Source organism: Rhinatrema bivittatum, chromosome 6 (assembly GCF_901001135.1).
Source record: "Rhinatrema bivittatum chromosome 6, aRhiBiv1.1, whole genome shotgun sequence".
Classification (NCBI taxonomy): Eukaryota; Metazoa; Chordata; class Amphibia; order Gymnophiona; family Rhinatrematidae; genus Rhinatrema; species Rhinatrema bivittatum.
This window is the reverse complement of record NC_042620.1, coordinates 165,838,164-165,910,252: the sequence shown is the minus strand read 5'-3', so window position 1 is coordinate 165,910,252 and position 72,089 is coordinate 165,838,164.

The window sequence follows — 72,089 nt, the reverse complement described above, 5'->3', positions numbered from 1 at the left end:
AGGCGAGTTTCAGGATCAAGGTACAAGGCTTGTAATAACCGGACTGGATCATGGATACCGGATTGAGATCGGACCTCAAGGCAGGAACAGGAACAAGCAAACATCAGGACTGGAACAACTGAAGACATCAGGACTGGAACACTGGACAAGAAGCTTCAATGGAAAACATGGAACACCAGACCTTGCAGAAGGCTGGAATACAAGGCAGCTCCTGGAACGAGGGTCTCAGGAGTGACCAACTCCTTGCGAAGGCAAAGACAGACTGAACTTTGTAGAGCTGAGGTGGACAACGCCCAGGGAGGAGCCAGCAGGGGGCCACACCTGGCTGGCCCTTGAAGAACAGACGAGAGGCGCGCGCTCGCGCCCTAGGAAGCTGGAGAGATGAGTGCTGGAAGCTGGTGGCATCCTCAGCCACGTGGAAAACCCAGGGAAGCAGTGGAGCAGCCCTGGGCTAGAGCTGGGTAAAGGCAGGGCGCTGGAGCGGCTCCCAGCCGCCAGGACTGAAGCAGAGAGAGAGAAGTGCTGGCTACAGGACGAGCAGGGAGCTGTAGCAGGCTGCAGGCAGAGAGGTAAGGCTGGCTGCAGGGAGCTGTGGGAAACTGCAGGCACCAGCAGGGATGGCTCCCTGCCGGTCGAGCACCCGGGCAGAAGCAGGCACAAGCAGGGATGGCCTCCCTGCTGGCTGAAGCCCCGGGATCGGCAGAGACGCATCAGGGAGACACAGGGGCTGACACAGCTGACTCAGCCACATGGAAAGGCTCCCGGTGGGCAGACCCTGCAGCGCAGGGCTGGAGGCAGCCGGGGAGGAGCCCAGACACTGCAGCAGAGCTGCCGCGGAGACAGCAGCGTCAGCGGCCCGACTGGCCACATGAGGGTAAGAGCCTGCCCGTGCTCCTTACGGGCAGGATCGCAACATATAATATGTAATATAGTTGCTATCTCAACAAAGTTGTTTAGGTTTGCTGTATGCTTCCTGCTATTACTCTCACTTGGCCCCTTAGACTGTTCCTCATTCTCACCCCGTTCCTTACGATTCCCTGTTAATTGTAACTTTATCCTTCCTTTCTCCCTACTAGTTTTTTGGCTCCCCAGTTGTATGTGAACCGATGTGATATTCAATTGAATATCGGTATATAAAAGTTATAAATAAATAAATAAATAAATAAATAAATTTGCTAATTATCTTGAGACATTAGTGTTGCTCAATCTAAAGAACTCATATACATGAGTATAATGGCTGCGTGCGAGCAACACGGATTTTAAAAGCTGCGGTTTGTGCGCATATATGTACATGCATGAGAAAAAATAAGGAGGTGAAAATTGGGTGGGCCATGGGCATTTTGGGGTGGGGCATTTTGGGATGAGGCCATGCAGTGCCAGCAGCTTCTTAGCTGCATAAAATTACTGCTGTTCCTGATAAGGAGCAAGTTTGCAGATCTTGCATTTTTGGGTTTACATGACAGGGTGAAGGGCCTGGGTCAACTGGAGGTGTGCAGGATGAAGAACCAGAGGGGTCTGGATGACCTCAGGATTGACTGGGAAAACTGGTGGACTGACTGGAATAACTGGGAATGTCCATCGTGTGAGCTTGTTGTAAGATCTTCTCACATACACGTGTGAAAGCCGGTAAAGTGCTATGGGAGATATGTGAAGTAGGTTTGCTCGAGTATTCTCTTAAAATTAGGAGCATACTTACACATGGTAGACAAATTTTAAATTATGTACATGCAAATGCATGCATGATTTAAAATTCAAGCATTTCTACAATTGCACGTTGATACGCATGTGTAAACGCACATACACGCTCATTTTAAAATTAGCCTGACTCTTGGTAGAAGGTAACATGCATTACCCTGATTGCATTTGTGTAAACTATTTTTGGGTTCTAATGTAAGTTAGTATATAGACTCCTTAGTGTCTTACTTTTCAGTGGAATGTGCATTCCTGCAGCATTTTTCCTTCAAAGTAGAAATATTTCTGTGCCGATTGATGTATTATCTCAGTGGATCCAAAATATGTAAATTAGAGTACATATTGCTTTAACAATGAATGGTGGCTTCCATTCAGGCTAGTGTTATTGTGCTAATAAGTTCTATTCTATCTGTGTGCCTTCAGAATTCTTTAGATTTCAAAACTGACTAAACAAGAACAATTATTGAGTTATGGCACTGTGAGACCGTTATGTGATTCTCTTACAAATGGCAGGAAGAGAAAAGTTCTTGAACTGGATGAAGCCGTTCCAAATTGAACAAAAATAATAATAATAATAATCTTTTTTTAAGAAATAAAAGCAGCTTTTCAACTCAGACATGCTGATGTTGTAAGTTATATATTTCAATCAGAGTCAAGCAGGGCTTAATTTTTCAATAACGGCTATGCGAAGGTATGGCATTTGATCGGTAATATATTTAAAATAAAATAGATGGCAAATGCAGCGACTAGATCCAGCTTTTGGTTTTGAGGGATCAAATGTATTTTTAGTTATGATGTCATGAGAAACCTTAATACTTTGCATTAGTATAGTTCTACTGTATACACAGTGCTGTGCAGTGGTGATAAGAATTCAGGTATAATTTCCTACCCTAAAAAGCATACAATCTAAGTGGGTACCTGGAGCAATGGGTGATAAAGTGACTTGCCCAAGGTCACAAGGAGTGTCAGTGGGAGAAGTGAGATCTGAATTCTGGCTTCCCTGATGCTCAGCTGACTTCTCTATTCACTAGGCCACTCTTCCTTATCATTTTGCTTTTAATTTAAGCATGGTTGCTTTTTTCTACATTTGAGGTTTTATTGAAAAATAAATGTTTTTCCTATTTGAAAAAGATTTATTGAAGAAGGTGCTTCTTCCAATAAAGATTCTGCAGGATGCAAACCTTTTGAGGTTAGCGTATAGCACAGATTCTAGGCTATGAACAGTAGATGGCAATGTTGCTATATCAATAAATACTTAAGAAACCAGAGCAGAGCCATTTCATTTAATTAGTTGCAATAAGGAATATTTCGAAAGATTTGACAAAAATTTTCTAATATTATACAAAGTGTTGTGACACACACAGTGTTTGAGTCATCAATAATTTTCTATAGGCACAAAATGTGAGAAAATAATTGATGAATCAGGTCTGCAAACTGTTAAAAACAGCTGCAGAAACATGTAACTATCAGCATTCAGTACACATGAGGACAAAATGAGCCATAAAAATTATATTCAGGATAGTTAAAAATAACTTAAAATTCCAACTGTGCATTAATGCTTATTCAGAATTCTTTATCTAAGACTTATTGTCTCCTTGTATTTGCTGTTGCATTTTGACATTAAAATAATGATCAACAAAAAAGTTGACCAGTTAATGAGAGCTGCACACCAGTCATCAGGTTAAAACAAAATGATTGATGAAGGACGTGTACCTCTTAAAAGCTGATAAAAATTGTATTAAATTAGCCCAATATAAAGTGATGATCTCAACTTTTTTTTTAACCTTTATTTCTATGTATAGCAATCACAATACATTTCTCACTTTTTAACAAATGGTAAGGTCAATTTTTGCTCAGCTATTTAATGTTGTACTCAAGCAATTCCGTTTTCAGCTGTCAGCTGACTCGAAAAATTAACTGAATAAACTTGCTAATTTTGTACCTGGTTCATTAACAGTTTTTCTCATAGACACAAAATGGGAGAATAGCCTTAATGAATCTGGCCGTTTGTTAGGATATTCAGCAGTGCAGCTGCACCATTACATATGCCCTGCTATGTCAAAATTAGCTGGATAAGTATATCTGACTAACTTTAGGACCACTCTACAACAGTCCTATTTATCTGGCTATGTCAGCTGGGTAATGCTGAAAATCGGCATTTATCCAGCTAACTTACTCATGGATTCATCAAGTCACGATTTTTTTTCACGGGAGGGGTGCCACCATCATGGAGGGAGCATTGCCACAATAGTGGAGCCCCTCCCCTGAAAAATCATTGTGTCTCTATAGTGTATTCTTTTGTCTAGAGATGTGAATCGTGTCCTCGATCGTCTTAACGATCGATTTCGGCTGGGAGGGGGAGGGAATCGTATCATTGCCGTTTGCGTGTTTAGAGTATCGTGAAAATCGTTAAAATCGTGAACCGGCACACTAAAACCCCCTAAAACCCACCCCCGACCCTTTAAATTAAATCCCCCACCCTCCCGAACCCCCCCCCCAAATGCCTTAAATTACCTGGGGGTCCAGCGGCGGTCCGGAACAGTCTCCTGCAATTGAATCGTGTTGTCTTCAGCCGGCGCCATTCTGCGCCGCCATTTTGCAAAATGGCGGCGCAAAATGGGTCGTTCAGCGGGGTCCGGAACCCCCGCTGAACGACCTCCTGCAGTCGATCTCCTGCCGGTGCCATTTTCCGTACGGAAAACGATTCGCGGCAAAAATCGCTCCCAGACCCCCGCTGGACCCCCAGGGACTTTTGGCCAGCTTGGATGGGCCTCCTGACCCCCACAAGACTTGCCAAAAGTCCAGCGGGGGTCCGGAACGACCTCCTGCAGTCGAATCGTGTTGGTCTATGGCCGCCGCCATTTTGCGCCGCCATTTTGCAAAATGGCAGCGCAGAATGGCGCCGGCTGAAGACAACACGATTCAATTGCAGGAGACCGTTCCGGACCGCTGCTGGACCCCCAGGTAATTTAAGACATTTGGGGGGGGGGGGTTCGGGAGGGTGAGGGATTTAATTTAAAGGGTCGGGGGTGGGTTTTAGGGTGTTTTAGTGTGCCGGTTTTCCTGCCCTCCCCCTTCCCCCGATTTACGATTTTTTGACGATAAATCGGGGGAATTGGTATTGTATCGTGGCCCTAACGATTTTTGATGATTTAAAATATATCGGACGATATTTTAAATCGTCAAAAAACGATTCACATCCCTACTTTTGTCTCACAGCCAAACATTGTGGTACAAAAGAACGCAACTAGCAGCACTTTAACATGATGATGGTCCCAACCTCAAGGGACCACCATTGCCTTAAAGTGCTGCTGCCAAAAACAATCAAGTGCCATGGCAAAATGGGGAAGTTGACCGGGGGTCAAGCCTGACCCTTAGCACAACCCAAGGCCACAAAAGATAAAAAAAATAGAATAAGTGCTAAGCATGGAGATGCCCCCCCCCCCCAACCCTGTCAACAATAAAGTACAACCCCCACACCCTTCCCATTGAATTCATGTAGGCAAGGACCCTGATCCCAAGAGCACCCAAAATAGTTGGGGGTGAATGCCCCCCTTCCCCATCCTTGAAGGTATATGAAAAATTATTCGGGTTCAGTTCCCCCCCCAAACCCCATACTCCTAATGGCCTCCCTGAACTCCTGAACCTTTAAAACTGGTCATGGATTCCTTGAAGGGGCCTGGGGTGCCCGCTAGCCCCAGCACCATTTTTCAAAATGGAACAGTCCTGACCTTGTCCCAACCATGTGACTGGGTAAGGTCAAAGGATCAGATCTCATCCCCAGTCACATGCCCGGGGCAAGATCAAGCTGGCACCATTTAGAAAAATGGTACCGACTGGGCCCAAGGTTAGATAACATCCCGGGCACCTGTGAAGGATCCATGACCAGTTTTTAAGCTTCACGGGGTTTGGGAAAGGGAACCATTGGGGGCATGAGGGTGGGAGTTTGGGGTACGGACGCTGAACCCTAAGGATTTTTCATATATGTTTGGGGGTTGGGGGAAGGGGGTTTGATCAGCTCGCTGCTGCCACGCTGCCATGCGCGCGCGCAAGGACACGCATTTTGGACGCATGGCCGCCGGAAGTCTGGCCCCGCCTGGGTTAATGACGCCACGCCCCAAGCCCGATTTAACCAGCGTTCGCCTGCCTTCTCATTGCCTTGCAACGAGGGTCACTACTGTTAGTAGTTCTTAGTTGCGCTTCTGCTGTCCTGCATTCCGGTTGACCTCAGCTTGTTCCTGACTTCGCTTCTGCCTGCCGCCTGCCTTGACTTCAGCTTGTTCCTGACTTCGCTTCTGCCTGCCGCCTGCCTTGACTTCAGCTTGTGCCCGACTTCGCTTCTGCCTGCCGCCTGCCTTGACCTCAGCTTGTGCCCGACTTCGCTTCTGCCTGCCGCCTGCCTTGAACTCAGCTTGTGCCCGACTCCGCTTCTACCTGCCGCCAGCCTACGACCTCCGCTATTCCTGAGACTGCTTCGTCAGCTGCCAGCCTGACTTGGGTTCGTCTCCATTCCTGCTCTCCTCCTGTTCCAGCTCCGTTGCACACTACGGACTCGAGACCTGTCTTCTACTGGTCAGCCTACTACACGCTACAGACTCCGATCCCCTCTGCTACCTGCTCCGCTCCACGGTTTACTACAGACCCCGGGCCTGTGCTCAGACTGTTTCCTTCAACAGGCCGGGGACTCTCTCTGACCGCTCTACCTTCATCGGGCCTTCCAGGCTCCTGTTTACTGGACTCAGTGATTTACCCTTGCCCAGGCATCCTTGCAATAGAGACTGTGCTGTGCTCCTAAGTCCCAAGGTTCCAGGACCCTACGGGCTCCTCCTGAAGGGTTCCTGGTTCCCGGGTGAAGACCTTTGGCCTGTGGCTCCACCTCCCGACCTACTCTGCCTTCAGGGTAGTTTGGCTAAAGGGTTCACACCTGGACTGCAGTTCCCAGACTGCAACACAATATACACCTTTTAATGCATGTTAGAGCACTACCACGGCTTGATGCATCACACAGTCAGCCAGATAACTATCCCATCCTAGAATGCCCCCACCCCACCCTGGATTTATCTAGCTAACCTTTTAGCCAGATAAAAAGTTAGCTGGCTACGTCTGGTACTGACAGACTGGCAAGATTTTAAATCTCGCAGTTCCTCCAGCTAAATCTGGCACTTAGCTGGATTAACAATTTTGAATATTGACCATGAGAATTCCTAGCCTAATTGGTCTTCAAAACAGGTCATTTTTAGTAAGTGATACCAATGTTTTTGTATGCTATCTGGTGGCTAATAGCTTATCTAATTTTGAGTTCCTTTCTGCTTTATCTTTTTTATTTTATAGTAGAGGGCTAGATTCACAAAAATAAATTTTATCTCCTGGAAGTGAATAGTGAAAAAAAAATCTAAATCACAATTGTCTTATAAAAAGGTATTCCTAAGATATTTGCCAAAAAAAGAAAAAATATATTCAGGGCATGCAGAAGGCATCAACATGATAGAGGCTCCATTAACAGCCTCTATCCCACCCACAGACATTACCAAAAGTACACATTCACTCAAATACATAGGGGCTTTTTACTTATCTCCAGCAATCGTGAGACTCAGATATATTAACTTCCATTTGCTGGTGTTATTTCAGGCTGGAGCATTTCCTGAGTTCCCATTGTTTCTTGTAGAGATGATTTTGACATGAATGCATTATGGAGCAATTTTCAAATAATGGTAAAATAGGCACTTCTAGCAATATACTTCATGGTAATTTTGAAGGAGAAACAATGTGGGCAGTTTCTCTTTGAAATTAATGGAATAATTTTGTAAAAACCTGCATAAATTTGATGACAAATATATGCATAAGTTACATTAATTTTCAAAGCAAACTTATGCTTATACATTCACTTTTAAAGTTATCCCACCAAAACTATCCACACACAATTATACCTGCTAATTTGTGCACGGAAATGTTTTTGATAAATTTCTCTGCATATTTTTGAAAATAAAAATGCAAATACCTCCCCACTTCCACCCTTAGAAACATGTCCACTGTCCAGGAGAAGTTACGTACATGCAAGCACATAAGTGCATCCGCATATTGGGTGGGCAATTTTAAAAACTGCTATTTCTGCACGTAAAGCACCATTTTACCTGTGGAAATAATTTGAAAATGACATTCCCTGTGCCAGTTATGCATGTTAAAAGTGAACATGTATTTTGCATTTGCTCTTTTGTATTGGCAGATGAGAGGGGGAAAATAGCATATATTCTTGTGAAAATGTCATAGACACAAACTTTTTTTCTACTACCAAATTAAATGCCCTCTGGGAATTCCTCCTGACATTTAAGATAAAAGTATAAGTGCTATGGCAGACTGCAAGTACTTTTAGCCAGATAAAGGAGGCCACTTTTTAGACAAGTTCATGGTAAGGGGGAGGAAAGCCTTGATCTACTAATAAAAAGGGATGAGCTAAATCTAAATAAATAAACCTGAATAAATTAATAGTTACCCACTTGAATGAATTTGAAAATTGTCCACCTCTTTACATAACCATTATTCTACCATAACAGACATTATGGCCTGGATTTTTCAAAATGCACTAAATATTGCATGTGATAGAAAAAGGGACGTGTTATGGTAATAGGAAGTTTATTGCAATAATACCTATGTGAAGGGCTAAGTTACCACAAGTTGTAATAACTTTTTCACACTTTGAGATAAGTGCCATGGCATGGCAGATGCTTTATCTCATGCTAAATGGCATTTATTTCGTAAGCAGGTACCAGCAGTGGACGAAGCGGGGACAACAATGCCAGCACACCTATGAAGAATTGGTCTCCAACCACTGTTGAGTTAGTACGCAGATCAGTCACACCATCTACATGGAAGTCATACTGCCAGGGCTACGATTATGTGACTGACTTCCTGAGAGAGAATGGATGGAGGCAAGGCTCAGTCAGCGATGAACTGATCGTCAAATACGTTGCTACGGCAAAGGAAAACAGTGTGTCAAGGAACGCCATAATTAAACACTTGGCAGGACTATCATTCTTTTTTAAGGCTCAGGGGTGACCCCACTAAGTCTTTCATCCTGAAGAAGATGACAGGATAGTCAAGAAAAATTGGTCCTACCAGCGACAACAGACAGCCCATTACGCACGACATGTTAAGGACTCTCTGGACAATTTTATCATCAATCTGTTCGTCCGAGTTTGAAACGGAGCTATTCCATCTGGCCTTCTCACTCTCATTCTTCAGAGCATTGCGAGTGAGCGAATTGGCAGCCGCCAACAAGGAGGACTCGGGAGAAAGTGAATTACTGCGGAAGAATGTGATATGGACACCAGAGACATTAACTATCACAATACACAAGTCCAAAATGGATCAAGATGGAAGAGGAGCCACGCTGTTGCTTAAACAGGTTGCAGGGTGTGACACTTGCCTGATACGTAATGCAAGGAAGTATTTGGCACTGCAACCAGAGGGGGGGGGGGGGGGTACACCTACTGATTCATGCCAATGGTACACCATTAACCAGATACCAATTTGCAGCAGTGCTGAAAGCATCAGTTAAAAAAATGAATTTGGACACAAAATAATTCACCACACACTCTTTCAGAATAGGTGCGGCTACAAGTGTGGTACCAGCCAGGCTTCAAACGGCCACAATAAAGAGAATTGAATGATGGCGATCCAATGCGGTCAATATATATGTCCGTTTAGACAAAGTGACCATGGTTAACCAAAATTCCTGATTATATCTTACAGATCAGCAATGAGTGCAACGCTTAGCATGGATCATTGGTCACTCATATATATGCTGGGCTGCTAAAAGAGCAAAAGGATGACCCTATGGACAACCCTTAGGACTGGCACCACGAGGGTGGGTCATATCATGGATGGGAAAGCACTACATGCAATGGGAATAGTTATTGCCCCTACTACGGCACCTGAGAGATTCGAGGGCTGCTCTGGATTTAATAATAATACATCTGGGGGTAATGACCTGTGTGCATTGACGTACAAGCACCTGATAAAGACAGCAAAAAGTGATCTGGCCAGGATTGCTGACTTATACCAAATTCCAAGCTTTTCTGGTCGGACATTATCCCATGGCCCAAGTGAAAGGAATCTAAGTTATGGAGTCGGGGTCAAAAGAAAGTGAACCATCAGATCGGGTTATGGACACAAGAGCAAGGTGGACAACAGATAAGATACCAGTGGGCCGATGATATGTGTCCTGGACTGTTCAGACCTGACGGTGTGCGTTAGACATATTTAACAACACTATACAGGATGCAATAGAGGCTTGGTATGACAGACACAAAGGGCAAAGGCCACAGCTTATTAATTAGTTGGGGGGGGGGGCATGAGGCAAGGGTCCTCCCTACCTCATACTTTGGCAGTTACCCAGGCCGGTTGGGCATATTGCAAGTGATGCCAGTGGCATCACAGGATGGCGTGGTAGCCGATCAGTGCCGGGGGAGGTGCAAAAAAGTGGGGGTGCAGAAAGCGCCAATGATCAGGACCCTCTTGCTCGAGGACAAGGCGGGGGGGAGGCACATGGAGTAATGCTGCTTTGCTTGGTCCCTATGGCGGGCAGTAGTGGAGACATCTTACCGGCTCAGGTACCCAGGAAAAGGTATTATGATATGTTAAATAAAAGCTGGGGCCTTATTCTACCAACACCAGTTTCTGTGTTTTTCCATTCCATAAAAACAAATGAATAAATGTTGCCAAAATGTATGGGTGGGCAGGGCTAGCATTAAGATGTATTCCATGCATTACAAAAGGTGGAAGGAAGGCAAAACAATTACCAGCATGGTTAAAAGATGAGGTGAAAGAGGCTATTTTAGTAAAAAAAAAAATTCTTCAAAAACTGAAAGAAGCATCCATCTGAAGAAAGTAGAAGAAAACATAAACATTGTAAAGTTAAGTGTAAAACATTGATAAGGCAGGCTAAGAGAGAATTTGAAATAAAGTTGGTTCTGGAGAAAGTTTTCAAGGGTGATGAGTTAGATTAACTGAACCAAATCACTGGTAGGCCAGATTGACAAACTAAAGAGTAGCAAATCACCTGGACCAGATGGTTTCCACCCCAGGGTTCTGAAAGAACTAAAAAATGAAATTTCAGATCTTTTAGTTAAAATTTGTACCCTATCATTAAAATCATTCATTATACCTGAAGACTGGAGGGTGGCCAAAGTAATCCCAATGTTTAAAAAGGGCTCCAGGGGTGATCCAGGAAACTATAGACCAGTGAGCCTAACTTCAGTGCCGGAAAAATAGTGGAAACTATTCTAAAAATAAAAATCATGGAGAATATAGAAAGACGTGGTTTAATAGAACACAGTCAGCAAGGATTTACCAAAGGGAAGTCTTTCCTCACAAATCTGCTTCATTTTTTTGAAGGGGATAATAAACATGTGGATAAAGGTGGACCGGTAGATGTAGTGTATTTGGATTTTCAGAAGGCATTTGTCAAAGTCCCTCATGAGAGGCTTCTAAGAAAACTAAACAGTCATGGGATAGGAGGTGATGTCCTTTAGTGGATTACAAACTGGTTAAAAGACAGGAACCAGAGAGTACGATTAAATGGTCTGTTTTCACAGTAGAAAAAGGTAAACAGTGGAGTGCCTCAGGGATCTGTACTTGGACCGGTGCTTTTTAATATATTTATAAATGATCTGAAAAGGGGTATGATGAGTGAGGTGATCAAATTTGTGGATGACACAAAATTATGCAGAGTTCTTAAATCTCAAGCGGATTGTGATAAATTACAGGAGGACCTTGTGAAACTGAAAGATTGTGCTTCCAAATGGCAGATGAAATTTAAAGTGGATGAGTGCAAAGTGATGCATACAGGGAAAAATAACCCTTGCTGTAGTTACATAATGTAAGGTTCTATCTTAATAGTTACAACCTAGGAAAGAGATTTAGGTGTCATAGTGGATAATACATTGAAATTGTTGGCTCAATGTCTGTGGTGATTCAAAAAGCAAACAGAATGTTAGGAATAATTAGGAAGGGAATGGCAAATAAAACAATGGATGTCATAATGCCTCTGTATCGCTCCATGGTGAAACCGCATCTTGAATACTGTGTGAAATTCTGATAGCCACATCTCAAAAAAGATATAGTTGCACTGGAGAAAGTGCAGAGAAGGGTGACCAAAATGATAAGGGGCATAGAACTTCTGCCCTACGAGAAAAGGCTAAGGAAGTTAGTGTTATAAATAGGATACTGGGCTTGATAGTCCCTTGGTCTGACCCAGTGTGGCATATCTTATGCTCTTATGTTTTTAAGACACACTGAGCATTATGTACATTTCTTTTACTTTTGACCACATATGTCCACAAATAAAGCACTTTCACCTATGACTATATCTTTTTATCAGAGTGTTCCTTTCCTCTGTAGTCTGTCTTTGACTGTGGCGCTGTATCACTTTAAAATTCTTTGGACTGAGCTTTTGTTCCCCCTCCTCATCTCTATTTTCATCTAGTCCCTCTGGAAGAGACATTCATCTGGTTTTGGCCAAGTTAGGTAACATTCAGCAGGCTAGGAATTTCTGACAGACTTTAGTTGGGTTGGCTGATCTGTCTAGACAGCGGAAGCGGGTTTTAAGTAAGCCAAAGGTTCTCTGTATGACTGATCTGGTCATCAGTTGGGCCCTGTTGTATTGTACTTCTGATGCAATCCGTGGGGTGGCCACAGGGATCATGAGCCAAGGTTTTAGGGGATAGCCTCTATCATCTGCAAGAGAGAAACCACAGAAAGCTATTATGTATGAATTCTGGTTATAGTGTACATTAGGGGTTTAGGCTAGGTCAGAGCTCTCCAGGACAGGCATCCCACATAGATGTGGGACACCCACAAAGGATGCTGGTTATGATATGTTGATATCAATGGATTGTTTCTTACCTAGTAGATAGCCTCCCATGATGTGTCCTTCCTGAAAGCAGTCATGAATCCTGGACTGCAAGAGAATATAAGCATTGTGATTGGATCCAGAAAACTTGGGAATGACATCGAGAATGAGTCCCTTAGCATCACAAACTACTTGCATATTGAGGGAGTGAAATCCCTTGTGTTTGCAGTAGGCAACCTCATCTCCCCCTGGTGCCTTTATAGGGATGTGCATGCAATTGATTGCCCTCAGGACACAGGGAAAGCATGCCACCTGACAGAAATCCTGCATAATTTGCTCTTGATGCCATCTGCTCTGAAGGAAGGAAATATACTGATGTGTTTTCCTTAGCAAGGTGGCAAGCACCTGATCAATGAACATGGAGGTGGTGGACTGGCTTAGGCCATGCGGTAACGTTCAGAGGAATTTGGAAGGTGCTGGTAACAAAAAAGCCTAGGGAAGTGGTAATCTTAAGATGTGCTGGCAGGGTATGGCCCTTCTGTGTGGTGGGCTCAAGGTCTGCTGGCATAGGTTATGTATGGTTTCCTTATTAAGCCTGAACCTACGCATGACTTCCTTCTCTTACAGATCTAAAAACTAAGTCCGTGTCTTGTAGACACTGTTTGCGGGATACCTTCTCCTCCTCCTCCTCTCCTATCTCTCTCTCTTCTGTACCTTAAAGCCATGAATACCCATGCAGTGATTAGAGTCATTTGGCTAGGAACGTGTATCTTCCTGTCTCTAATCCCTCTAAAAATGTCACTGCTGCTCCCCCTCTAAACCACCCCCAATGGGTCACAGTCAGAATTGGAAGCCCAACACCCCCTCCCCACTGACAATTCTTGCTTCCACTTGATGGTAGAAGGTGGCCTCATAATTGACAAGAGGTTAATGAAAAGTCTCTCAGGTACCGTGCGTATAAACCCCCAATAGCAAGTTCACGCATGTCAGCACGTAAGTCAGATTTAAAATGCATCATTACACGTGTATGTACAGCCACGCCCAGACCACACTCCTTCCCTGCCCCTTTTATGCTTCTTTTGTATGCATGTTATATTTGGTGTATGTGGCTGTTTTTGTGCACAAAACACTTTTAATATTGACTGTATGTGTATTTTCTTCTCATCCCTGCTGTTTCTCCATCAGTATGTTCTCCTTTCCACAGGGAGTGTCCATTTTCATGTGATCTCTTTCACGAGGGATGACCAAACAAGATGATCCATTTTCTTGTGTGCGTTTGAGTATATTTATCTTAACAGAAGAGATTGCAACTGTTCCACCATCCTTCCCCACCTGTTTTTCAGGTGGGGATTATTAGATAGTTGGAGAAGCTTAGTGATTCAATGGAACATAATGATTAGAAAATTTTTAAATGCTTGTATGGGGGAAGGTAGAAATAACTGAATATTTATATGTATATATGGGGTTAGCATGGAAATAAAGATTTTTTTTTACAGCTAAATTAAATTAAATCAAATCATAGGCAGATTAAATTGATCTTGTAGTTTATATCTGCCATCATATTCTATGCTTAATTGGAATACACAGTACATATCCTTGAAATGATATATTCACGGCACTGTAAGAATATAAACAGTACTATAATATAGCACATTTATATTAGCATATGACACCTCTTGAAGAAGTATGCTTCTGTGCAAAACCGGTCATCTGAGTGGGAAGTTTAGTCAAGGGTATAAGTTAACCTATACTATATATATTTATGCTGCTAACATGCAGCCACAGGGAGCAGCTTTATTCTCCGGAAGGGCGTGCTCCAACTAATCTTATTGACTAATTCAGATTTTTCCTTTGAGTAATGCTGCAGCACTTGATCATATGGTTTAATTGGGCATTAATGGCTAAAATGCTAATGTACACATAAGACAGAAGTACTTCCTTCTGCAAATTCTTCAAAACATCCATTCAGCAATGGTGTGGAATCTCTTAGAATCAGAGGCAGGGATAGTGAATATTCACTTAGAAAAGTAATCACATTACAGTTTACTTGACTCTCAAAAATAATCAGTTACAGGTTATATTTCTTTACTTAGTGATTGATCTATTAGAGGTCAATATTCAGTTATAACTGGCTAAATAAATTAGCCGGATAAGACTTATCTGGCTCACTTAGTGAGGATATTCAGTAATGTGGCCATGCTGGTGAATATACACAGATACGTTCAAATTAGCCAGATAAGTTTGAATATTGTTATTTATCAGCTATGTTAGCCAGGGAAGAAGATCCCCTCAGTAATTCCCCAGAGCTCCTCATTTTTTTCCAGTTAGAGTTTAGCTAGACAATGGGGGTCATTTAACATGTTTTGCGAATTTCTAATTTTGTATTCAGGGGGCGGAGTTGGGGCGAGCATATGTAAAGTAGGAAAGAGTTATTGTGTGCCGCGAAACAGCCGCAGTGTTAGCGCGGCTAATAGCTACACCTCTTTCATTTGCATTACGTTGAGCACTAGAGGCCGGTAAAGGTTTATTGCGGTTCATGATGTTTCCAGACAGCCTGTTTCAGTGTGAGAGAGAGAGAGAGAGAGAGAGAGAGAGAGAGAGAGAGAGAGAGAACCTTGCTATAATGTCTACTCCCTAGACAACTATTTGTATCCCTATGGGAGGCCCACCTAGTAACTTGAGGTGGGAATTAGGTATGAGTGTAGGGGGTTGGGGGCCACTTTGACATTCAACATGAGACGTACGAACAGAACAGTGGTCTCTTGTGAAGATTTGATGGCCTTCGGAGTGAGGAAACTCACTCCAAGATGAGATTTGGACAATGTTCTCTCCACCTAGCTTGATGGACACTCTACCTGGGCAACAACAAGCTAGGTGGAGAGAACATTGTCCAAATCTCATCTTGGAGTGAGTTTCCTCACTCCGAAGGCCATCAAATCTTCACAAGAGACCACTGTTCTGTTCGTACGTCTCATGTTGAATGTCAAAGTGGCCCCCAATCCCCTACACTCATACCTAATCCCCACCTCAAGTTACTAGGTGGGCCTCCCATAGGGATACAAATACCTGTCTAGGGAGGAGGCACTATAGCAAGTCTCTCTCTCTCTCCTCTTTCTCTCTCTCTCTCTCTCTCTCTCTCTCTCTCCTCTCTCTCCCTCTCTCTCTCTCCTCTTTCTCTCTCTCTCTCTCTCTCTCTCTCTCATATATACTGAACACAGGCTGTCTGGAAACATTGTGACACAACTTGCGCTAAGAGCATGTGGCATAGCTTATTAGCATAAGGTAACACCCCTTTTTGGTATCCCATGCGATATTGGAAAATGAAGGCCCAATGACTTATTCCACTTGAAGTTGTTGGAAATGAGGCCCAATGACTTATTCCACTTGAAGTTGTTGTGAGCGGAGCGTTCAGGGGCCAATGGGTGTGCTTGGCACACATCGCTTGGCTCATAGGAGAGCGGAACCCTTGGGCCCCAGGGCAGCTCAGGTCAGGACATGAGTCACGCCCGTGGTGGGTATGTGTGTGGGAATAGGCGACACAGGAGCAGAGCTGTTACCGAGCTAGGAACACAGGCTACAATGTAGGTCTCTGGCTAGGACTTGAACTTGGAACGTAGAGCTGAAGACTTGGGACTTGGAATGTAGAGCTGAAGGACTTGAACTTGGAACGTGGAGATGAACACTTGGGACTTGGAACGTGGAAATGAAGAACACAGATGTAAACTTGGGACTAGACTTGGGACGTGGAAGGCGAGTCCCACAGGCGCCCTGTACAGCACATGGGGCTGGTCGCAGACCACACTGCAGACTTATGGAACATAGACTAGGAACATAGATGAAGACTTGAGACGTAGACTTGGTACGAGGAAGGTGAGTCCCACAGGCACCCTACACAGCACGTGGGGTTGGTCGCGGACCACACTGCAGACTCTTGGAAGAACATGGACACAGACGGGGATGAGCAGACCCTCCGGCACCCTACACAGCCTGTGGGGGCTGGTCGCAGACCACACTGTTCCCTATGCGCCCTACACAGCCAGGTGGCTGGTCTCAGACCACGAGGAGATCGGGGCAGGCTCAGGAAGTCTCATAGCACAGGGTAGTAGAAAGCCCTCGGATTCTTCGGAGTTGGAACTAGGAAACAGATAAAACCTTGGAGCTAGGAGCTCAGAGTAAAAGCAGGGAATCTCCGGAGGCATGGGTCCCACTGGACCTGGAGCATTAGGACCGGGACAACATCAGCAGGGAGACAGGAACATCACAGGCAACTTGGGAACTAGGAACTTGGAACTAGGAACTTCTAGGGTCATCTTAAAATATTTTGGAACATCTAGGATCATGGGACATCTTGGGACGGACTTTAGGACTTGAGACATCTTGGAACAAACTGCAGGACTTGAGACATCTTGGAACAGACAACAGGATCCAGACTCAGGAACAGGATAATAGGATCCAGATTCAGGAACAGACATCAGGAACAGGCATCGGTATCCAGACTCAGGAATCGGACATCAGGAACAGGTACCAGATGAAGAGATGTCTTCAGGAGCATCTGAGCTGATGCGAAGACAAAGCTGGAATGAAGCAGGGCTCTTATAGGGCTGAGAGGAGCTGCTAAGAGGACCACACCTCTCTGTCCCTACAAGAAGGGAAGAGAGCTGCGGGCCTGCCCCCTAGGAGGAGCAGGAGCAGGAGCAGGAACAGGAAGTTCAGGACCCTGGACAGAGGCGTCCCTGCCGCTGTGCAGGGAGGAGATGGAGCGGAGGAAGCAGGCCTCCGGGCAGGCCCCAATGACACTGGCGGCATCCTGCCGCATCGGAGAGGAGAGGACTGGGCCACAGGCAGGCCCCGACGGGGAGTAGGCCTCCAGGTGAGGCAAGGACCTAGCATGGCTCCTGCCATGCCGGCAAGATGGCGGGCGGGCCGCGGGAGCACCCGGCGTCGGCCGCCTCAGGTGAGGCCCCGGCTTCAGCTGTGGCCTCCAGGCCGCGAGGAGCAACGTCGGGAGCAGGACAGGCCATGAACATAAGGCCCTGTCTGCGTGAAGCGCGGGCAGGGGCGCCATAGAAGTTATCTGGATAAGTTGCTGAAAATGACTTTTTTGCCATTAGGAAGGATAACTTTTGAGTTACCCGTCTAAATAGCTTTTGAATATAGACCTCTTAGTGAACACTTTAAGACTGCATTAGTATCAAATTGTTTTTCATCTTCCTAAGCTGTAAAAAAGAAAAGTATCATTATATTCAATTCGCAAAGCCACATGTTAAAAAATCCTTTGGGCAGAATCTGGTTTATTGTACCCTCTGTGCAGGATAAATGTGGTCATGTCTACTTCAGGAAAAAAAAGCTGCTGGTAAATGCAAAAACGTTGCTAAAAGTAATCCATATTTATTTTACACCTGGAAAATAATCTAATTGTTTAGATTCCTTATGATAACCTATTATGCAGAAAATTAATCAGACTGCAAGTCCCTAGTTACTGTGACTCAGGGGTATTGCTAAGTACTTCAAAGATCTGGGGCATGGGCCCATAGTCCTATCCTTGCCCCCCCCCCCCCAAGTTTGCCAATGTTTGCATAGGCCAGGACTGGACACCTGAGGAACAAGGAGAAGAGAAACACCTGACCCTCTCCTCATTTGCATAAATTTTCATAAATTTTCCAATACTACCCCTGAATCTGCTCTCTCTGTCTCATCCCCTGTTCTTTCTATTCTAGCATCCCCAGGAAAGTGGCAATGGACAATTTACCAATGAATGAATAGAACCAACAGAGCTATCAATGAGGAGTGATGCACTTATGAATCTATTCAAAACACTAGAATGACAGAGCATAATATGCACAGATACATGCATTCCATTATTTGTGTATGCACTTGGGTTTTATAGATGCATTGATCATTTTTTCCCAATGTTATGGAAATATTATGATTGCATCAATCATCCACATCTTTCACTGATCTAGTCTCAAGGTGTACTTGCAGCTGGTTGAGAGACCCAGATACAGCACAGTACAGCACTGCACTCAGCCACTTACATTCAGCCATTAGGTTATAGTACTGCAAAGATTTAAAAATTGTGCTGTCTTTAATTTGATGCTGACAACAAATTGGGAATGAATCCTCTGAAAGAAAGTGAATTGCAATTAAAATATAGTACTAACTGCTAACTTCCAAATAGTAACAATCCAACCTATGAAAAAGCAACATTTCAAATATTATACTAGTGTTATGCTCAGGCTTGTGGACCCTTGGCCGACGAGAGGATGGTATACCTTTCGGAGGGTCCGTAGGCTCTCTTGTCGGGTGGTGAGGCAGAACAGGAGGCAGGACCAGTTGACCCTTGGCACTGGAGACTGAGGCGAACACGGAGGCGATGAAAAGACGAGATGAGGTGCTGTGTCTTCACCACTGGTGGTCTGCGGTCCCCCCGGGAGGAGCCCGTAGAGACCCAACCGCTGGGACTTAGGTGGACCTAGGGAGGTCAGGGTAACGGTGCAAGGGCCAACTGGAGCTTCGCCCTGGAAGCCCGTGGTCCCCCAGGAGGAGCCCGTAGGAACCCGGGCCGCTGGGACTTCGGTGGGCCCTTGGAGGCGGTGGTCTTGAAGGAGTCCTAGGTCAAGTGCCAGAGGGTCAACGCTAACCAGTCCGAAGTCGTGTACCAGAGAATCACCGCTTGCCAATCCGGAGTCAGGAACCAGAGAATCACTGTAAGCCAATCCGAATCAGGAACCAGAGAATCACCGTAAGCCAATCTGAAGTCAGGAACCAGGAACGTCAGATGGAACAGGAACGAGATCCAAAGCTTGAAGACTCACCGAAGCAAGCAGACTAGACAGCGCTAGGGGACGTTGCCAAGTCAAGGAATGAGCAGAGGAAGTCTCCCTTTATACTTCCTCTGCTCCTCATAGGGAACAGCTGAGCCTGGTAAAGGGATCATGTCCCTTTAAGGCTAATGAGGAGTGTGGCCTCGTGCCTAAAGATGCGGCGCGGCCATCTTTGATTTTGTCCCCGGAGGAGAGACGCCTCTGGACGCCGCGAGGGGGAGCAGGACGGCTCCCCTGCAGCGGGCAGCTTGGGAGGCCGTGCGGGGGCGACGGCCAGGATCGGAGCCCTCCCCCGGGCTCCCCGCGGTGCAGGAATGCCGCGGCTAAGGTAGGGGGCCACGGTCGTGGGGGCCATGACTACGGAAACCCAACACTAGACCATACAACACTAGTACATCTCCTATCAAAAAATAGAACAAGCTAAGGTACTATAGATCTCTATACAGACCACATGCTAGCACAGTTGTGTTGGCCTGATCCGCGTGGCCTGAGGAGGAGGGGCTGCAGCTGTCAGCCGGGCCTGCATGGTGTGCCCAGTGCTAATGATGTCCTTGCTGTGACATGCATAGTTACTAGTACAATCCTTGACATGGACTGTGCAAGTGTCTGGACTTTTCACTATCAAATAATATAGAGATCTATAAAGCAGCAGAACAATATGTCTTGTACAGCTAAACTGTGCAGATTAGCAACAAAAATCAATCAACTCAATTAAATGAGAGACAATGGCAGAAGGAAAGACGGCAAACAATATACAGCTAAATCAGAATAACATGACCAAGATTAACAAAGAACCTGGGGAAGGTTGGCTGCAAAATATCATGATAGACAGTTAAACTAATCTAAGTTTAATTAGAGACCAGGCTAGCCCTTTATGATGTGATGGAAATGTGGAGGAAGGAAGATAAATGAAATGGAAGAGAAATATAACTTGAAAGGAAAAGATGCATTCTGTTGGGTAATATTATGAAAGCAGTAACGAATTATAGATAGAAATATACATATTGAAGAATTTATTCACACACACACATTTATATATATTTATATCTGTGTGTGTGTATGTGTGTACATATATATATATAGTAAATAGAAATTGTCAATACAGCTAGGTGAAATTTACTATTTTCAGTATGCAAAGTGAAGCTCCAGAACCAAGAAAGGGTATTTGAATCACAGGATACCATTTCCTGTTTAGTGCTCCAAGTATTACCAAGGCCCATGTGCACCTTATATTTTTTACTTAAATAATTTAATAAAATAATTAAAACAGCAGAACAGAAAAGTGAAAGGCTAAGGGATGATCTCCATTCTTCTCTTTCCTTCCTTGATTTTCCTTTTTCTCCCTTGGATGAAGCCTCAATGTGGTGCTGTCTTTCTTGCATCTGAGATTCTCTAACTAGCATTCATCAAAAAGAGCAGTTCTTATTTTCATTCATGGATACCATATCAGAACTTATTAAAGCTACCCTTTAGTTTAGAATGATAGGCTTATAGTGATGTAGATGGCCTTTTATACTGCATTCCCCATGTAAAAATTGGCTCCTGAAAAGACTACACACGTCTTTAGTCCACAGAGAGAATGTGTGTCAGGACACTTTATATACTTTGGCAAACCAGTATCCTTCATTAATTTAATTTAATTTTATTTAATTTAGTATTTTCAGTCTGCATTTCCTGGCTGTGTCACTTTCTATTTGCCTTCTAAAACAGAGAATGTTGGGGGTTTATTTAAATCAGCAGTTTCTTTGAGGTTCCCAAGTAGGATTCATTTCAAATCACATAGTTAACGGATATGCAAATTCCTTCACTACAAGTGTAAGAAATCCTTCGTTTCCTTACCAGAGGAGTGAACAATCTTCTGGAAAGTTACAAAGAGATTACTAAGTAGGGTGTGCATTCGTTTTTTGACGAAGTAGGAAATCGTATGATATTTCCTAATTCATCATGTATCGGTAAAACCGATAAACGATCACATTTCCCATGAATTTTTGGGAAAAATTGTTTTTCGGTTTAGTGCGCACTAACCCAGAAATGATTCGCCACGAAAAAAAAAATACCGAACAGCGGGCGATACGAAATTTCCCACGGTTTTACGAAAACAAAAGCAGAAATGATCGCCGGCACGATGCACATCTCTATTACTGAGTAGAGGTTGAGATCAGGCTTCCCCATGTGGGAAAGTAGATGGTGTGTGTATGAGCTTTTATAAACTTCTGCCACCATGTTAGTGTGTGGATTCTTAGTTCAATTCTTTCTGAGTTGCCCTGCTGTGCAGTTCCTCTTTTATTTTTTGGGAAAAGAACGCTGAGGGTCTTCTTCACAGAGACTTGACTAAAGAGAGTTGGAAATCCTATGTTTTGACCAGAGTTTTGGACACCTTTTTGTTCCTGAAGAAGGAAAGTTTTCCACCCTTCCTCTCTCTCATTTGGTCCCCTTTTTCATTACGAATTTTTTCTGTGCCTTTATTTTATTTTCTCTGGGTCTAGGGCCCAGGGACTCAGATATTTTTTGCTTATTCTGAATAAAAGGTGTCTTTCACCTAGAAAGGGCCTGGAAAGAAGCTGTGTCATTGCACAGGAATGGATTCACATCCATTAAGAGAGAGAAGGCATTATTAAGGTATCATTCAAGAGTATTTTCAATACAGACCCAGGTGTGCTATGCTTGGGAGGAGAGTTCCAGCTTGGTATTATCCGAAGGAGATCCAGGAGAATAGAGAAGACTTCAGAAGAGATATGAAAATTGAGACTTTTTATTCTGTCCCAAAAAACAAAGTGGAAGCTGATCTAAGATAGCTGTGCAGCGATAAAAACGAAGAAGAGGATCGGTATATAAAAGGACTTTTATTAAATCTTGCCTGACTCTGGCCAAGTTTCACTCACCAAGGAGTTGCCTCAGGGACTACTGTGTGAAAGAACTCTTGGTAGAATGACTCCAGTCAGTGAAAAAACAGGTTATGTGTATGGTTTATTCTTATCAAACAAATCTGCTATCAACTCCACAGGCACACATATCTTTAAATATTGTACAGTTATGCTTAGTATCGGCAGCCAAGCTGCAGCATGTGGTGGAGTTTATTGGGTTGAAGCTCTCACAATACTGCATCAACATAATATACTTGCATGGCTTCCAGCATTAAGTTCATTTTTTATACCGAGTTTACAATGTGCAAAAAGATCCAACATTCAATACTGTACAATATTTAAAGATATGTGCGCCTGTGGAGTTGATAGCAGATTTGTTTGAAAAGAATAAACTATATGCATAACCTGTTTTTTTACTGACTGGAGTCATTCTATCAAGAGTTCTTTCACACAGTAGCCCCTGAGGCAGCTCCTTGGTGAGCAAACTTGGCCAGAGTTGGGCAAGACTTTTCATTCTGTTACATATTTGAGACTACTCATCTGACCATTATACAAGGGAATAATTTGTTATAAATTGAGAAATTAGAAAGAAGTGAGGAGATAAGAATTAAAGATTGGCTTTTTCTGGAGTACTGTGTTCAGTTCTGGAGACCATATTTCAAAAGGATAGAGACATATTGGAGGCGGTCTAGAGAAGAGTGACCAAAATGGTGTGGGGTCTGTATCGGAAGACTTATGAGGAGAGGCTGAAGGATCTAAATATGTATACCCTATAAGAGAGAAGGTGCAGAGGAGATATGATACAGATCTTCAGATATCTAAAAGGTTTTAATGATGTACAAACTTTGAATCTTTTCAGTTGCAAAGGAAAGTAAAACTAGGGATTACGAAATGAAGCTCCAGGGGGAATAACTCAGAACCAATGTCAGGAAATATTTCTTCATGGAGAGGATGGTGGATGGTTGGAATGGTCTTCCGGAGGAGGTGGTAAAGAAGAAAACAATCAATGAATTCAAAGGGGCATGGGATAAACACTGTGGATCCCTAAAGGCTAGAGGACAGAAATGAACAAGAGGGTTCATGGGGTAACCTGTAAGGAGTGGCAGTTACTACCCTTAATAGAAGGCATGGGGATTACCACCCTCAATCAATAGCCTTGATGCTTTTGACGCAATTGCAACGTCACTCCTTGCTTTGATGGTGGGGGCTGGTGGGTGGGAAAGGGGAACTGGATATAGACAACAACCAGCATGGGCCCTGAATTTTATAGTCTGAGGTACTGACATGCAGACATAAGAGAAAATAACAAATTACAGCACAAAAAAATGGATACAACTGTGGTAAAAATATAACAGACTTTTAAGAAAAAAACCACATCATATGAAATGCCAATATTATTGGGAAAATGACAAAACCTTCATTGAAGAACCAATGTCCAAAAACGACAATGCGTTATGCTGTGTACACTTATAGGGTAATTCCTTCAATACCCAAGTGATACGTGATGGACCACTCAAAATTTATAATCATAGGGTTTGTCATAAATTTTTAAAGATGTTCAACTTTTTTTCAAATATTTTTTAACTTTTTAAGAGTTCATTTTAACGCCACATAGCAACAGAAAAGACACTTATTGTTAGAATGTGTGCAGCGGCAAAAAGTTCAAATGCCCTACTTAGTGCGCCCTCATTCGCCCAACATGGCGCGTGTTTCATTAAAACTTTGTCAGGGGCTCAGGAGCAATATCTCTAGAAGATGAAGAAACATAATTGAGATATCAAATAATGTCCAAAATTGTAGAACCAATTTTTAAATACATAACATACGTGACTTTAAACTTTGAACCCTTCCAAGTATAACATTGAATCTCAGCATTTCAGAATGGAGCTGCCATATTGAAACCTAAGGTATTTAAACATATTACTGACTCATAAACTGATCAATGGAAACCGAATAACAGACTGAACCAACCAATGGATGACTCTAAAATGGCACTTTCAATCAGAGTCATCCATTCTATATTATCATTGATGCCCGAGGGATACTCAGTGGATAATATGAAAATCCATCGCTGTTCTCTATAATTTAACAATGATTGCTTATCTCCTCCACTGCAAGACGTAGTAATATGATCCAAAATGGTCCAATGCCGCTGTAAAAATTCATGATGTGCTGCCAGACAATGTTTTACTATTGGAGCTTCGACATTTTTAGTATTCAGACGGCTGCGATGCTCTCTAAGCCGAATTCTAATGGGTCGAGAGGTCTGTCCACATATAGCTGTGGACAATCACATTGTATCACATATACAACATTATTCGTATTACAATCTGAGGAAAATATTTTTGAAAAAATAGCTCCGGTGACAAGGTGTTGCCATGAATGTCCTTCCAATGTAGTGATGCACATATCACATTGACCGCAAGCTTTATGGCTAGTTGGTTGTGATGGCACACTAGGAGGAGATGATACTGCGCGGACAATATGGTTTCTGATGTTTAATCCTCTTTGGAATGATATTAAGGGTGGTTCAGTAAATATAGAATGCAATTCAAGAACATGCCAATGCTGATGAATACTTCAAATGATAGACCCGGATTGATCAGAGTGTTGTAAAACATAAACATTCCGAGAAGAAAAACATCTAGTTTGGTATTCCAGTAGTGACTGTCATGGAGAATAGAGTGCTCTTTTATATGCTGCATGAATTGCAGGCAAAGGGTAACCCCGCTCCAGAAATCTCATAGCCATAGAATAGGATTGCTGTTTGAAGTCATCTGAGGAGCAAATGCGTAGCATACGAAAGTACTGGCTAACAGGTAAGCCATTTTTGAAGGCTTTTGGATGAAAACTATGATATCTGAGAAATGTGTTCCTATCAGTAACTTTGCGGTGGAGTGTGGTCTTGATACCTCTACCTTCCTTGATGATTGTAATATCCAAAAAAGAGATTTCTGGAGCAGGGTTACCCTTTTCTGCAATTCGTGCAGCATATAAAAGAGCACTCTATTCTCCATGACAGTCATTTCTGGAATACCAAACTAGATGTTTTTCTTCTCGGAATGTTTATGTTTTTCAACACTCTAATCAATCCGCGTCTATCATTCGAAGTATTCATCAACATTGGCATGCTCTTCAATTGCATTCTATATTTTAGTGAACCACCCTTAATATCATTCCAAAGAGGATTAAACATCAGAAACCATATTGTCCGATCATTATCATCACCTCCTAGTGTGCCATCACAACCAACTGGCCATAAAGCTTGCGGTCAATGTGATATGTTCATCACTACGTTGGAAGGACATTCATGGCAACACCCTGTCACTGGAGCTATTTTTTCAAAAAAACTTTCCTCAGATTTTAATATGGATAACGTTGTATATGTGATACAATGTGATTGTCCACAGCTATATGTTGGACTGACGTCTCGACCCATTAGAATTCAGCTTAGAGACCATTGCAGCTGTCTGAATACTAAAAATGTCAAAGCTCCTAAAACATTGTCTGGCAGCACATCATGAATTCTCACAGCTGCGTTGGACCATTTTGGATCATATTACTACATCTTGCCATGGAGGAGATAAGCGATCATTGTTAAATGAATGAGAACAACGATGGATTTTCAGATTATCCACTGAGTATCCCTAGGGCATGAATGATAATATAGAATGGATGACTCTGATTTAAAGGGCCGTTTTAGAGTCATCCATTGGTTGGTTCAGTCTATTATTTGGTTTCCATTGGTCAGGTCATGAGTCAGTAATATGTTTAAATACCTTAGGTTTCAATATGGCAGCTCCATTCTGACTTGCTGAGCTTCAATGTTATACTTGGAAGGGTTCAATGTTTAAAGACACGTATGTTATGTATTTAAAAATTGGTTCTACAATGTTGGACATTATTTGAGATATTGCTCCTGAGCCCCTGATGAAGTTTAAATGAAACACGTGCCGTGTCGAGCAAACGAGGGCGCACTAAGCAGGGCATTTGAACTTTTTGCTGCTGCACACATTTTAATGATAAGTGTCTTTTCTGTTGTTATGTGGCGTTAAAATGAACTCTTAAAAAGTTAAAAAAGTTAAAAAACATTTGAAAAAAGTTGAACATCTTTAAAAAATTATGACAAACCCTGTGATTATAAATTTTGAGCGGTCCATCACGTATCACTTGGGTATTGAAGGAATTACCCTCTAAGTGAACACAGCATAACGCATTGTCGTTTTTGGACATTGGCTCTTCAATGAGGGTTTTGTCATTTTTCCAATAATATTGGCATTTCATATAATATGGTTTTTCTCTTAAAAGCCTTACATAAGAGAAAAAGCACAGGCCAGCACAGGGAGCCCTGGGCACTCAGATTTATTGAACACCTTGAAGAGCTTTCCAAATAGAGTCTGAAATGTTATTGAAGGTCTATCATTCAGCTTTTGTCATCCAGGGATTACACAAGGATAAAAAAATACAAGCTCCCTCAGGGTAGGGAGCCAGGATAATTCTCTTTGTCTTTAGTGCAGAACCGGCCCAAGGAGTTAGACAACTAACAGGTCCATTTCATTTCAAAGCACTCACTTGCAGGTCAGGTACGATGGCATGGGGCTAGGCAGCCTTCATAATATTGGGTATTTTTTTTTATGTTGGAGCACTAAAGCTTGGCAACTGACAAGGTGCTAGATAGTTTTTGTAGTGCTTGGCAACTTTTCAAAATTCAAGGGCCAATCTGATTTCTCAGGAACATAGTTACTGATTCTTGCATCAAGCTCTATACCAGGTTTCTTCACTTGCATAAACCTAAAATCACCAACACCACCCAATGGCTCAGGGGACAGAGTTCCTATTCTCATGTGAGGAAGCCCCCAAGCTTATGACCAGCCCTTTCATCCAGTGACTGGATATTTGCACAACTATGCTAGGCGAACCTAAATACATACATGCTGTCAGGGTCAGCGAGGCTTGAACTAGTGATCCTAGAAAACAGAGCACAGGAAGTAGCAGAGGAGCCACAGAGTAAAGGAGGGACATAGAGATTTTAACACTCTGGTCAGTGCCAATCAGGGGGGAGTGGGGAGCAGGAGAACCATTTGGCCTGGCTCTCAAGCTCAAAAGGAGTTAGACAAATTCCATGAAGGCCCTGTTGGTTCAGTTCTAGACTTGCCTTAATTGGTGGCAGTACATATGGAGATCAATAGAGACTAACTCTTGCAAGTATAACAGATACCTGGGATATGTCCTCTGGAATCTTTGCTCGTCTGACATTGCTCCTGTTCCACATCTGGCTCTACAGATCCATGTCTTGCTACATGCTCTACATCTGACACCTAGAATCCTGATCCTGCTCCTGTTTCAAGACTGTCTGCATGCCTAGATGCCTCCCATGCCATTCCTGGACCTGCGGAGCTGGCTACTCTTGTGGGTTACTGTTGGATCTTCTCATAGTCAGTGTGGACTACTCCTCTACTTGCTGCCTTGGTCCTAGCCACATCTCTTCCTGCTTGAAAAAAGACAGAGGTTGTCTCAATGTCCAGATGAGACGATGGGGCAAGGAAGAGGGATTCAGTTTTGTAAGGAACTGGGGAACCTTTTGGGGAAGGGGAGTCTCTTCCGAAGGGATGGGCTCCACCTAAACCAGGGTGGAACCAGACTGCTGGCGCTAACCTTTAAAAAGGAGATAGAGCAGCTTTTAATCTAGAACAAAGGGGAAAGCCGACAGTTGCTCAGCAGCACATGGTTCGGAGAGAGGTATCTTCAAAGGATACTAATGATGCATTAGAATTAGGGCATCCTGATAGTGAGGTTCCAATAATAAAAAAAGTAGTCCAAGTGCCTGTAATTAAAACTCACCTGAACAAAAAAATTCTAACTTATCCCTATCAATTAAAAAGCAGAAGGAAAATACAAACAAAAAACAAACTTTGAAATGTTTGTTTGCTAATGCCAGGAGTCTAAGAAGTAAGATGGGAGAATTAGAATGTATAGCAGTGAATGATGACATAGACTTAATTGGCATCTCAGTGTCATGGTGGAAGGAGGACAACCAATGGGACAGTGCAATACCGGGGTACAAATTATATCGCAATGACAGAGAGGAGCACCCGGGAGGCGGTGTAGCGCTTTATGTCTGGGACGGCATAGAGTCCAACAGGATAAACATCCTGCATGAGACTAAATGCAAAATTGAATCTTTATGGGTAGAAATCCCTTGTGTGTCGGGCAAAATTATAGTGATAGGAGTATACTTCCGTCCCCTGCTCAAGATGGTGAGATGGACAGTGAAATGCTAAGAGAAATTAGGGAAGCTAACCAAATTGGTAGTACGGTGATAATGGGAGATTTCAATTACCCCAATATTGACTGGGTAAATGTATCATCGGTACATGCTAGAGATATAAAGTTCCTGGATGGAATAAATGACATTTTTATGGAGCAATTGATTCAGAAACTGACAAAAGGGGGAGAAATTTTAGATCTAATTCTCAGTGGAGCACAGGATTTGGTGAGAGAGGTAACGGTGGTGTGGCCGCTTGGCAATAGTGACCATAAAATGATCAAATTTGAATTAATGACTGGAAGGGGGACAGTAAGCATATCCACGGGCTCTTGTGCTAAACTCTCAAAAGAGAAACTTTGATAAAAGAAAAAATAGAAAAAAACTGAAAGGAGCAGCTACAAAGGTAAAAAGTGTGCAAGAAACGTGGTCATTCTTAAAAAATACTATCCTAGAAGCACAATCCAGATGTATTCCACACATTAAGAAAGGTGGAAAGAAGGCAATTCGATTATCGGCATGGTTAAAAGGGAAGGTGAAAGAACTATTTTAGCCAAAAGAACTTCATTCAAAATTGGAAGAAGGATCCAACAGAAGAAAATAGGATAATGCATAAGCGTTGGCAAGTGAAATGTAAGACATTGATAAGACAGGCTAAAAGACAATTTGAAAAGAAGTTGGCCGTAGAGGCAAAAACTCACAGTAAAAGTTTTAAAAATATATCTGAAGCAGAAAGCCTGTGAGGGAGTCAGTTGGACCGTTAGATGATTGAGGTGTTAAAGAGGCAATTAGAGAAGATAAGGCCATTGTGGAAAGATTAAATTATTTTTTTGCTTCGGTGTTTACTGAAGAGGATGTTGGGGAGGTACCTGTACCGGAAAAGGTTTTCATGGGTAATGATTCAGATGGACTGAACCAAATCACGGTGACCCTAGAAGATATGGTAGGCTTGATTGACAAACTGAAGAGTAGTAAATCACCTGGACTGGATGGCATAAACCCCAGAGTTCTCAAGGAACTCAAAAATAAAATTTCAGACTTATTAGTAAAAATTTGTAACCTATCATTAAAATCATCCATTGTACCTGAAGACTGGAGGATAGCTAATGTAACCCCATTATTTAAAAAGGGCTCCATGGGTGATCCGGGAAACTACAGACCAGTTAGCCTGGCTTCAGTGCCAGGAAAAATAGTGGAAAGTGTTCTTAATATCACAATCACAGAACATATAGAAAGACATGGTTTAATGGAACAAAGTCCTCTGCCTCACAAATCTGCTTCACTTTTTTGAAGGAGTTAATAAACATGTGGATAAAGGTGAACCGGTAGATGTAGTGTACTTGGATTTTCAGAAGGTATTTGACAAAGTTCCTCATGGGAGGCTTCTAGGAAAAGTAAAAAGTAATGGGATAGGTGGCGATGACCTTTTGTGGATTACAAACTGGCTAAAAGACAGGAAACAGAGAGTAGGATTAAATGGACAATTTTCTCAGTGGAAGGGAGTGGGCAGTGGAGTGCCTCAGTTATCTGTATTGGCACCCTTACTTTTCAATATATTTATAAATGATCTGGAAAGAAATACGACGAGTGAGGTAATCAAATTTGCAGATGATACAAAATTGTTCAGAGTAGTTAAATCACAAGCAGATTGTGATAAATTGCAGGAAGACCTTGTGAGACTGGAAAATTGGGATCACGAAATGGCAGATGAAATTTAATGTGGATAAGTGTAAGCTGATGCATATAGGGAAAAATAACCCATGCTATAGTTACACAATGTTAGGCTCCATATTAGGTGCTACCACCCAAGAAAGAGATCTAGGCGTCATAATGGATAACACATGGAAATCGTCGGTTCAGTGTGCTGCAGCAGTAAAAAAATAAACAGAATGTTGGGAATTATTAGAAAGGGATTGGCGAATAAAACGGAAAATGTCATAATGCCTCTGTATTGCTCCATGGTGAGACCGCACCTTGAATACTGTGTACAATTCTGTTCGCCGCATCTCAAAAAAGATATAGTTGCGATGGATTAGGTACAGAGAAGGGGACCAAAATGATAAGGGGAATGGAACAGCTCCCCTATGAGGAAAGACTAAAGAGGTTAGGACTTTTCAGCTTGGAGAAGAGATGACTGAGGGGGGATATGATAGAGGTGTTTAAAATCATGAGAGGTCTAGAATGGGTAGATGTGAATCCTCTTTCAGATAATAGAAAGACTAGGGGGCACTCCATGAAGTTAGCATGTGGCACATTTAAAACTAATCGGAGAAAATTCTTTTTCACTCAACACACAATTAAGTTCTGGAATTTGTTGCCAGAGGATGTGGTTCGTGCAGTTAGTGTAGCTGTGTTTAAAAAAGGATTGGATAGGTTCTTGAAGGAGAAGTCCATTACTTGCTATTAATTAAGTTGACTTAGAAAATAGCCACTGCTATTACTAGCAACAGTAACATGGAATAGACTTAGTTTTTGGGTACTTGCCAGGTTCTTATGGCCTGGATTGGCCACTGTTGGAAACAGGATGCTGGGCTTGATGGACCCTTGGTCTGACCCAGTATGGCATGTTCTTATGTTCTTATGTTTACTCTGTCATCGGGGCCACCATTAAATCTATTACATGTCCCTAAGGAAATTCTCTCTTGTAACTGGACCTTAACTATACTAGTGTTGCGACCGTCGCTGCCCAACATCTCCACTATGCCCACCTTACCTCTTTGGCGACTCCCTCTTTGCCTGTTGGAAGTTTGACTGCCACGGCATCATCATGCCGTTCTCCTCCTGGACGCTGTACACTGCCATGTTTCCTAGGAGCCTAAGGGTGCGCGCGCTGCGCGGCCCCGACTCAAGTACCAGCAGTGGCGCGAACCTCAGGGGCATCCCCTGAGGTGATGTCATCCTCACCGGATATTTAAGGTCTCAGAAATCGCTAAAGAAGAGGGTTAGCAAGGGCTTTCCTCCAGGTATCGGCAGATGGGATTCACTCTCCGCATACCTTGCTACTCTGCCTCCTCGGACTTACCAGGAGTAACCGCTCCTCGGGGGCCTCACTTTCTCTTTGCTTTTCAGATTGCAGACTGGAATCGGTACTCGCTCCTTGAGGGCCCTCGTTCCCGGACTTGCTACTGAATATCACTTCTGCCAGGAAGTCATCCCTGCCTACAACACCAGTGAGTTACCATCGCTCTCTCAGAGTATTCCCTGGACTTAGGTACTCGCTCCTCGAGGGCTACTTCATTCCAGCTACTGGGCTGCTTCTAAGAGACTATTGTGTGAGTGTTACCATCAAGGTTCTGTTCCTGAACTCTGCATACTCTGCCTACTCACTATATTCAGTTTCTCTACAGCTCAGTTATCCAGGATCGCTGTTCCAGTATCTGAGGGACTATAGCCCAGCCGGGCACTTCCAGCTCACTACTGCCACCTCTGGTGGTTCCATATACTGTTTAATAAAGTAACTAGTGTGTGTCTGTCTCCATAGTCTGAGCCTGACCAGTGGTCCCTCTCGGGATCTTACCCCGGGGGTGTGGTCATCTGCCACCGGCCCAAGGATCCACCCACAACTACCACGAACACTAACAACTAGTGACTATGGGTTAAATTCCTCTTTACCTAAGAATTCACTCTTTAAATATATAAATTTAGCAACACATGTACATTGATCTTGCCGTTAATGGAATGTAAACCTGTTATAGCATCCATACATACCTACTGCCTCTTGTCCCTCCTATAGGCTACAATGCCCCCTTAGTGCCCCCTACACACGCTTATCAATCTCCACCCAAATCCCCACACTCCTATTGCTCCTTAATGCCCCCCTACATACTTTTATCAGTTCCCACCCTTATCCCCACAGCCTATTGCTCCTGTGACCACCATATACACTCTCATCAATCCCCGCCCCATTCCCCTATTGTCCCTAGTTCCCCTACACATCCTTATGAGTCCCAATCCCCAACCCACACCACTATTGCTTCCCCTAGTAACCACCTATACACACTCTTCTCAATACACACCCCATTGCCTTCATTTACACACCCCAAGCAAAATGCTTTTGTCCTTGCCCCCTGCTTAGAAAATCCTTGGAACTGAGATTAGGCAGCATGCTTTTTTTCATACCGGGCCAACACTCTGAAACACGTTACCCTGCGGTCCTTGAATGATGTAGCGAGGTTTCATAAACAGCTGTTTAGAGGCTTTTGGTAGCTCCTAATATGACTATACCTAGTGTCCAAGAAAAGAGTCAGAGTCAGGTAGCCATATGTATTTTGTTTGTTAAATGTTTCGGTACATATTTTGTGTTAGTAATATATTTCTAATGCTTGTATTTTAATTTTTATTTTGATGGTTTTTCTTAATCACTGTAATTTGCTAGCATATATTGCTATAGGTGAAAAAAATAGTTTAAATAAATAAATAAATAAATAAATAAATAAATAAATAATACCTACCCTTAACATCCAAGATCTACTTACCCCATGTGGGTAAAAGACTCTGACTAAATTCTCTGTGACTAAATTCTCTTTCCAGGCCTACTTCATGGTCCTAGTATTGTGACAAAATCCCTTGACCCAGAACAGCAGATGCTCATCAGTCACCACCAGGGATGCCAGTTGTGACATATCCCTGGCGGTGAAATTGGCCTACCGTGCTGGCGGAGGCATCATGGAATGAACCCATCCTGCACATCACGGAAAAACATGCACGTGTATGATTCATGAATAAATGTATGTTCAAAGTTAATGCATAAGGTACAAGTGCAACTCAAGCATATTTTATATTTTGCATGCATATAGGTGCGTGCATTATAAAATTCACAGGGCTGTGATACAGTAAAAACAATGAGAATCGGACGATCAGAAGAAGCCCTTTATTTCAATGCCCGACTCTGGCCGAGTTTCGCTCATAGAGCTGCCTCAGGGGCAATTCAATTAGCAGGACTTAAAATATGCCTGCAGGGCTGCTGTCACACTGTCACAATGTCACAATATCATTAGTGTCTGCAGAACACTCTGAGGCAGCTCTATGAGCGAAACTCGGCCAGAGTCGGGCATTGAAATAAAGGGCTTCTTCTGATCGTCCGATTCTCATTGTTTTTACTGTATCACAGCCAACTGGATCGGCTTCCGATTTGTTTATAAAATTCACGTACATGTGCATGCAAGCCCATATGCACACAAATATGGGTTCACGGCTTTTTCTTTTAAAGTGATCCTTCCTATGAAAACATTTGCAGATAATTAGCTCTGCATATACAATGTTGTCCATGCGAGTGTGGCTTGAATCCCATGGACAGTCCAATTAATCAATGTAATGTTTGCACTGGCTCACCATTTTTAAATAGCCAGTACTCTAAAAAAAGTCCTTACGTAAAATCCCTGCAAACATGATAATTTAATCATTTTTTTATTTCTAAGCTGTCTTTGCTATTTTAGCTCAAGGCAATTTATAACAGTTTTTCAGATGCAATACTGGAAATAGTGACAATGAGATGCTGAATTATGTAACACAAGTGATAATTCACATTTATGTCTTCATAGACTTGTACACTAATATAATTACTACACTGCAACATGCAAAGAGTGAGAAAAAAAATGAATCTTTGAAAAATAAAAACAAGCTGAAGCATCAAGTATAAAGATTTCCATGTTCCATGCCACCCTAGTATGCAAAAGAAAGTCTAATGATGAAACCACAAATCAGTGGTTTGACATTTAACAAGAATACATTACCAATATTTTGTAGGTTTTCAACAGGGAAAGATAAAAAAAAAAACTGAAACCGCTGGTGCCTCATCCACCTACACAAGCTATAACTAATGAAACACATTGAAGTATTGCATGGAAATGGCTTTTTTTAAAGCATGGATTTCATAAGATCTACTACAGCTTTTTAAAGCCAGGTTTCACTGCACTATAACAATCTACAGAATGATCTCCTCATTCTCACCAGACAGGAAACTTGTAAGTAGCTGTACTCTAGAAAAGGCATACACTTTGCAGCATGGCTAATAAAAGCCTGTTTTATGGTTGCAATCGAAGGCTATAATGGTTGATGAAAACCAGGGAGTGGCTTTTTGCATGGAACCTGACTCTGGAGGTGCAGAAACATGCTAAACTACCTGTTATTCTATAGGAATTTGTAGCTTCTTAATACAGAAGGATGAAGTTAATTGGTTCATAATAAGGATTTTGCTTTTTCAGGGATTTTAATTTGGCAAGCTGTGGAGCCTAACAAGGAACCTAAGTTGCCAGTGGTGATATTTTTGTGCTAATGCTGTGGCGACACAGCAGTTTGAAACCACTGGAACCACTATGCTGTGCAACTATCTAAATTAGCATGATGCTGGTATTGCTGGCCACTCAGAGCCCTCCCATTAAGTTCCACAGTCTGCCAGATCAAAGTCTTGGAAAAGTAAATGCTCTATTCATAATTAGTTCACAATATTATAACTTAGAATAATAAACACATTCTGAATACCTGCATTACCAGAAAGTGATATTTTAAAAAGGGGACCCAATGTAGAAAAATGGGAAGCAATGTGTAGCTAAACACCAACAACATAGGAAAATGTGGGAGAGGTTCTGGAAGCCAAATTTAGGATTTTAGGTAGAAAGCTGAAATCCAAAACTCCAGGGTAGAGATGTGCATCATTTTTTGTGTTCGTGTCGTTCTTCATTTTTCGGCCGCCATGGAAAAAGTCATTTTTTTGTCGGTTCGGGTCTTTTTTTTCACAAAAAATCGATTTTTAGTTAGTGCGCGCTAACTCCTCGTTAGCGCGCACTAACAAAAACCGTTAGATTTTGTTACTTTTTGTTAGTGCGTGCTAACGGGAGTTAGCGCGCACTAACGGGGAGTTAGCGCGCACTGACTCCCGTTAGTGCGCACTAATCGGAAAAACGAATTTTTGCGAAAAAACAGGAAAATCCTGATTTTTTTCGGGCTCCCTGAAACATGCCGAATTAGACAATTTCGTTGCAATTTTCCAATTCGGCAAAAATGAATGCACATCTCTACTTCAGGGTAGCATTCTCTGAAATGCTTCCTATTCCACATGCAGGTCCCCAGAGGCAGGCAGAGCTCCTGAGTCTCAATGCGTGAATGAGACAATGGTGCAGGGAAGAGGGATTCAGTTTTGTAAGGAACTGGGGAAACTTTTGGGGAAGGGGGAGACTTTTCCGAAAGGATGGGCTCTACCTTAACCAGAGAGGAACCAAGCTGCTGGTACTAACTTTTAAAAAGGAGATAGAGCAGTTTTTAAACTAGAACAAGAGGAAAAGCCGACAGTCACTCAGCAGTGCATGGTTCTGAGAAATGTATCCTTGAAGGATACTAATGAAACAGGAGAGTTAGGGCATCCCAACAGAGAGCTCCAATAAAAGCAAATGTAGTCCATGTGCCTATATGTAAAACATCACCTGAGCTAAAGATTTCCAAATTATCCCTAAGAACTAAAAAAAAAGCAGGTTGTTAATAGGGATGTGAATCATTTTTGACGATTTAAAACAATCGTCAGATATATTTTAAATCGTCAAAAATCGTTAGAGCCGCGATACAATAACAATTCCCCCAATTTATCATCAAAAAATCGTAAATCGGGGAAGGGGGAGGGCAGGAAAACCGGCACACCAAAACAACCCTAAAACCCACCCCAACCCTTTAAAACAAATCCCCCACCCTCCCGAACCCCCCCAAAATGTTTTAAATTACCTGGGATCCAGTGGGGGGGTCCCGGCGCGATCTCCCGCGATCTCCCGCTCTCGGGCCACGGCTGCATTAATAGAAATGGCGCCGGTGGCCCTTTGCCCTTACCATATGACAGGGCAAAGGTAGCGCCGGCGCCATTTTGGTTCCTGTCACCCGACGTCACGAGTGCAGGAGATCGCTCCCGGACCCCCGCTGGACCCCCAGGGACTTTTGGCCAGCTTGGGGGGGCCTCCTGACCCCCACAAGACATGCCAAAAGTCCAGCGGGGGTCCGGGAGCGACCTCCTGCACTCGCGCCGTATTGCCAATATTCAAAATGGCGCCGGCGCTACCTTTGCCCTCACTATGTCACAGGGGCTACCAGTGCCATTGGTCAGCCCCTGCCACAAGGTAGGAGCACAAGATGGCGCCGATCAGCCAGTGCTCCTACCATGTGACAGGATCCGGCCAATGGCATGGATACCCTGTCACATGGTAAGGGCAAAGGCCATCGGCGCCTTTTTGATTACTGGCAGCCGATGGCCCGAGTGCAGGAGATCGCTCCCAGACCCCCGCTGGACCACCAGGGCTTTTGGCAAGTCTTGGGGGACCCTCCTGACCCCCATAAGACTTGCCAAAAGTCCAGCGGGGGTCCGGGAGCGACCTCCTGCACTCGGACTGTCGGCTGCCAGTATTCAAAATGGCGCCGATAGCCTTTGCCCTTACTATGTCACAGGGGCTACCGGTGCCATTGGTCAGCCCCTGTCACATGGTAGGAGCACAAGATAGCGCCAGCCATGCAGTGCTCCTACCATGTGACAGGATCCGGCCAATGGCACGGATACCCTGTCACATGGTAAGGGCAAAGGGCCATCGGCACCATTTTGATTAGTGGCAGCCCAGGAGCGGGAGGACGGCTCGGAGCAGGAGATTGTGGGAGATCGCTCCCGGGACCCCCACTGGACCACAAGGTACCTGTAAAACGTTTTTTGGGGGGGGTCGGGAGGATGGGGGAAGCTAAGGGGTTACTTTTAAAGGGTCGGGGTGGGTTTAGGGGTTATTTTTGTGTGCCGTTTTTCCCGCCCTCCCCCATAAACGATAAGGGAACCCCCATGATCAATATCGTGGGGCTTTCCTATCGTTTTGGGGGAGCCCCCGATTTCTGACGATTTTGAAAATATCGACGATATTTTCAATCATCTGAAGCCCGATTCACATCCCTACTACTTAGTGTTTGGGCACTTGCCAGGTACTTGTAAGCTGGATTGGCCACTGTTGGAAACAGGATACTAGGTTTGATGGACCCTTGGTCTGACCCAGAATGTCAAATTCTTATGTTCTTAAGATTAGAAGTTTATATATCCCGTTAAATACTTTGAAGTTGATATTCAGCTGCTGAGTGGCTAGTTATGGGCCCGATTCACTAAGGATTGTCTCCCTTTTTGTGTCTATGGAAAAAATGGTTATTGAATGAGGCCTTAAGTTAGCCGAATGTAGGTATCTAGCTAACTTAACGGGGATATTCAGTGGTGCAGTCACGCTGCTGAATATCTCCAGCTTTCTTAAAGTTAGCCGGTTACATTAAACTGGCTAACTTTATGGAAGTCCTATGAGTCGACCAAAGTTAGCTGCATTAGTTAAGTGGCTAACTTTGGCCCGCCCCGAAATGCCTCCTCCCCACCTCTGGGATGCTTCCTACTTATACGCTTAAATTCTAGGTACACACATAGGTGCACATATGGCACTGAATATCCATGGCTAGCTATTTAGACCTTTATGAGTTCTATATTCAAAACTATTTATTGGATAACTCAGAAGTTAGCCAGCAAAAAATATTTGGGCACTTATTCGGTTAAATTCTAGTTGGTTAATAAGATAGCTAGCTAGAATTTAGCTGGCTAAGTAAGGGTCATTATGGGGGCATAACTGGGAGGAATTGAGCTAGCCGTCTAACTGGGTGATATGTCAAGCAGCGGTAATGCTTTAACATGTTAAACAACATATATCGTTCAATATATGCTATATAATCACATGATAGAGCACTACGACAGCGATATCGCATGATATATGCGATAATTTGATTAGTCCAGCTGTAGTAGCCTCCCCTATAACAATGAACTTCTTTGCATGAAAATTGCATGCACAAATAATGCAAATGCATGCAAAGCAGGTCATTATTAGTCAATGTGATGCTAATATTTTATCAAGGTCGACCAAGAATGTAGTTAGCTCTGATAAAATAACAACACCATTTCCAAATTCATTAAATGTAATGTTAAAGCCCTGGGATCCCAGTAGGGGTCTCAAAGCTCCCGCATAACATTTAAAGGGCTGCAAGATAACAAAAACAAAAGTTGCGGCTGAAAGATAAGTTGAACGGGGGTCAGGGCTGACTCCCAGATCAACCAGGGGCTGCCACTCGAGGCGGATTTGACTCCTTCCTGTAAAATAAAACTTTAAAAATCACGTGCTGTGAAGGACTCCCTCCCACTCTCATAAGTCAAACATTAAAGTTATCTGGGGTTCAGGAGTACCCCCTCACCCCAATAGTCACCTATAGTCATTGGGGTATAGTGTACTCTCCAGCATCCTTTTCCTCTCCCTCAAAAGGTATGAAATAAATCATTTGAGGTTCAAGGACCTCCCCACAACTCCAGGCACCCCACCTACTCCCCGAACCCCCCCCCCCCACACCCCTCCAAACCTTTAAAAAAAAGCTGAAGGTCCCTCATTAGGGCCAGGGCACCCCTTAGCTGCCCACCCAGTTGACGTGATTACCAGAACAACCTGCTTGGATTCCATCCACGGCCTTCACCCGACCAGACCTGCAGGAGCTGCCTGTGTCTCCTGGAGAGCCTTCCTGAACTGTTACCTCCCTGAGGTCTCCGGAGCTTTCAGTTTGGGTCTGGTCCATCCTCTCTGCATCAGCCGTGTACCCTTGCTCGTGGTGGGCACACCCTTCCACTACCTCTCTGGGAGACCTCCTGAGGCCCACCTAAGTCCAGGCGGTCCGGGTACCCAAGGGCTCAACCTGCGGAAACCCTGGGCTGTTATTGGCGAAGCTCCAGCTAGCCACTGTCTCCTCGTGTGTTCCGCCTCCTGGTGGCAGGCACTCTCTGGGTCTGACCAGAGGGCTGTACCAATCCTGCACCAGGCCAAGAGTCTACCTCCAGCGCAACAATAAGGGGTAACAAATAGGTAAGGGAATGAAAGGGCTCCTTAAGAAATACCAACAAATCGTCAGCAAATGCTGCATACTTGAAGTTCAAGGGGCCCATCTCCAAACCCCGAATAAAGATATGTTGCTGTATGGCCAACAATATTGGTCCAAAGATAAGACAAATAATAAAGATGACAGGGGATAACCCTGCTTCACCCCTCTATAAATCAAAAAGTCTTCAGAGAGGTCCCCATTGACTACTACTGCTGCAACAGGGTTAAAATATAGCAGCAGTATCCCTTCTAAAAATAAACCTTCCAAGCCCATCCCACCTAAAAGGCCAAAAAGGTACTTCCATTACACTCTTTCAAAAGCCTTTTCATTGTCGAAGCTAATAACCATAAAAGGGTTGCTATTCTTGAACATTATTCACCGCATAACGGCCACGCACAAACCCCGCTTGACAAGGGGCTAATATAGTCTGGCAGGATCGCTGCCAATCTGTTAGCCAATATTTTTGCCAGCAGCTTTTGGTCAAAATTTAACAGTGATATTGGTCGATAGGACACAACTAGGGTAGAGTCTTTGCCAGGTTTGGGAAGCACAATAATAGCAGTTTTGTTAATTCCCGGTGGGTATGTGCCTTGTTTGATAAGAGACGCAAAGACTCGGCTAAGTATGGGTGGGATATGGTCTATCAAGAGTTTGAAAAATTCTGCATTGAAACTGTCCAAACCCGGGGCCTTCAGTAATTTAGCTGACTGTATGTTCCCAATGATTTCCTCAATCTTAATAAGGGCATTCAGCTTTTGTAAATGCAACTCCGTTAGACTTCAAACCCAACCCCCTTAGAAGTGTGAGTGTGTGTGTGTGTGTGCCTGATAATCCATGACAATCTCAGGGCATCTGGAAATCAAAAGTTCCCAGGTATGGAGAATGGGGATTTTTTTTTTTTTTTTTAAATCCTTACTAGTTTTAATTATTGGGTATTATTTGATGTAGCTGTTTTGAAATATTTTATGGGCATTTGGAACATTTTTAAATGAGTTTTTAACTATTTGATGTTATTCTATTAGTTAATTGTGTTGAATTAACTTTTTATTGGTATGGTTGTTGCTCACAAAGTTCTAAGGGGGACATACAACTCCTCCTCCCCACTCACAAAGTTCTAAGGGGTACTCCTGCCCCAGCTCCAATAAGCACCAGTATTGTGTCCCTCTTTAAAAAATGTTTTCCCACCTCTGGCATAGAGAGCGAGTCACCAAGAACATCAGCAGAGCCCACAAGGACCAAGCAAGACCCCAAGAGTATTGTTGTTATGGCCCAGGGCCATGCCCTGGATCCTCCACTCACCTCGAGGCCGGCCCGGGCCACTGCGGTCCCGATTCGGCCTGCCTATGCCTCAGCCGCGGCTCTCCCTCCTCGAGGGAGTCGCCGACATCCCAATGCGCCTGTCCCCGCCCCCTAGGCGCGCGCAGGGCTCAGAATTTGAAGGGGCCAGCGCAGGAAAAGCCAGAGGATGCCCATGGATGTCGTCAGACGCTGCAGGGTATTTAAACCCTGAAGCTTGGCCTAAACCTCGCCTTGCAATGAGGTTCACTCAGTCCCTGGGTCTCTAGTTACAGCTTTGATCTTGGATCTTCTCTTCAGACTTCTGGCTTCTGACCCAACTTCATCTCCTGACTCGTCTTCAGCTTTCGCCCCTGGCTTTAGTTTGGATCTCTGACTTTTGGCTTCTGACCCAGCTTCGTTCCTGGACTCCGACTTGGCTTCTTCCACCGCCTCAGGTATCCGGTACTTGCTGGCCCAGAGGATTCTCCTAAGTTCCAGCGGTTTGGGCTCTCACGGGCTCCTCCCGGGGGAGCCGCGGGCTTCCGAGGGCGAAGACTCTTCCAGCTTCCTGGGTCCAGCCGCCCTCACCATCCACTTCTTCGGCCACTGCCTGGATCCTTGGTCGCATAGGGTCCCGCCTAAGTCCAAGAGGCCCGGGTCCCTACGGGCTCCTCCTGGGGGGGCCTCGGCTTTTCGGTGGTGAAGTCTCCTCCAGAGTCTCTTCAGCGCCACCTCCCAGCTACGATGCTTCCTGTGGGTTCCCACAGTATACCATCTACCGTCTCAGCCGGCCCAAGGGTCCACGACCATAACAATTGTAGTTTTATGGTCAACCTTTGACTGGGCTGGCAGATGGAAACTGGAGTTAAAAGACCCAGACTTTGTGCTGCCACAGGTTGTGAAGTACCTCATGGCAGACATGGCCTCACGATGCTGCTGGCTGGGATACCCTGGTTGTGGACCTTGAGAGTACATCTCCCTTACTTGAGCAGATTGTTGCTGACCATTATAGGGGCACACCATATAGGCCAAGGATCATAAAAGTGGGCTAGTAGCCCCATTGGATTGATCTTAAAGAACATGACTGCCTGGCTAATAAGCTGGACCTGGCAGGAGGGCAGATGGAAAGGAGGCATAACTGTATGTATTTGTGCTGTATTAAATCACAAATCTATGTATTAGGTGGCATTACACTATAAATAATGTTAAATAAAGCTGCAGCCAATTGTATCCACTATCTGCAGAACTGTTTCTTGATTTGTTGGCAAGGGAGAACTGTGCTGCCCGTGCTACCACTATGTATCAGGTCTCTTTCTAATAAGCGATAAAGTCCATTGAATATTTCAAACAAAACCAGCACATTATGGCAGAAATTCCTCACAAAATAAAAAGAGATACAATGTCTTTATTAATAACAAAAATATTTAGGAAGAAAAAAAGAAACTACTTTCTGAAAACATAACACAGTGATATTTGAAAGTGGATTCAACATTAAGAGCACAGTAGTGCTGACTTGTTTCACTGCTATTTATTCATTTCCTTTTTTATGCAGTCTTCTCCAAAACTAAAATAACTATCCTAATTATTCTGTTGCAAATTAGATAGAAACTGTTGCTGGAATAAATTACATGTGGCTTTTCAACACTATACTCAAGCCATAGATAATATATGGAGTTCTTTTGTATGTGCTTTTTCTTAAATATCATTTACCATCTTCAAAATATTTTAACAATTTTTTTTCAGTAGGAAAGGAAAAAAAATGTTCATATTAGATTTTTTCCTGCCTCTGAATAATCTGTACAAGTATAGTGAAATGCATCCCTATAATAAAAACAAGAACTAGCATAACAGAATTAGTTACATTTGATGCAATAGTATTGTAAATTATTAGATGGCAGGAAGAATCCCTACAACGTGATCGGCTAATGAAGGTTTATATTTGTAGATATACTAACACCCTATTCAAGGAAGTGCTTTATTGTGAAGCCCCTCTTAAAAATAAATAGTAATTAAATGTCAGTTGTGCAGGTTGATGTACAAAAAAGAATTTCAGTTACGTTGAGAATCATTAATTATGCAGAATTTCACCAAACAATAATACAATACATTTTTAAAAGACAGGCATTCTTTTAAAGACATATCTTCTTGGAGGGTCCCTCATTAGCCCACAGTTAAAACAAATTTAAACTGGGGCAGGAGTTCATTTAAAATTAAAAAGTGCTTGCATTTCAGTTTCCTCTGGCCCCTCCCGCAAGTCTTCTCTTCTCAGCAGCCAGCTTTAGGAGCACACTTTTAATCACGAAAGTCAGTCTGGAGGATGTTTTAGATAGGCCAGGAGATAAAGAAACTACAACTCAGTTTCGTAGGTGATATTTTTAAAAAGTTGTATATGCATAGGGTCCCAGTAAGTTAAAAGAGAAGCTAGGAACTGGACAAATGCTAGCCAGTTGATAAACCTCTGTCAAAATGATTTTGGATAAATCATTTTGACAGAGGTCTGAATTGCTATAAATCAATGTTTTTTTATCCAGAGATTGGGATCTAAATTTGGATCATAGACTTTGAAAAAGGTCAAAAGATGATGCACCATTAGGAAAATCAAGCAACAAAGAACAATTATGCAACAGAAGGTAAATTGTGTGCAATAATTTCATGCACTGAAAATATGAAGTGTGAGTTTTAAAACTATTTTAATATTTAAACTTAGAAAGAAAAATAGGACAAACTGTGATATGAATTAATATGGTTTTGTTTATATCTCCTTTATAATGTTTGGTTTATATTTCCTTTATGATGGTTTGGTTTATATCTCCTTTATAATGTTTTAATATATCTCAATAAACAAAAGACTTAAAAGCACTACTATAAGGCCTCCAGTTCACAAAATTGCTATAAGATTTCTCTAATATAACTGTGTGGAGAAATATTTTCTTATACTGCCATTGCTTATTCTTCTCACTTAAAAAGCACAACATACAAGAACTATAACTTCTCAAAGGCTGCTTACAATGAATATGCCACATCCTTTTTAGATAAAATCAATAAGTTAAAAACACAATTCCCTAACTGTTCTCTTGCAATAGGAACTGAAGATTCACACGAAGTGGTTAAGTAGTTCATGTTCAACAGAGTAACTAATGTTGAAATCAGTCAAATCATTGTTAAGATTAAGCCTGCCACTCACTCACATGACCCAATTCCAGCAAATTCCTTGAAACAAGTACACTGTGTTATCACTCCGAGAATCACAACATTAATTAATCACTCTCTCTCAGAAGGAATTGTATCACAAGGGTTAAAAAAAGCTGTGAAAAGCCTATCTCTAAAGATAAAACTGATAGAATCGATGATTGGGGCAACTATCCTCCAACTCTAATTTGTCTTTACTATCGAAAGTACTTGAAAAGCAGTATTATCCTAACTTGTAAATCATTTGGAAGACCAAGATATTCTCTACCCAAATCAATTCGGATTTAGGAAACATCATTCAACTGAGACACTACTCCTCTCATTAATGGACTCTGTCTTATGAGGATTTGATGCGGATGAATTTTATTTTCTTGTGCTAATCGACTTAAAAGCTGCCTTTGACACTGTGGACCATACTCTGTTCTGCCATCAGTGCAGCAACATTGTGACTGAAGGTAGTATTCTCAAATGGTTCTCTTCCTTTCCATCGAATGGAACATTCCAAGTCAAACTGGACAATCACATATCTGATACCTACCATATTGATACAGGTGTCCCCCAAGGCTCATCCTTCTCAGCAACACTATTCATTATTTATATGCTCCCACTGTGCAAATTACTGGTGGATTTAGGAATCACATTCTTCCTATATGCTGATGACATACAGTTTTACATCCCATTCTCCAAATCACTTGAAAATACTGAATCAATACTATCAACTTATATGAAAGTAATACAGCAGGAACTTTGCAACTTAACCTAACATTAAACCCTAAAAAGACTGAAATCATTTGATTAAGTAGAAACTCTCCAATAGCTAATCTAGACCTAAGTAATTTTCAAATTACTCCCTCAAATCAAGTATGGGACTTAGGTATCCAGCTAGATGAGAACCTTACTATGAAAGAGTACATCAATAAATTAATTAATACAGGTTAAGCCAAGTTGCATTGAGTACATTGGTTGAAACCTTTATTAACTTTCGAAGATTTCTGAACTGTTTTGCAAAATCTAATTTTCTCAGACCTAGACTACTGCAACTCCTTATTTCTTGGTCTTCCCACATACCTCTTAAAACTATTACTAGTACTACAAAATGCCTCAGGTAAACTATTGTTAGGAATTAGGAAATTTGATCACATTTCACCCTCGCTGATTTCACTGCACTGGCTAACAGTACAATCCCGAATCTATTTTAAAGTATTAACATTAATACTCAAAATCATCCACTCGATTAACAACAATATGATAGGTGTGACAATACAACCATACACCCTGCAGCAAACATTAAGATTTCAAAATAAAGGACTTCTGACTGTTCCTACAATATGGGGTACACACCTGACACATGTAAGAGATCTTGTGTTTTCCATAGCAGGTCCAAAAATTTGGAACTCTCTACCTGAGATATTATGTTTGATATGAGATAGAAAGAGATTTAAATGTGATCTAAAAACATGGCTATTCAAAAATGCATACAAGCTGACTTAAACATCAGAAATTATAGATCTACAATAACAAGAAGGACAAAGATACTAATTGATGCTTGATGAACAAATTTAACAAGAGATTGTAAAACTCAACGTACTGACTAATATGTGAAATTTGTTATTTTTTATTTATTTTATACATCATGCTATATATCCTAGATGTACTGAACAATTCATTTGATAGATGTTAATGCCTGTTCACTATTTGATGATTTTAGTTATGAATGTTAATTTTGTAAACCGTTGTGATCCCTACATGGAAAGATGGTATATAAAATATCTAAATAAATAAATGACTAATTTGAAAAGCAACTATATATCTTCAGAATACTCTTTTGTGTCAGAATCCAGACAGACTCAGAAAATTTATAACTACTTAAATTTTATTCAAAAATAAAGAATTTATGGGCCTGCTTCTGTGGCTTCTACCTATCATTGACTGCTTCCTGTAAGCTTTCCCCTGACTCAGTGCTGGTGTGTTGGAGGACTGCATAGAGCATTGTTTCCAACTGACACTCGTGTGCTGCGGCTAAAGCACAGATGTGCCCTGACATTTTTTTCCAGCAACTAGACTGAACCCGATGACAGTCTTCATTTTTTTTCCTCCCTACAACTGGCATGCAGGATGTCCTCCAGTCGGCAAGAGAGGGTTGGAGAAAAGTGTTTAATGTTCTTATGTCTGCTGCTCCCCCTCTATCGGTTTTACACTATAATTGGAACTGCGTGAAGCCCCTAGTCTTGCAAGAGCTGGTGGCCTCATTCTGTTGGATGATTTTTGCCATTTCCAGAACTTGGAGGGGAGTTGGAAGAAGACAACTGAGTGTGCCAGGGGTGTAAGGGGAGAGGGAGGGGAGAGGGAGGGGAAGCTGATGGTGCCAGGAGGTGGGGGGGGGGGGGAGGGAGAGGAAAGGAAGTTGATTCCAGGAGGTTGAAAAAGGGAAGGGAAGAGAAGGTGATAATGTCATAAGAACATAAGAAAATAAGAAATTGCCATGCTGGGTCAGACCAAGGGTCCATCAAGCCCAGCATCCTGTTTCCAACAGAGGCCAAACCAGGCCACAAGAACCTGGCAATTACCCAAACACTAAGAAGATCCCATGCTACTGATGCAATTAATAGCAGTGGCTATTTCCTAAATAAACGTATTTATTTATTTTTTATTTATTTTAAGTTTTTCTATACTGGCATTCGCGATGAATATCGCATCATGCCGGTTTACAATTAACAAGAGGTGAAGGAACAAAGTAATAATAAGTTAATAATAAATAATAATAATAAACATTAACAGGTGTGAGAAAAGTTTGCAGTTACAATAAAACAAGGGAATTACACAACTTGGAGCAGAGAAAAGGAGCTAGGAATTTAAACATAATTTAAACTTGATTATTTATTTATTTATTTAATTATTTTTAATATACCGATGCTCAAGACCATGTCTTATCATACCGGTTTACATCACAACCAGGGGAAAAACCATAAATTATGAAAATGAAAGTTACAATGAACAGGGAGAATAATTCAGGACCATTGAGAGTAGAAGGAATTAGATTAATAGCAGTTAATAGTAGGGATGTGAATCGTTTTTCAACGATTAAAATTATCGTCCGATAATTTTAAAATCGTCTTAAATCATTAAAGAACACGATACAATAGGAATTCTAACGATTTATCGTTAAAATGATACAAATTGACACGGGTAGCATCAACTCCACCTCTGGCTAAGGGTCCACCTCTGCAAAACCATTGTCAATAGAGGATATTACATTATTCTCTGTAGGTCATTGCTGCATGTTTTCCTAGTGGAGGGAAAAATGCAGGGGTGGTTCTATAATGAGGCAGGGTGAGGAGGCCACATCAGGTGCCAAGATTTTGAGGCAGCAAAATTGCCCCCTGAAATCTTCCTTCCACAGCCACCTTCATTCAGGAGGAAAACCTGTAGTGCTGGCAGTGTGGAGACAAAGAGAAGACAGACCACCAGCTGCCAGCATCCAAAAGAAGAGAAGAGAGACTGTGGGCCACCTGCGGAGCCCAGGCTAGTGTCATCCAAAGAAAGGGAAAGGAGACCGAGGCCCATTGCTGGATACCAGACTGGCAGCAGCGGGGAAAAAAAGGAGGCAGTGGGCCACCTCCAGCCCTTAGGTCACCGGCGACCAAGAAATTAAAAGAAGAGCGTGGGTGCGAGCAGCCAAGGAAAAAAAAAAAGAAAGACCGCTGCTGGAGCTGGTGGCAGCCGCTGGTGAACGAACAAGAAAGAGGCCATGTGCGCGTGCTGCCGCCACCAGATTCCAGGCTGCCAGTGGCGGAGAAAGGAAAAAGAAGCCATGGCAGATCATCAAAAAAGAAAAAAAGAGACTTTGGGCTGCCGCCGGAGCCCAAGCTGGCAGCAGACAAAGAAAGAGAAAGGAGGCAGCAAAGAAATAAAAAAAAATAGCTGCAGGCCGCCGCCAGATCCCAAGCCAGCAGTGGCTGAAGAACAAGAAAACGTACAATTTGTGCATGTGTGTGTGTGGCAGCTAGTTTGGGGGGCGGGGATGCAGCTTGTGAGTGTGTATGAGATGGCGTGTGTATGCATTTGAGAGGGTGGAAGGTGTATATGTATGTATATATGAAAGGGTGAGTGTGTATATGAGAGGGAGGGTGGATAAGGGTGTGTGTATGTATGGGTGAGTGGGTGAGGGGGTGTATGGGGTGTATGGGGTGAGGGTGGGTGTGGTGGTGTGTATGAGAGTGTGGTGGGAGGTGTGTATGAGAGTGTGGTGGGGTGTGTGTGTGTATATATGAGAGGGTGGGGGGTGTCTGTGTATATATGAGAGAGTGTGTGTGTATCATGTGTTTATGGAAAAGGACAGAAGTGAATGAGTGTATATATGTGTGTATGCATGTATGGGTGTGTGAGGAAAAGGGAAAGGGGCAGGACGAGAGGGGGCAGAGCGAGAGGGGGGCACCATCTCATCCCTTGCCTCAGGCATCAGATTGCCTTGAGCTGCCCCTGGGAGAATGCCTATCATAATAGTACTAACACAACATTTTCTCTGCACTGCCAGAGTTAAGTCTAAATCCTGGTTTAGGCTCGATTTGTGTTCGTTAAATTCAGTTTGTCCAGGACTTGGAGTGTTGCAGGCACTTTATTACCATCCCATGAGCAATGGTGAATCAGCTGAGAACCATAAACTACTCTTACAGCAACATGTAATGGTTAGTCAAATAACCTTCAATAGTTCTAATTAGGCTACATCCTGCTTTCTCTGTTAAAGAAGCTTGATGCATGCTTAGCATTGGAGCCAATTCACTAAACTGCATGCAGAAAAGTTTTATAAATTATGTTTGCCATCTGATTCATTAAGTTAATGATATATAGATCACATAATTGCTAAAAAAAAAATAAGTTTTACTACATTTTATTAGGCATCCTAATGGAAAATAGGGATTGAGTATTAATAATACCTATGTGCTATGGTTTTTCTTACCTGTGCGCTGTTTATTGCATGATTTGTGCTATTTTACTATCACTTCAATCTCTTCTATCCACAAATATACAGTATAAAATAGAGGAATGCATATGGTCTTCACCATTACTACTGCATGAAGACTGTGGAAAGTTACTGGCTTTCTGCTGCAGTAAATAAAAAGGAAAAAGAATCCACATGAAACGTAAATAAACACACTCATATTAAAAACATTTAAGAAAAAAAGGAAAGGAAGAAAAGATATCAGAGAGCAACTGCTGTCAAGAAATCACCTCTTAGCTTTCAACAATTATCAATCTGAAAACCCTCCTTAATGTGAGAAAAATGTTTCAATTTTTAAAAAGACTTATCTGGAGAAAAGAAACCTCAATGTTAATTAATGATAATTTGACACGGCTAATATTTCTCCAAAGATGGCTGCACCAGGAAACATTTGATCTTATAAAGTCCAGGTATCCATTCATGAATAGTTTCTAATCTGGTGTGAAATCTTGTAACAAACATTGAACGTGGCAATCAGCCTACTAAGCAACTTTTATTTAAAAATCGAAAGCCAAGATTTGATTCCTTGTCATCGGTTGGTGTTTAAAGTCTTATCCCCCTTTTTCACATTTTTCTAAAATTTATTACGTATAGTTTCATAGGGAAAATCGTTTTCATTTTTATTGTTTTGACTCCTCTGCCTCTCTAGTTTTGGACTTGTACCTTTCTACTGCAGTAGCCAGAACTGCTCCATTTCTGCCCCCAAGCTGCTTCCTGTCAGCTAGTCCTATTTATAGCATGTGCATGCCGTGGTTAACATCTTGTCTGGAGTGGGTGATACAGTTATTTAGTATGCAGTTGCTCAATAGCTTTTGCTTCTGTGACTAAGGTGATAACTCCATGTGAGTTCATTGTAAGGTCGATTTTTTAACCCATAGTATTTACCATGGGTTAGAGGCTCGTCTGCATGCAGTTTTGTTATAGATTTTAATGAGCTCAAGCTCTTTAGTATCGGGGTGTGCATTCGTTTTGAACGCATATGTAAAACGCAACTTATATTTTTAAAAGAGAAAAAAAAGGTTTGATGCACAACGCATCGCGACTTCCAACTTATTCAACATAGCTATGTTGAATACGTTGAACCTAAATAAATACTTAAACCCCCCACCCTCCTGACCCCCCCAAGACTTACCAAAACTCCCTGGTGGTCCAGCGGGGAGTCAGGAAGCCATCCCTGTATTCCTTTGCGAGGAGCACGTGACGCCGACATCACGCCGACGTCACGTGCTCCTCCACGCCTCTGCTCCCGGACCCCCGTTGGACCCAACCGGAACTTTTGGCCAGCTTGGGGGGTCAGGAGGCCCCCCAAAGCTGGCCAAAAGTTCCGGTTGGGTCCGGCGGGGGTCCCGGAGCGACCTCCTGCCACATGACCTACCTGTCACGTGGTAGGAGCACAAGATGGCGCCGGTGACCATGTGACAGGGGATGACCAATAGCAAGGGCAGCCCCTGTGACACAGGCTATCGGCGCCGTGAGGAAATCGCAAAGGAGTGCAGGTATGGCTTCCTGACTCCCCGCTGGACCACCAGGGAGTTTTGGTAAGTCTTGGGGGGGGGATTAAGGAGGGTGGGGGGGTTTAAATTTTTATTTAGGGAACCGGGAAAAGTATGGACAGATCCTCAACTTATGGAATTCTCCATAAGTCCATATTGAACGAAATCGACACCCCACAAAACTTATCAACAATTCAACGAACACTTTTTGTCTGCACATCCCTAGTATCTGTAGAAAAATTGCACAAGATATTTTTGGCATATTCTCATGGCTGGGAATTTCATGCACTCCTGGCCCTTGCAACAGATGAAGTTGGCCCAAGAACTGTGCATTGGCTCCTGGTGTTACAGGGACCTCACAGCCCATATGAAATATCCCATCACCCACCCAAGAGTATCAAAAATGTCCCCGTGGTCCCAGTGAACACCCTCTCCCTCTGCTTGTCCTCCCCAACCCTTGCAGGCTGTAAAGGTTTAAAAAAGGTCCAGTAGGAAACCTTACCTTCTTCCTGATTTGCCCCTTTGCCCTCAAAAAGTATTAAAATACCATTAGGGGCCCACCCCTATCCCCCTGCACCCAAAAGCTTACCCAATCAAAGGAGTGGTCTGAGGGCAAGAGAGATCCCTACTTATTCTTGCCCTACTGGTGCCAAGTTTCAGAATGGCATCATTTGACCACATGAGCTCCTTTGCATTTGTCAATGGAGCCCATGAAATATAGAAACATGATGGCAGAAAAAGACCGATTGGCCCATCTAGTCTGCCCATCTGCCCAATTAATTTAGCATAGTAATTCCCATCACTTCTTTAGAAATCCCCTGATTTATCCTATGCTTTCTTGAATTTTGATGCTGCTTTTGTCTCTACCACCTCCATCCACTAAGAGGCCATTCCATGTATCTACCATCCTCTCTGTATATAAACATTTCTTGAGACTACCCCCTTTCACCCTCATCCCATTACCCCCTTGTTCCAGTGCCTTCTTTCTATTAAGGCCCATGTCCTGTGCATTGATACTTTGGTGGTATATACATGTTTCTATCATGTCTTTACTTTTTACTCAGAAATGTTTTTAGAGCTAAAGTCTGTCCCTATATGTTTTTCAATGAAAAACATACTTTAGTAACTACCCTTTGGACTGCCTCCATCCTGTTTATATCCTTTTGAAAGTGCAGTCTCCAGAATTGTACACAGAATTCCAAATGAGGTCTACCAGGGACCTATTCAGGAATAATATCACCTCTCATTCTCTGCTGACCATTCCTCTCCCTATGCAGCCAAGTATCTTTCTGACTTTTGCTATCACTGTTTGGTCATTTTAAGATCATCAGATACAATCACCCCCAAATCCCACTCTTCCTTTGTGCCTAGAAGAATTTCATTTCCAATACTATACTTTCCCTTTGTAATTTTGCACCTTAAATGCTTTTTTTTAGCATTTAATCTTATCTGGCAGCTCCTAGACCATTCCTCAAGCTTCATTAGATCTCTCTTCATGTTTCACACCTTCCTGGATATCCATCCTGTCACAGATGTTTGTATCATCAGCAAAAAGAGAAATTTTTCTAGATATTTTTTCCATTATGACATTCACAAATATGTAGAAAAGGACCGGTCCAAGAACCGATCCTTGAGGCACACCTCAAGTAACACCCACCTCCTCAGAAAAAACTCCATTTACCACTACCTTTTGTGGCCTCCCACTCAGCCAGTTTCTAATCTAGTCAATCACTCTAGATCCCATTACCAAGGGCATTCAATTTATTTTTAAATCTTCTTTGTGGAACCGTATCAAAGGCCTTACTGAGATCATCACGCGCTCTCCCTTGATCCATATCTCTGGTCACCCAATCAACAAAATTGATCAGATTCATCCATGAGGATTTACCACTGGTAAAACCATGCACCTGGGATTTTGCAAGCCACTGGATTCCTCTTTATTAGCAGCGATTCTATAATTTGCTCATAACAGAGGTTAGATTAACTGGTCTGTAGTTCCCAGCCTCCTCCTTACTTCCACTTTTATGAATAGGATCCACAACCACCAGTCTTCAGTCCTCTAGGATTACTCCCAACTCTAAAGAAGCATTGAAAAGGTCAGCCAGAGCAGTTGTCAGGACATCTGTAAGTTCCCTGTTGCGCCCATCGGTCGCAGATGGCTGCAACCTCTCATACTCACCTCTTTTTTGCCTGCACCATCAATCATTGGAAGAGTGGCGACCTCCGCCAACCAACACCGACCTCCCCGGTGTCCCCGGGACAGCGTGGGCGCTGCCGACCATCATTTTACTTCTGGAATCACCTAGGTGCGCGTGCAGGGCCTCCTTTTGTCTACGTCATGGCGGGAAACTCAGTGGCATCCCTCCTGATGACGTTAACCCACTGGTATACTTAAGGCAGCTGACGGGCCCACTGCTAAGACGAGTTAGCAAGGAGTTCGCTCATTGTTAAATCCGCTCCACATTGGGAACTTCTGTTCCAGTATCTACTCGTGGCATTGGGATGCTCTGGGTACCCGCTCCACGGGGGTACTACCATGTCTTGGCTATCTGCTACTTGGAGGGCCTTTCTGCCTTGGACTTCGCTTAACTAAACCTTTGGGTTCCGCTCCTGGAACTTCCTTCTGTGAGTACCTTCTTCAGCTTCCTACGCTGTCTACATTGCTGGAATTCCACGGTGTACCCCGTTCCTCGGGCCACTACCATTGATCAGCATACCTCTTCTGCCTATCCTGAGCTACAGGGTATTGTTATCACTACTCAAGATCCTCTACCTGGTTCCGGTATCTCCAGACCTCTGCTACTTCATCTACTGAACAACTATCCTCAGCATACTCCGCACTGCGGACCACTACCGGATCTGTTCTTGGAGGTGTCTCCACCAGCCTACAGGAATCTCCTGGTGTACCCTATGCTGTGGGCCACTACCAGACCTTCTCATCTACAGTACTACCCTGAGTATATCTTGCTCAAGAACTGTCTTATTGCATTTCCTGCTCCTTGGGTTATGCATTATATTTTCTCCCTAATAAAAGCGCTTTACAGTTGTGTCCTATGTCGCTGAGACCTCGCCTATCAACGGTGAGGCCCACAGGGCTCCTCCCTATGGGCGGAAACATCTCTCATCTTGGCCCAGGGTTCACAATTTCCAACAAAGTCATAACAGATTGCTAACTCCATGGACCCGGCTCAGCTCTTAGCCCTGAAGGCCATTCCTGGCCTGGCCCACGTCTTGCCGAACAACAAAGGACACTAGAGACTCTGGCTAATGCCTTTAATCAGCTAAACTCCCAGCTGAACTCCATAGGAACACCTGACAAGGCCATTTCCTCTCCACTGGTGACACCTGTACGTCTCTCCATACCCTTGCCAGCGCCTACATGCTTTACAGGTGATCCCCTGTTTTGTAGGGGCTTTCTAAATCAGTGCTCTATGCACTTTTTGCTTCAACCTAACTACTTATTTTCCAGACGTAGCCTCCAAAGCTACATACATGCTATCACTTCTAGATGGAAATGCCCTGGCCTGGGCTTTACCCCTCTGGGAATGTAATGACCCTATACTCCAGGGTTTGACGGGATTTCTCACACTCTTTCATTCTGTATTTGACGATCCTGCCCATAAGACTGTTGCTGGATCAGCCCTTCTACACTTACAACAAGGTATCAAACATTTGACTGATTATGTTATTGAGTTTAAAACCTTATCCTCTAAATTGCATTGGGACCTGGGTTGCCTATGGGCTGTTTTCCTGGAGGGTCTTAACTCTCGCATCAAAGACAAATTAGCGGCACGTAATCTTCCTGAAGCCTTGGACTCTCTCATTAATGTCGCTGGATGAATCGATCGTCGATTGCTCGAACGCTCTCAAGAGATAAAGAGTTCCAAGAAGATGTCATCTGGAGTATCTCACCCTCGTCCAATGCCAGTTACTCAGACCACTCCTGCACCCAATATCGAGGAAGAAGAGCCAATGCAACTAGGGTGGAGCCATCTTACATCAAAAGAGAGACGTTATCGAAAGAGACTTTGCCTTTGCATGTACTGCGGACAACCTAGCCATGCGATACCCTCCTGTCCTATCTGTCTGTGAAACTTGCAGACCTAGGATCCCCCAGAGGACTCTTCCTAGGTCTAACCTCTCCATCTCCTCCACTGACACTTCCAGTCTCTATCATTTTGGATGCCCTCGAATTCCACACTCCAGCCCTCATGGACTCTGGGGCCAGTGGGAATTTCATACTTCGCCAACTCATAGAGCACCTACGAATCCCTATTGTTCGGAACCCACACCTCTACTACTGTCATCGATACATGGCGAGCCTTTGCCTGGTGAGGTCTCTTACACCACTCAGCCTCTTCATCTCCGTACAGGGTCTCTGCACTCTGAGACCATTGCATTTTTAGTCCTGGATAAGGCTATACATCCAGTGGTACTCGGAATACCATGGCTCCAGATCCATTCACCCCAATTCAATTGGAGTACCCTCAATCTATCCCAATGGGGAAAAGCCTGCCACAGAAGATGCCTAGAGGCAGTGACTCCTATGCCTTGTTTGGCTACCACCACCTCCCTTCCAGGTTTACCTCCACAGTACCAGTCTTATAAGGATGTGTTTTCTAAACAAGCAGCAGATACCTTGCCACCTCACCGATCCTTTGACTGCGCCATCAAATTAGTTCCGGGTTCCAAACCTCCTAAAGGAAGGGTGCATCCACTTTCTCTATCTGAAACTAAGGCTATATCTACTTACATTCAGAAGAACTTGGCAAAGGGCTTCCTCCGGCCTTCAAAGTCCCCGGCTAGAGCCGGATTATTTTTCGTGGGTAAGAAGGACGGATCTCTTCGCCCATGATTAGACTACGATAGCTTGAATGAGATCACCATGAAGGACCGCTATCCACTGCTATTGATTTCTGAACTTTTTGATCGGCTCCAAATATATTCACAAAGCTGGACCTTAAAGGAGCATATAATCTAGTTCGCATATGCCAGGGCGATGAATGGAAAACAGCATTCAATACCCACGACGGCCATTTTGAATACTTGGTCATGCCCTTTGGCCTTTGCAATGCCCCGGCCATGATCCAAAACATGATGAATGAAATCTTCAGAGACATGTTGTATGACTGCGTAGTAGTGTATTTGGACGATATATTGGTCTTTTCGCAGAATCTCCAGACTCACCATTTGGATGTCTCCAAGGTTTTTCAGAGACTCAGAGATAATCATCTATACGCCAAATTAGAGAAGTGTGCTTTCCACCAGGAGTCTGTTCCTTTTTTGGGATATGTTGTATCCAGTCAGGAGTTCCAGATAGATCCGCAAAAGACCAAGAGCATTTGGGACTGGCCCCAACCTACTGGTCTAAAGGCTCTATGCCGCTTCCTCAGCTTCACCAACTACTATAGATCATTCATTCATCACTACTCCACCTTGACCGCGCCTCTGACTGCCATGACATGCAAGGGAGCCAATCCTTCTCAATGGTCCCCCGACGCCTTAACTGCCTTCCAGGAGCTCAAAAAGGTGTTTCTTCAGGAGCCATGTCTACGCCACCCTGATCCTCGACAACCTTTTGTAGTCAAGGTAGATGCCTTGGAATTTGGAGTAGGCGCTGTCCTCAGCCAGCATAGTGGCACCCATATGCTCCATCCACGCTCTTTTTTCTCCCGGCGCTTTTCCCCTGCCAAGCAAAACTACAGTATAGGAGGTAAAGAGCTACTTGCAATCAAATTGGTGTTTGAAGAGTGGCACCCATGGCTCAAGGGTGCTCAACACCAGATAATGATTTTTACGGATCATAAAAACCTTGAATATTTATATCATGCGCAACGCTTGAACCACAGACAAGCCCGCTGGTCATTATTTTTCAACAGATTCAACTTACTTTTGAGGTATCGCCCAGCAGATAAGAACACCCGTGCGAATGCTCTTTCCCGCTCGTTTACACCAGACGACACCCCGGACAATCTGCATCATATCATTGACCCTACCAAGGTGCTCCTCACAGCCACACACACAGTCCCAGCTAGAAGAACAGTGGTACCCCGGGCACTCAGGAAGAAAGTCCTCAGATGGGTTCATGATTTTGTCCTTGCAGGTCATCCTGGCCATCAATGAAGGAGGACATACGGACCTAAGTAGAATCATGCTCTACGTGTGCAAGACAGAAGCCACCTGCCGGTTGTCCCTGGGGACTTCTCCAACCTTTGCCTGCTCCCAGCGAACCGTGGACACATATATCCACGGACTTTATCATTGACCTACTGGTGTCTAGTGGTAACAACAGCATTTGGGTCACTGTTGACCGGTTTTCCAAAATGGCTCATTTTGTGGCATTACCTGGATTACCATCTGCTCCCGAACTGGTGAAACTTTTCATCTGTCATATCTTCCGGTTACATGGCATGCCTAAGCACATCCTCTCTGACCGAGGAGTACAATTCACAGCCAAATTCTGGAGATCTCTCTGTAAGAAATTTGATATCTCTCTAGATTTTTATCTGGTTCTCATCCGCAAGCCACGGACAAACCAAGCTCAGCACAGATGTTACATCAGCTATGGGAAACATACAAAAGGACTTCTCTATAAAGCTGGACTACAAGCGAAGAAGTTTTATGAAGCCCATCACAGAGTAGCTCCACAGCTACAGCCCAGAGACCAAAGTATGGCTTAGTACCTGCTTCCTTAATCTCAAATTGCCTTCAGTTCGCTTTGCACCTCGGTATATAGGACCTTTTCCTATAGTCCATCGCCTGGGGTCCAGTAACGCACAGCTTACAGTTACCATCATCTCTAAAGATCCACAACACCTTCCACATTTCTCTTCTAAAACCACTCATCTTATCAGTGTTTTCTAAGAAGACACCTGAGTTGCAACCCCTTGCTGCCGAGGAGGACATTACCTAGCAGGTTGATGATATTCTTTATGTGTGGAAACATGGAAGACAATGGGAATACGTAATATCCTGGGAAGGATTCGGAACAGAGGAAAAGCTGGGAGCCTGCCAGAAACATCCTGGACAAAGAACTGATTAAACAATTTCATCTGGCTCATCCCAGGAAGCTGAAACCCCCGGGGAGGGGCCCTAAGAAGGGGGGTACTGTTGCGCCCGTCCTATATACCTCACCTCTTTTTTCCCTGCACCGTCAATCATTGGAAGAGTGGCAACCTCCGCCAACCTCCCTCGTGTCCCTGGGACGGCGTGGGCGCTCCATCTTACTTCTGGAATCACCTAGGTGCATGCAGGGCCTCCTTTTGTCTACATCATGGCGGGAAACTCGGGGGCATCCCCTCCCGATGACGTTGTGGGATGATGAGGTTATTTCCAATCCAATTCACTTCAAGAAATCCTTAAAAACCCACCTATTTTCAGATTGCTTTCAAAATTACCTCAAATAAACATTAACCACTTTACACATCATAACCATCCATTTTTCAGTTTTCCCCTCATATACTGCTAAATGTAGAAGATGGCACTTATCTTGTTTTTGTTATGATTTAATAATTTATGAACTTGTTTTATTGTATTCTTATTTTATTATAAGATTTGTGTAATTTTTAATAGTTATTTTATTTTTATTTTTATGATTTGTATCTTTTGTACACCGTTTTGACTAAACCTTGTTTGGAAAAGCGGTATAGAAATATTTTTAAATAAATAAATAAATTTCTTTGATTTCTTTACTTGTTATAATATTGTATTTGATACAATGGATACTAGTAAAACTTAAAGGCTGAAGATTTAAAGTTTCTGCATTTGCTCGGAGATAATGGATTTTGGAAACAGTATACTGGACATTGGAATGTTAGTAGACTGACAATGGGGTACATTTTAAAACACAGTGCGCGTACGTACTTTTGTTTGCACACCAGGCGCGAACAAAAGTACACCGGATTTTATAAGATACGCACGTAGCCGCGCGTATCTTATAAAATCCGGGGTTGGCGCGTGCAAGGGGGTGCACATTTGTGCAACTTGTGCGCCGAGCCCTGCGCATGCTGCCCGTTCCCTCCGAGGCCGCTCCAAAATTGGAGCGGCCTCAGAGGGAACTTTCCTTCTGCTCCCCCCACCTTCCCCTCCCTTCCCCTACCTAACCCACCCCCCTGGCCCTATCTAAACCCCCCCATCTCGATCGCACAAGTTACACCTGCTAGAGGTAGGCGTAACTTTGCCCGCGCTGGGCCGGCTGCTGCGCACCATGTTCCAGTCTGGGGGCTGGTCTGGAGGCCGTGGCCATGCCCCTGGAACACCCTGGGCCAAAACCACGCCCGCGGCACCACCCCCGGATGACTCGCCGACCACGTCACACCCCCCGACATGCCCCTGGATGATGTGCCGACCGTGTCACACCCCTTGACACACCCACCCCAAGAAAGCCCCGGGACGTACGTGCATCCCGGGGCTTTGCGCGCGCCGGAAGCCTATGCAATATAGGCTCAGCACGCGCAGGGCCGTTTTAGAAGGGTTACACGCGTACCTTATGCACGTAACCCTTTTAAAATTCGGCCCAATGACTTTTGGAGTGAGCTAAAATAGCTTACATTTGGAGTCTTTCTATCAGCCATGGATGTATCATAGATACAGTCATTGATGTAGTCACTGATTGGTTGGTCAGAAATAATCCAGAAGAACATAAGTTGCTATATGGTACAGAATAGTTATGCTAATAATTGATTCTTATTTGGCTGGGGCTATTCTGGCATAAAACCATATATGACAAAAAGAACTTGCTATTCTGGTACAAAACCATATTTGACAAAAAGAACTTCAATTTATGACCAATCAGAAAAGAACATCTGTCCTTGATTACACTTGGGAAACTATAATACAGGGTGCAACATTATCATTGATTTGGAGGCAGAAAGAGAGAGACACACACACACACACACCCAGAAGACATCATCCTGTATCACTTTGTTAACCTCCTCACTGTGAGTATCAATAACCTGGCCAGCTACAGCTTAAAAGATCCCGAGAAAGATAATAGGATAAGGAATTATATACAATTATTGTCTTATTATATTTAAAGTATATTCTAAGTGTATATTAAAGAAACATGAAAAGATATAGCAAGTCCAATTTTACCAATCTGTTTATTAAAAATGTATATCAATTTGTGTCTGTGAATTATTCCTTATCAAACTAAAATAGTAACAAGATTGGTGGAGAATGCGAGGGGGATAGGAATAAAAGCAGAGTTTTAAATAATTCTCCCTGATAGGTTGTATATTTGTATGTTTGTGTTGTGTGGTGCACCATTAAATATTTTGGAAATTATTTAGACATAGGAATTTGAGGAATTCTACTAGTAACACCGTGAAATGGTTGGGGCTTGTTGCTCTTTAATTACTAAAGGAAGGTTCTGTAAGGTAAGTTCCGTAAAGGTTACAGTAGAAGGGGGAGTTTATAGGAAAGTAAGAAAGAATAAATAAGACCCCCCCCCCCACCTGTGTTCTAAATATAAGGAGTTCCTGAAGGATATAGGGGGACATATGTTTGTCTGGGTGTTCCCTGAAGGATATAGCTGTCTGGTGTTCTGTTTGAGTTAATATTATTGTTAACTAATCATGTTTAAGTGTAAGAATAGCACGAAACAGGAACAAAAGGTAAAGAATAAATATCCAGGAGTGGATATCCCCTCCCTCCTGAGGCAGATAATACAGAATTCAGGTCCTTGCCCTTTGAATGATTCCTGTACAGATGTAATCAATTCGGTACTTGATTTGGAATCTCAGCTTGAAGCATATTGCAATCTCTATTCAGTGACGAATAGTCAGAAACAGATTTCTAGTTGTTTGTGGTAATTGTGGAATTCTGCTAGTAAAGTATGTAAAGAAAATACAACATTAAAGGAGCAGGTGATAGCTTTAGCACATGAGACAAAATATTTAAAAGATAAGCAGGAAATTTGGAAATTACTTGCCCATTCTTCTCAAGCAAACATAGAACATTTAAAAATAGCATACAGAGATGCACAAGCTCAGATTTTAAATTTAGAGCTAATGACAGGGGATCAGGAAAAACTCCAGAATGAAAATTCCATATTGCAGGGACTTGTAAAGAAGTTATCTTTAGAACAGGGACATAATCCTGTAGATCATGAGCGCTGTGAGTCTCATCTTAAGAAACTGACTGAAGCAGTGAATATGCATAGAGCCCAAACAGCTGCTATCTCTTGTGAGGATGGCAAATGTGATGGTGATTTTTCAGACAAATGGAATGGTGATATCTGGAGTTGGGATCCAGATGGTACATCCCACCCTGTTGCAGTCGTCACCCGCACTTCCATTGCCACTACTCCAGGTGGAGATGGGATAATGATGCCCCCACCACCACTACTACAACAACCACTCAGAGTTTGTCACCTGTAGATATGCAAGCCCTAGGGAAAGAACTAGGACCCCTTACAATACGCACATGGTCAGATTGGTTAATCAAATTTATGGGAACTGTTTTTAGGGATAATTTGGATAGTAAGGAAGTTCAACATTTGATGTTAGCATGTGCAGATGATTCTATAAGGGACATAGTGGAGAGAATTGCTGCAGTCCCTGGTCAACCATTATTACAACTAATGACACAATTGGGATGTTCAATGGGTCAGAAAGATCTTAAAGTTAAAGCAGCTACTCTAGTTCAGGGATCAGAGGAAGACCCAGATAATTTTATCACCAAGTGGGGTCTTTTATATGTTATGGCAGGGAATACTCGTCCAGTCAGGAATGGAGGAGGAGATGTTCCTGCAGAGAATTTAGATGAAGTAGCTTATGGCTTTTCTGCCTTAAGAGACTGTGTAGCTAGTTTGCATCCCCACTATAGCAATAGATTTTCTGTATGGGAGGATAATCATTCAGCTACAATGACAGAAGTGAGAGAAAAGGTACATCAGATTCAGATGTACTATGGCTTACCAAAAGGGGGTAAGAAAAAGGTGTAGCCTCAGTAGGGATTACAGATATTACATATAGTAATAAGGGTGGATGGAGATCACAGTTAAGAGCAGAAGTAGAGTTAGAAGTAGAGGTATGGTAGGAAGGGGCAGAGGAGTTTTATATCCTTCTCTCAGTCAGTGGTAGGATAACAAAGTGTATGAAAATGCTACACAGGAAAATGATAATCGAGTACAGGCTTGGAAAATTATGATGCAGCATGGGGAGGATTGTGATTATTGGAATGGGAAACCCACGTCCAGTATCATTGCTCGAGCTCTCCAACTTAATTGTAAACAAGTTCCAAATGCTGCTGTGGATTTTTCTAATTCTGTGGAGTATGGAAAATTTTTGAAAGAAGATTGAAATGAGGCACCTGAGGGTCATGATAGCACAAGATGTTGTAAGTGGATCCAGTTGTGCCAGTTATAGTGGGATCCTGGAGGAAGACCAAGAGTGACTTTCAGGCATGGAACTAAAGAAATAACTGCTTTACTAGACACTGGTGCAGCTATTACATTAATTTGTAGTAAGCCAGAGGAAGGAATTAGAGTCAGATCAGTACATTTACAGAGTTTTCAGGGCCACGATTCAAAGGGTATTTTATGGGGAAAAGTACCAGTGAATATTGCAGGAAAACAATTAGTTGGTCCTATGGTTCAGAACCCTGATATGCAGGATAATATGATACTAGGGATAGATTGGTTTAAGAAACATCAATGCATAGTAGATCTTCCCAATTGTGTTTTCTGGCAGATTAGTCAGAGAGATGCATGGTTTCCATCACATCATTCCACATACTGAAGTATGTGGAATGATGTGTAAGGAAGAGAGGGAATATTGGCAAAATAAATATCCTAATTTATGGACAACAAAACCCACAGATTGTGGTAAAATTGAAGCTTGTGTTAAAATTGTAGGAGATTTTGTGCCACCACAGAAACAATATAGTTATCCCTCGGAAGCTCATAAAGGTCTAAAAGAAATTATTGATGACTTATTAGCACAAGGGGTAATTAGGAGAACAAATTCACCATTTAATTCACCTATTTGGCCGGTTACAAAAGCTGATGGAATTAATTGGAGAATGACAGTTGATTACAGGAGAGTAAATAAAGGTACTCTTCAAATGGCACCAGTAGTAGCTAATATTACAGAATGGGTACAAAAGATTCAAGATCGATGCAAATGGTTTTCAGTGATAGATTTGGTAAACTGTTTTTTTCAATAATCCCCATTCAATATGAGAGTCAGAAGCACTTTGCATTCCAATTTTAAGATAAACAATACATTTTTGTAGAGTTCCTCAGGGATTTCACAATGCACCTGCAATAGCTCATGCACATGAAACTCAAATGCTGTCTAACTTAGAAGAGTCAGACAAAGATCATGTATATTCATATGTGGATGATAATATTATTACAGGTGTTAATAAACAGGAAGTACAAGAGAGGACAGAAAAGGTACTAGAGCTTATTCAAAAAACAGGTTTTAAGGTTAACCTGGAGAAGGCTCAGCTAGTTCAAGAACAAATGCAGTACTTGGGTACTCTTATAGGTAAAGAAGGAAGAAAAGCTGATCAGAGAAAGGTCACAGCATTAGTAGAAGCTCCTGCTCCAACTGATGCTCATTCTCTTAGAGTCCTATTAGGAGGATTTAATTTTTTGAGATTGTACATTTTTTCAATATGCACAAAAAGCAGCCCCAATGAACAAACTGTTAAAGAAGAAATCTCAGTGGGAATGCGGTCCAGAACATGACGTTAGCAGCTGCCACTTGCTCTTTTGTCGCTCGTCTCCAGTTATATTAAGAGTAGTTCCATTAAGCGTCTACACCGTTACCCTTTTGTTGTAATACCTTTCAATTGATTAGACAGACTCAGTTGTTGGTATAAAATTGGCCGCAGCTTTTATTTAAACATAACGTAATAACTTTTATAAAAAATACCCGCGCCGGCAGGGGAGGGGGTTCTACTGCTGCCCGCCGCATGGACCAAGCAAGGCAGCCAGACGATAAGGGCCCCCCGCCTTGTTCCCGAGCAAGGGGGCCATCGCCTCATACACCTCCCGGCCCTCACGGCTACCCCGCCGTGGCGTGATGACACCAGCACCACATGTAATCCACCTGCACCGGCCCGGGTACCCGCCCCCATCAGCTGCGACAAACCCAAAAATGAACAGAAATACAGAAATTTCTGACTAACAATGATCTCTATCTGAACGTATGGCAGAAACGTTGGGTGGGTGGGTGGGTTGCTTTCTCTGGGCTGGGGATTCAAAAGGAGCGCTTTGCCGCATTGCGGCCCCTTTATAGGGCCATGGATGTCATCCCAGGGCGCCATTGGCGCGCCCTACCCATCACCGGCTTGGCCCGCCCCCCCCCCCCCCCCCTGCTGAGCCTTCCCTGCCGCTCTCGCTCGTGCGTGCGCTGCCGTCATGGGTGGGCCCGAGGTATTGCCCCGAGCCCACCTTGACGTTAGCAGCTGCTACTTGCTCTTTTGTCGCTCGTCTCCAGTTATATTAAGAGTAGTTCCATTAAGCGTCTACACCGTTACCCTTTTGTTGTAATACCTTTCAGTTGATTAGACGGACTCAGTTGTTGGTATAAAATTGGCCGCAGCTTTTATTTAAACATAACGTTATAACTTTTATAAAAAATACCCGCGCCGGCAGGGGAGGGGGTTCTACTGCTGCCCGCCGCATGGACCAAGCAAGGCAGCCAGACGATAAGGGCCCCCCGCCTTGTTCCTGAGCAAGGGGGCCATCGCCTCATACACCTCCCGGCCCTCACGGCTACCCCGCCGAGGCGTGATGACACCAGCACCACATGTAATCCACCTGCACCGGCCCGGGTACCCGCCAAAACACGAGGTAGGGAAGTACCCTTGCCTCGTGTCCCCCACTAATTCAAAGCTGCGGCCATTTTTATGGGGCTAGGGTCTCGATGACATCTTGTATGGTTGTATTGAAAATGTCATATCCGATATCTGAAAGATGTATCAAGTCATGTCTGAATAGACCTGGGGACATGTCGTCAGCCCACTGATGGCGTATCTGCAATCCTCCCACTTTTTGCAACCAGACTCCTATCTGTCTGTTAATTTTCTTCCTCCCACGACCCCACAGCTTTGACAGTTTCCATTTTGGTCTGTGAATGATATCTGACCAACAGACCGTTGTACTCGGGAATAGATATAAGATGGAGGTGAGGTCGCTCTTTACACGCTGGATGCAGCATCGCCCTGTAATAGTAAGCAAGTCATTGCCTCCTAGGTGAATTATTAAGATGGTGGGAGGAGCTCTGACTTCTTTAAGTTGTTGTAGGGAGGGCAATAATTGTTCCCAAAGCATTCCAGGCTTGCCCATCCATTCGATATGCCAGCCCTTAGGCGCGAGCCCCAAGTGAGTTCCGTAAGTTCGTTCACGAGCCCGTTTTGCAGCCCATCGGACGTAAGAGTGTCCCACAATCCAAGCAATACGGTGACGGGCATCTGAAAAATAAGATTAAATAATTAACAGGTGTTGTGAACTGTGTTAGCTCTGTCCAATCGCACATAGGAGTGAACGGCATTGGAACGCCAGCGACCAATTTTCTTGATCGCTTCAGTTTGCAGCCCAGCAATTGCCGCACTTGTGGCGGCCCCAATGCGGAACGAGTGAGTGGTGAAGAGTTTAGGGTCCATTTTAATCTGATGTATGGCAGCTCGGAGAATTGCGGAGAATTGGAACCTAGTGAGAGGCGTGCCGTTCGCATGTATTAACAAGTGAGCTCCACCGTTAGGGCGGATGTCAAGATATTTTTTCATGTTACGTACTGGACATGTAAAGCAGGCAGGAACTTTGTTAAGCGAGATGGTCGTGCCCCGAGCAGCCTGGTCCGTTTTTGATTTGTGAATAGTCAGCGTGATTTTTGTAGGGGTGTAAATGACGTTTTTGAAAAGTAACCCGCTGGTTCCGCAGTCATCCTTGTTAGCAGCCACCAGTTCGCTCACTCTGAAGGCGCCAAAGAATGCCAAGGAAAATGCTAGCCTGAATAGCCTGGTTTCAAAAGGCGAAGCGCAAATGGCAGGCAATTGTGTCCATAACTTAGTGAGCATGGTGTGTGTGATGGGATGTCTTCTATCGGTGGTTGTCGTGTCTTTTCTCGCCCATCCCGTCATCATTTTTTTGAGAAGGAATGATTTGGTGGGATCTCCCCATCCACGAGCTTTAATGAAAAAGGCAAATCCTGCCATACATTTGTGAACGGTGAGTCTTGATGCTCCACGCGATTTTGCAGCTGCAATATAACTGGCTAGTAGGTCCTCGCTTATTGGGCCCTGCTTCCAGCCTCTCTCATGGAGGAACTTGGCGACTACTTCATAGCCTCGGCAATACGATTTCCACGTGGATGTGGCGAGGGAAGCACGTATTAGGTCGCGTGTTGTATTTGTCCAATGCTCCATAAGTGTGGTGGCAGTGGTGTTCCCTGAACGTCCGCTGTTGGAACCTGCGCATGAAACAAGCTTTATCTCAATTAAAACAAGCTGCGCTAAGAGCTCCAGCACTTAAATTCCTAGATAGTTCTAAGCCATTTGGTACTGGACTTTCAACATCCGATGTAGCTCTTGCTGCTGTGCTTTTACAGAGAAATGAAGATGCTAAATTGGTGCCAGTTGCATATGATTCACAGAAATTGCAGGGCACAGAATTACATTTTGATCCTTGTGGCTTGGCTGCAGTATGGGCAGTTCAGACTTTTGAACCACTGACAGGTACAGCTCCTATAACAAGTCAGTGTCTGCATAGTCCTTTGAAGTATATTTTGTCAGGTCAGTTGGTAGGAGGTAGAGTTTCAGGAACTAGATTAGCACAATGGACTCTTATTTTGCTTAACAGAGGAGTTACTAGTGAAACAATAAACAAACCTGATTTGATGGCACATGCACTTATTGAAAAAGGGAGAATTAGAAGATACTCACATATCACAGTGTAAAGTAGCTCCATTATTAGCAGAGATTGATACTGCAGATTTACATCCACACATTTGGCTAACTGATGGTAGTTCCGTATGGGAAAAAGGGGTAAGACGTACTCAGTATGCAGCCATAAATTTGGCTGGAGCTGAGATAAAAGGAAAAATACACACACATGTATCCCCTCAAAATGCAGAAGTTGAAGCAGTTAAACAGGCTTTACAGTTCTATCCTAATCCACCTCCAGCACTGTATGTATATACAGACAGTGATTATGTGGCTAAGGGCCTACAATATTGGATATTAGATTGGGCAAAACATGGATGGCATACCATAGATGGGAAAGAATTAGCTCAGTGAAAACAATGGGAATATTTGTATACTTGGGCAAGTAAACATCCAGGGATTTTACATGTTAGACATGAAAAGGCACATCAGAAGAATCAAGATAAGGAATCATATTGGAACAACAAGGTGGATAAACGAGCTAAAGTATTTATAGCAGCAGTTACCACATGAAGGCAGGCACAAGATCAGTCACAAAAACCAGATGAGCCTATATGGCATCCATCTACTATCGAAAGACAGGAGTTAATTTGCTCTTGAAAATTTAGACTGGTGGACTGTTAGTGTTCCTTCTTGTTCTTTTACTGGTTGTACAATTGGTAGCTTGCTTCCATGGCAGTGTGAACATACTGTTACTTATCCTATAGTTAACATTGGTATTCAACTTCATAATGTGGTTGTATATCCTCGTGGTGTTTTGAATTGGATTTTACCTCTTGATAATGCATGGAATGAGTCTCAACCTATTGATCCAAGTTTATGTAAATCTTTTCCTTATCATTTCTCTTGTTTTGATGGTCAACTACTGAATATGTCATCACCTTATTTACTTAATTCATCTCAATGATTTTTAGAAGCATCTGTAGAATGCAATCCTACTGTAGTCAAGTCCCAACATTTCAGACTGGCAACCCTGGTGCTGCCTTTGAGGAAAAAGGTCTCATGATGGGAAAGCATCAACAAGGTGCAGCAGGAAAGGATCCTGTAGCAAGGACCTGCTCTCCAGGTGATGCATTGTCCTTTCACACTGAGGATATCTCCCCAAGGCCTACTGCCCAGGAGGGAAGGGTTAGGTTGGCCGTCATAGTTGGTGATTCGATTATAAGGAATGTAGATAGCTGGGTGGCTGGTGGGTGTGAGGATCGCCTGGTAACATGCCTACCTGGTGCGAAGGTGGCGGACCTCATGCGTCACCTAGATAGGATTTTAGACAGTGCTGGGGAGGAGCCGGCTGTCGTGATACATGTGGGTATCAACGACATAGGAAAATGTGGGAGGGAGATTCTGGAAGCCAAATTTAGGCTCTTAGGAAGAAAGATTAAATCCAGAACCTCCAGGGTAGCATTCTCTGAAATGCTCCCTGTTCCACGCGCAGGTCACCAGAGGCAGGCAGAGCTCCGGAGTCTCAATGCATGGATGAGACAATGATGCAAGGAAGAGGGATTCAGTTTTGTTAGGAACTGGGGAACCTTTTGGGGAAGAGGGAGTCTCTTCCGAAGGGATGGGCTCCACCTTAACCAGGGTGGAACCAGACTCCTGGTGCTAAACTTTAAAAAGGAGATAGAGCAGCTTTTAAACTAGAACAAAGGGGAAAGCCGACAGTCGCTCAGCAGCACATGGTTCGGAGAGAGGTATCTTTAAGAACATAAGAACATAAGAACATAAGAACATAAGAACATAAGAAAATGCCATACTGGGTCAGACCAAGGGTCCATCAAGCCCAGCATCCTGTTTCCAACAGTGGCCAATCCAGGCCATAAGAACCTGGCAAGTACCCAAAAACTAAGTCTATTCCATGTAACCATTGTTAATGGCAGTGGCTATTCTCTAAGTGAACTTAATAGCAGGTAATGGACTTCTCCTCCAAGAACTTATCCAATCCTTTTTTAAACACAGCTATACTAACTGCACAAACCAAATTCTCTGGCAACAAATTCCAGAGTTTAATTGTGCGTTGAGTAAAAAAGAACTTTCTCCGATTAGTTTTAAATGTGCCCCATGCTAACTTCATGGAGTGTCCCCTAGTCCTTCTACTATCCGAAAGAGTAAATAACCGATTCACATCTACCCGTTCTAGACCTCTCATGATTTTAAACACCTCTATCATATCCCCCCTCAGTCGTCTCTTCTCCAAGCTGAAAAGTCCTAACCTCTTTAGTCTTTCCTCATAGGGGAGTTGTTCCATTCCCCTTATCATTTTGGTAGCCCTTCTCTGTACCTTCTCCATCGCAATTATATCTTTTTTGAGATGCGGCGACCAGAATTGTACACAGTATTCAAGGTGCGGTCTCACCATGGAGCGATACAGAGGCATTATGACATTTTCCGTTTTATTCATCATTCCTTTTCTAATAATTCCCAACATTCTGTTTGCTTTTTTGACTGCCGCAGCACACTGAACCGACGATTTCAATGTGTTATCCACTATGACACCTAGATCTCTTTCTTGGGTTGTAGCACCTAATATGGAACCCAACATCGTGTAATTATAGCATGGGTTATTTTTCCCTATATGCATCACCTTGCACTTATCCACATTAAATTTCATCTGCCATTTGGATGCCCAATTTTCCAGTCTCACAAGGTCTTCCTGCAATTTATCACAATCTGCTTGTGATTTAACTACTCTGCACAATTTTGTGTCATCTGCAAATTTGATTATCTCACTCGTCGTATTTCTTTCCAGATCATTTATAAATATATTGAACAGTAAGGGTCCCAATACAGATCCCTGAGGCACTCCACTGTCCACTCCCTTCCACTGAGAAAATTGCCCATTTAATCCTACTCTCTGTTTCCTGTCTTTTAGCCAGTTTGCAATCCACGAAAGGACATCACCACCTATCCCATGACTTTTTACTTTTCCTAGAAGCCTCTCATGAGGAACTTTGTCAAACGCCTTCTGAAAATCCAAGTATACTATATCTACCGGTTCACCTTTATCCACATGTTTATTAACTCCTTCAAAAAAGTGAAGCAGATTTGTGAGGCAAGACTTGCCCTGGGTAAAGCCATGCTGACTTTGTTCCATTAAACCATGTCTTTCTATATGTTCTGTGATTTTGATGTTTAGAACACTTTCCACTATTTTTCCTGGCACTGAAGTCAGGCTAACCGGTCTGTAGTTTCCCGGATCGCCCCTGGAGCCCTTTTTAAATATTGGGGTTACATTTGCTATCCTCCAGTCTTCAGGTACAATGGATGATTTTAATGATAAGTTACAAATTTTTACTAATAGGTCTGAAATTTCATTTTTTAGTTCCTTCAGAACTCTGGGGTATATACCATCCGGTCCAGGTGATTTACTACTCTTCAGTTTGTCAATCAGGCCTACCACATCTTCTAGGTTCACCGTGATTTGATTCAGTCCATCTGAATCATTACCCATGAAAACCTTCTCCATTACGGGTACCTCCCCAACATCCTCTTCAGTAAACACCGAAGCAAAGAAATCATTTAATCTTTCCGCGATGGCCTTATCTTCTCTAAGTGCCCCTTTAACCCCTCGATCATCTAACGGTCCAACTGACTCCCTCACAGGCTTTCTGCTTCGGATATATTTAAAAAAGTTTTTACTGTGAGTTTTTGCCTCTACAGCCAACTTCTTTTCAAATTCTCTCTTAGCCTGTCTTATCAATGTCTTACATTTAACTTGCCAATGTTTATGCTTTATCCTATTTTCTTCTGTTGGATCCTTCTTCCAATTTTTGAATGAAGATCTTTTGGCTAAAATAGCTTCTTTCACCTCCCCTTTTAACCATGCCGGTAATCGTTTTGCCTTCTTTCCACCTTTCTTAATGTGTGGAATACATCTGGACTGTGCTTCTAGAATGGTATTTTTTAACAATGACCACGCCTCTTGGACATTTTTTACTTTTGTAGCTGCTCCTTTCAGTTTTTTTCTAACAATTTTTCTCATTTTATCAAAGTTTCCCTTTTGAAAGTTTAGCACGAGAGCCTTGGATTTGCACACTGTTCCTTTTCCAGTCATTAAATCAAATTTGATCATATTATGATCACTATTGCCAAGTGGCCCCACCACCGTTACCTCTCTCACCAAGTCCTGTGCTCCACTGAGAATTAGATCTAAAATTGCTCCCTCTCTCGTCGGTTCCTGAACCAATTGCTCCATAAAGCTATCATTTATTCCATCCAGGAACGTTATCTCTCTAGCGTGACCCGATGATACATTTACCCAGTCTATATTGGGGTAATTGAAGTCTCCCATTATTACTGCACTACCAATTTGGTTAGCTTCCCTAATTTCTCTTAGCATTTCACTGTCCATCTCACCATCTTGACCAGGTGGACGGTAGTATACCCCTATCACTGTAGTCTTCCCTGATACACAAGGGATTTCTACCCATAAAGATTCAATTTTGTATTTAGTCTCATGCAGGATGTTTATCCTGTTGGACTCTATGCCATCCCGGACATAAAGCGCCACACCTCCTCCCGACTGCTCCTCTCTGTCATTGCGATATAATTTGTACCCCGGTATAGCACTGTCCCATTGGTTATCCTCTTTCCACCATGTCTCTGAGATGCCAATTAAGTCTATGTCATCATTTACTGCTATACATTCTAATTCTCCCATCTTACTTCTTAGACTTCTGGCATTAGCATACAAACATTTCAAAGTTTGTTTTTTGATTGTATTTTTATTCTGCTTTTTAATTGATAGGGATAAGTTAGAATTTTTTAGCTCAGGTGAGTTTTTAGTTACAGGCACTTGGACTACTTTTCTAATTATTGGAACCTCACTGTCGGGATGCCCTAATTCTAATGCATCATTAGTATCCTTTAAAGATACATCTCTCCGAACCATGCGCTGCTGAGCGACTGTCGGCTTTCCCCTTTGTTCTAGTTTAAAAGCTGCTCTATCTCCTTTTTAAAGGTTAGCGCCAGCAGTCTGGTTCCACCCTGGTTAAGGTGGAGCCCATCCCTTCGGAAGAGACTCCCCCTTCCCCAAAAGGTTCCCCAGTTCCTAACAAAACTGAATCCCTCTTCCTTGCACCATCGTCTCATCCACGCATTGAGACTCCGGAGCTCTGCCTGCCTCTGGTGACCTGCACGTGGAACAGGGAGCATTTCAGAGAATGCTACCCTGGAGGTTCTGGATTTAATCTTTCTACCTAAGAGCCTAAATTTGGCTTCCAGAACCTCCCTCCCACATTTTCCTATGTCGTTGGTGCCCACGTGTACCACGACAGCCGGCTCCTCCCCAGCACTGTCTAAAATCCTATCTAGGTGACGCGTGAGGTCCGCCACCTTCGCACCAGGTAGGCATGTTACCAGGCGATCCTCACGCCCACCCGCCACCCAGCTATCTACATTCCTAATAATCGAATCACCAACTATGACGGCCGACCTAACCCTTCCCTCCTGGGCAGTAGGCCTTGGGGAGATATCCTCAGTGCGAAAGGACAATGCATCACCTAGAGAGCAGGTCCTTGCTACAGGATCCTTTCCTGCTACATCTGCTACATCTGATACTAATGATGCATTAGAATTAGGGCATCTCGACAGTGAGGTTCCAATAATTAGAAAAATAGTCCAAGTGCCCGTAACTAAAAACTCACCTGAGCTAAAAAATTCTAACTTATCCCTATCAATTAAAAAGCAGAATGAAAATACAAACAAAAAACAAACTTTGAAATGTTTGTATGCTAATGCCAGAAGTCTAAGAAGTAAGATGGGAGAATTAGAATGTAAAGCAGTGAATGATGACATAGACATAATTGGCATCTCAGAGACATAGGCCGCTGGCGCGCGTAAAG